The following is a 72,089-nucleotide window of genomic DNA, read 5'->3' as shown; positions in this document are numbered from 1 at the left end:
GCTGTGTTTGACAGCAGGAAGCTAAGGGTGTGAGGCACAGGAGACAGAGACCGCTCGGGCTTCTGACACAGTAGAGCTTAGTGTTTGAGGATGTGGGTTTTAGACTCAGACTGCCTGGATTTGGTGAAGACCGCTGTCTACTTATAATCTTGGGCAAGTTATTTGTCTTCTCGGACTCTCAGTTTCCTCATTTGTAAAATGGGGATAATAATCATACCTATCTCATTTTCTGACATGAGAAATAAATAAGATCATATAGGTCAAATACTTGGCATCATGCCTGACACACAGTAAGCACTCAGTAGGTAGCAGTTACTGTTAGGAGCCCAACCTCTCTGTCGCTCAGTGCTGGCTTCCCTCCTCCCTGTGGCTGTAGGAGGTGAAGGGCCTACTATTTCCCTGTTCACGGGTAAGGCAGTGAATGAACGTGAAGAGAGAAAACTGGAGTCTCAAGTGCGGCTGGGCTAGTGAGAGCAGGCTTCGCCCTGGCTTTCTGCCGGCAGCTGTGGTTTAGTATCTGAATGCAAACACTACCAATATCCTCCTCAGCACCACACTTCCCACCACCACCTCCCCGCCCACCAGCCGATCACAGCAAGTCACACACAAAGCAAGGAATTTCTGCAGCTAATAGTAACTCCCTACATCTCCCTAGTGCTTTATGGTCTTTCTGTCATTTGGCCCTCGTACCACCCCTGTGCAGTACCCAGGGGCAGCCTTTGTTAGTCCCACGTTGCCCATTAGGAAAGTGAAATTTGGAGTGATTATGCGCCCTGCCAAAGGCTGCATAGTCAGGAAGTTACAGAGCCAGGTCTCAGAGATGTTCTGACCCCAACTTCATCATCTGCCCACCCTCTTCACAGTCCATATGCCCTGTGCGTAGAATGAGGTTTTCCAAAGGAAAGCATAATGTGTATTTCTACGTGTAAGATTATTTTAGCCCAATTGTAGAATAGTAAAAATCTTCTCACCTTCCTCTCCAGGATCCTTTGCTGAATGTTCAAGTATGAGTACGGTTCCCAAGAAAAAGAGGGGACACATCTGTCTTTCATTTAGTTATCCGAAAAGTATTTATTGTTATGCCTTAACCCTGAGCAGTAACCAAATCCTATTTAACTTGAGTGTTTGCCCAAATCTCCACCTCTTACGTTTATTCAAACCAAAGTTTCCATATTTGACTAGGTACAGTGACTCTTTTCCTTCCCTTCACAATCAAGGAAGGAACCTGACGTGTTTGGAAAGATTTGGAGAGCTGGGGTCACAACACTGTGAATTCACTGTAACAAGGAAGATTCCGAGCACTTGTTTGAAGTAGAGAATCTTAACAGTGTGGATTGTGTTAAGCTAGCAACTCTGGGTTAGGACAACTAATTCTTGTGCAGAAGTTTTGTTTTCAAATTGGCTAGCAACTAAAGATGTGGCCATCAATGAGACAATCAGTCTTTGTCTCTGAGTCATCCATACACACATACACACTAAGTGGTGGAAAGAGTCTGGGCTTCAGTGCCTTACAGACCTGGCTTACAATCCTGGCTCTGACATTTACCAGCTCTGTGCCCTTGAGTAAGTTCCCTAGCCTCTCTGAGCTTTGATTTCATCTGTAAAATGGGAGACTAATACCAACTCTCCAGACTGGTGGAAAGATTAAGTTATCTTAAGTAGAATACCTGGCACATAATGCATGATTAATAGATGGTGGGTATAATTTCTCATCCTAAGCAATTAACAAGAATTATACCGTGGCAATAGTTTCTAAACAATATCCTTACAGATAATACAATTTATGATATCAGAACAATCCCTCTCTGACCTCTATCAGGCTCAGCCAGTTACTCAAAAACCTCAGTTATTTACAGACAAAAGACTGTATCTCCATGTAATGGGATCACTTGAGGGTTTTAATGTCAGACCCAGGCTGCTCCACGTCGTTTGGTCCTATGTCACACTTACCTGGGACAGTGGTAAGAGCCTGGGACTGTGCTTTGTCATCCCAATTCTGCCATTAATTATGTATTTGAACCAGGGACAATTAGAGGCAGAGCAGGTCCCAATGTTCTCATCTGTAAAATATGAAGGTTGGATGTACAGTCAAATTTCTGGGGTATCACAGACCTACTTGTGAATGGACTTGAGGATATGGGGAGGGGGAAGGGTAAGCTGTGACAAAGCGAAAGTGAGGCATGGACATATATACACTACCAAACGTAAGGTAGATAGATAGTGGGAAGCAGCCGCAGAGCACAGGGAGATCAGCTTGGTGCTTTGTGACCGCCTGGAGGGGTGGGATGGGGAGGGTGGGAGGGAGGGAGAGGCATGAGGGAAGGGATGTGGGAACAGATGTATATGTATGACTGATTCACTTTGTTATAAAGCAGAAACTAATAAAAATAAATAAAATTTAAAAAAAAAATTTCTGGGGTATCTACCAATTCTCAGAAGTTATGATTCTGGAATCTGGAAAGAATCCTGCCTTGACTACTTGACAAGTGGGGAGCAAGAACTAGAAAGGTCGGGCCTCCCTAGTGGCGCAGTGGTTGAGAGTCCGCCTGCCGATGCAGGGGATACGGGTTCGTGCCCCGGTCTGGGAGGATCCCATATGCCGCGGAGCGGCTGGGCCCGTGAGCCATGGCCGCTGAGCCTGCGCATCCGGAGCCTGTGCCCCGCAACGGGAGAGGCCGCAACAGTGAGAGACCCGCGTACCGCAAAAAAAAAAAAAGAACTAGAAAGGTCAAAAAAATCTACCCCATCATTACCAAGGGCACCAATTAAACAAACTGCTGTGTGTCTGTCTGTCTGTCTGTGTGTAAAACAGGGGTAGATATTTATGTTTGTTTTTGTAACATGGAGACTAGTACCAACATTTATGTTTGTGTTGTTATTTTGAGACCCCGAGGCACAGATCTCTACTAAGCTATGACAGTTTACTTGTCAATCTGTACGTCTTTGCATGATTAAACTTCATAGTAAAATAATCATCACGACAGTAATAACATACCTTAACACTTATACAGTGTTTTTCCACATGAATCAACTGCACATATACTATCTTATTTAGATTTCATAATAACTTGGGTGTTTTAAAATAATGTTTATTGCAGTATAGTTGACTAACAATGTTGTGCTAGTTTCAGGTGTACAACAAAGTGAATCATATATATATATATAATATATATATATATAATATATAATATATATAATATATATACATATACATATATATTATATTTATATATATATATATATTATATATATATATATATATACCTCCATTCTTTTTCGGATTCTTTTCCCATATAGGTTATTACAGAATATTGAGTTCCTTGGGCTATACAGTGGGTCCTTATTAGTTATCTATTTTACAGACAGTAGTGTGTATATGTTAATCCCAATCTCCTAATTTATCACTTCCCCCACGTTTCCCCTTTGGCAACCATAAGTTTGATTTCGAGATCTGTGAGTCGGTTTCTGTTTTGTAAATAAGTCCATTTGTATCATTTTTTATTAGATTCCACATATAAGTAATATCATATGATATTTGTCTTTCTCTGTCTGACTTACTTCACTGAGTATGATAATCTCTAGGTCCATCCATGTTGCTGCAAATGGCATTATTTCATTTATTTTTATGGCTGAGTAAAATTCCATTGTATATATGTACCACATCTTCTTTATCCATTCCTCTATTGATGGACATTTAGGTTGCTTCTATGTCTTGGCTATTGTAAATAGTGCTGCAGTGAACACTGGGGTGCTTGTATCTTTTTGAATTATGATTTTCTCAGGATATATGCCCAGGAGTGGGATTGCTGGATCATATGGTAGTTCTATTTTTTGTTTTTTAAGGAACCTCTATACTGTTCTTCATAATGGTCATAATAACCTGTTTTTGGTTTTGTTTTTAATATTTATTTATTTATTTATTTGGCTGCACCGGGTCTTAGTTGCGGCACGCAGGATCTTCGTTGCCATGTGCGGGATCTTTTAGTTGCGGCATGCAAACTCTTAGTTGTGGCATGTGGGATCTAGTTCCCTGACCAGGGATTGAACCCCGGGCCCCCTGCATTGGGAGCATGGATTCATAGCCACTGGACCACCAGGGAAGTTCCCCTAATAATTTGTTGAAAAAGATTATATTCCCATTTTAGAGATGAGGAAATGGAGGTTCAGGTGAGACAAGTAACCTGCCTAAAGTTACTAGGGCTGAGAAGTGGTAGAGTTATCTGGTCTTCTGTCTCCTCTCCAGTGACTCTTTTCAGACCCATAATCATAAACACCAAATCATTACCAATTTCACATCATGTAAAAGGTGTTTGCCTGCCTCTATTCACCTAACTGGTTGCTTCCATCAAGGCCCAGCAGAACAGATATCAGAGCCAACAGCCACCTACCCCTTGGCCAGTGCCTTGCACCCTCACACATAATGTGATCACTGTGAACCTCACTTAGAGACTAACACAGAAAACGTCAAGTCATCTGAGGGCACAAAATAGCAATTAATAATTCTCTGTATTTGTATGGTTCCCTCTCTTCTAGAATGTTAGCTTCACAAATGCTATCATATAATTTCCCCCCAGGCAGTTTTAATGATGTGACCTGTTTCCTTATGTGTGAAAGGCTCAGGAAGAATATTGGAACTCATTACTTGCCTCAAAGAAGAAAATATTTTGCTTGGCACAACGTTGGCTGTTAATCCACAGATTCAACCTAACTATTCTATTTAGAGAAAGCACAAATGAGTTTGGACCCACAAATTCAGGATCTAAAATATTCTGGCCAAATCCTAGCGAAATTGGCCCTCTTACAAGTGAAAATTCCAACCAAAAATGAAAAACACCTCGCACAGAGGTGATATTGTATATCTTCAGAGATTGATGCCAGGGCCACGCTGAAGGTTTTCAAAGTCATACAATGGCAGCTCCTTCCACCCATAATTTGCCATAATTCTAATTAATTTCTTCCTGCTGTTTGGTCTTTTTACCCAAGCTATAAAGTTTCTCAGGTCATGAAGGAGTATGTGTTGGTGTCTACAGTTTTTCTGTTGGGGGATGGTGGTGATAGGGTAAAGTAGGCCAAATACTGGTTGAGCCTACACTCTCCTCACCCTCTCCTCTCACAAACCAAACCCCAAAAGCCATGCAGAGAGCGGCTTGAGGCTTAGCTGTAGAAGAAGCAAGGGTAGTTGGGAGCAGTCAGGCAGCTGCCTCCTTCTGAGACAATACCCTGGCTAATTTGAAGTTACCATACCCTCCAGCTACATCTACTGTCAACATCTATATTGATGGACTCTATTTGAAGATTTCATTGAGCTAATAAAAGCATGATGAGTGTAGTTAGTAAAATGAGCTTTTAATCAATATGGGAAATTGCTTACGCCATATGGTAGATGAAGAAACAAAACAAAAAGTATATGCAAGTAAAAAATATTCTTAGAAAATATGAATACTTCTAGACCTTAGGAGCATGGGTGCCATGGACACCTGCCATTTCCTGCCCAATGTACATTCTCCCTCCATGAAATAATTCCCTGTATTTGCTTTAGGGAACCACCCTCTCATTCTCAGACATGTGTCTGGTGTGAACCACAGAGGTGGGACCCAGTGAACTGAAGCTAACCAGCTTAGCTCATTCCCTTTGCCATGGTTTGTGTGTGGACATGTAACCTAATTAGAGCCAATGAGACATGAAGAAATGTTTGCTAGAGCTTTGGAGAAAGGCAAGCTTTCACTTTTCCCCTATTAAAATGGTGTGGTAATGTTAAGTTTCAAACTTCTGCAGGTATTTTGTCACCACAGAATGGAAACATGGTAATGACTCAGGTGACCACTGAGTAGAGCCCAAGGCTCCAGCCATACTGTGGAGACACAGTAGAGAGACAGAGAGAAGACACATCCTTAGTGGCATCATTTGGGTTATTGGATCACAGTTTTCCTGGAGCCTCTGGACTTCTCAGAAGTAGTATTGGGTTATTCTGTCACTTAGCATAAGGGAGCCCTAGCTGATACAGAAATTGAGCCTGACTGTACATATTTTAAATTATAAAAATAACTTTATACACTATAATTTATAAATAGCTGTTTTCAAAGTGTTTAAGAGCACAGTCTCGGGATTCAAGTCCCAGATTTTTCACACACAGTAATCCTTACTCATAGAAATTACCACCATGACATCCCTGATTTAGAGGGAACAACATGACAAAGCTTTGTGGGTAGAAAAGACTTTTCTCCAAAGCCTCTTTCATTACATTTTTTTTTTTTTTTTTTTTTTTTTTTTTTTTTTTGCGGTACGCAGGCCTCTCACTGTTGTGGCCTCTCCCGTTGCGGAGCACAGGCTCCAGACCCGCAGGCTCAGCGGCCATGGCTCACGGGCCCAGCCGCTCTGCAGCATGTGGGATCTTCCCGGACTGGGGCACGAACCCGTGTCCCCTGCATCGGCAGGCGGACTCACAACCACTGCACCACCAGGGAAGCCCCCATTACATTTTGATAAGCACAAAATAATGAAAATCATTAGAAGGCATTTGTGAGACATGTGGTGAGGTGACAATGTAGCATCATTAAAGAATATGACTTTCAGCAATAAAGACTTAGGTTTCAGTCCCTATGAACAGATTTCTAGCTGTGTGACCTCAGCGAGTTGTTTAAACCCTCAGAGCTTTTGCTTCCCCGTATATAAAATGGGAATGACAACACTTTCCACATTGCAAAGATTAATTGGGATATAAAATACCTAATACAGTGAGTTTCTGTCACAAAGCTACACTCAAGAAAATGGTTGCTGTTATGACTACCCTTGTTATTCGGGCATCAAAAATTTGTCTCTGAGCAGTTAGAGAAAGCAGCACAATGTATTCCTACCGAGAAAAAAAATCATTTTATCTTTTTTTTTTAAGTCAAAATCACAGACTAAATGGTTTTGAATAGTTTTCTGCATGTGAGGTTGGATTCTTAAGCCCATCTGCAGCTAGACGCTAGAGAGATTTAAAGACATACTCAGCTTCCTTCCTACCTCCTACCATTACAGGTAAATACACGGGAGATATTGCTCATTCTTTCATTTCTTGTTCTGCCTTCATGCATGTAGAAAAAGGCTGTATATGGAAAAACATCCACGATAATGGTGTTAAGAGGTAAGAGGGTGTAGGAGAAAGGAAGGCATGAAGAAAGAGCCAAAGTGGGAGAGACATGTGGCGGTGACCTTCCCTCCCACAGCTACACAACGCAGAACTGAGCTAGCCACCAAAAGAAGTTCAGTGCCAGGTAGCTTTTTTAGTTTTTCCCTTTACTTACCACAATAGAGAGTGTGGGCTTCCTTGAATGTCACTGGGAAATTTTCTACATGACCTGTGAGGCTCAGCTCGCAAGTCAGTCAACCCCTGGGAAAACATCCAGTTCTAAGCTCTGGCCCCAGGTACTTGAAAGCAAGTTTTCATCTAGTTGATCTCTCCCTTCTCACTCCCCACATGGCAGAAATCCGACTAAAGAAGTAGATACTCTTCATTCCAATTTGGGGTTTCTTACCTACGACTGTCTTGGCCAATCTGAGAAGAGGGAGCATAGATTTGGAAGTGCAAAAACTTTATTCTGGTATATCAAGATATTTTAGTATTCACTCCAAATTATGCTTTTTCTCTCTGCATTCCCCTATTTACTAACTTTCCCCTATTGCTTTAGAAAAATTAGCACATCATTAGCAGAGAAATAAAGGTGTCAAACTGTTCCAAGTTCAGAAGCCTTGGTCCAGGTATACGACAGAGATTTGGGAAGAGTGTTTACTGACCAGTTTTAATTGTCCCTTCTGCTAACATCAACCTCCCAGCCACCCCCACCTCCAGACTAGATAGAGACTTTCCAAGTTGAGGAGCACGAAAGGGGATAAATGAGGGTAAGCAAGAGAACTTGAGGTATTGAAGCTGTACGAAAAGGTCCTCCACCATGCCCCTTACCTTGAGGTTAGATCTGAGGTGGGGAAAGATGATGAAGGCTCATGATGATGTTGGGGGTCTGTTACCGTGTGAAATCCTGGGAGGCAGCAGCCTAGCAGATGTTTCTTAGCCCACAATATCCTGACAGTAGTAAGTTAAAGATGGCCACACAGAGTGCCATAGGTAAGGAACGCCTGAGGCAGCCCCTCTGAATCTCTAGCAGCCCCAGAGAGGCACAGGCAAAGAGAAGAGCAAGAGGCTACAGAGTCAAGACAATGAGTCGTGAAAGTGGGAAGTGGCATGGAATGTATATCCAGAGTGCAGGTGGGCCAGAGACATCTCCATAGGTGCCTAATGTGGCAGTGATGACACCTAAGAGCCACATAAGGCTATTGTTCATCTCAACAGACGCCGGGGCATGTCAAGACAGAGGACAGAAGCCCTCTCCTAATGACCCAGAAGTTAGCTCACTCTGGAAAAAAGGAAGTAGAGGAGATCACCTGGAATCATCTGCATTCATTTTTTTGAAATTAATTAATTTATTTATTTTTGGCTGTATTGGGTCTTCGTTGCTGCACATGGGCTTTCTCTACTTGCAGCGAGCGGGGGCTACTCTTCGTTGAGGTGCGCGGGCTTTTCACTGCCGTGGCTTCTCCTGTTGCGGAGCATGGGCTCTAGGCACGTGGGCTTCAGTAGTTGCAGCACGCAGGCTCGATAGCTGTGGCTCATGGGCTCTAGAGCGCAGGCTCAGTAGTTGTGGCACACGGGCTTAGTTGCTCCGTGGCATGTGGGATCTTCCCAGGCCAGGGCTCCAACCCGTGTCCCCTGCATTGGCAGGTGGATTCTTAACCACTGCGCCGCCAGGAAAGTCCCTCATTTGCATTCTTTTGCTGTGAGTTTCTCAGGGCCTAGAGCAGGGAGAAGTCAGAAAAGATTTTTGGAAGGAGGATATAACCCCTAAGACACTGAAGAAAGGTGATCGAGTTAAATGAAGAAAATGAAGAAGGTGGTGATAGGCCAAGGGAACAGCATAAGCTCTTTCTTTGGCATGGAAGCAGGAAACAGTATACTGGAGGCTGGCCCAGGAACCATTAGCAAATTGGTAATGTGACAGCCAGGAGTTAGAGGTTATATTAGAGATAAGGCTGGAGAAGTGAGTAGAGGTCAGGTGAAGGAGGATTTTTATGACATACAAAATGGGCTAAGGTGATAGGAAGGCATTGATAGACCTTCAAAGAATAAGATGGTCAGATTTTCAGCATTGTGCATGATGGATTTGAGGGTTTCATTCTGGTTATTTATTGCTCCTTAACAAAACTCAGTGACTTAAAACAACAAACATTTTACTATATCTCACAATTTCATGGGTCAGGAATTTGAGCAGGGCTCAGCAAGGAAATTCTTCTGCTCTCTGTAGCCCTGATTGGCATCACAGTAGAATTCACCTGACAGCTGATACAGTCTGGAAGTTTTAAGATGGCTTTATTTACACACCTGGTGCCGGGACAGCTGGGCCACTGTCCCTCTCCATGTCGCCTCAGCCCTCTCACATGGTCTATCAAGGTAGTGGGACTTCTTACACGATAGCTCAGGACTTCTAGAGACCAAGGCAAAAGCTCCTCTTAAGGGCTAGTCCCCCCATCTGGCATAGTGTCACTTTTTCTGTACTCTACTTAATAATCAGTGCAGCACTCAAGCCTACCCAAGTTAAAGAGGAGGGGAAATAGACCTCATCTTCCACAGAGGAGTATTAAAGAATTTGTGGCCATCTTTAATCCACCACAAGGTCCGAGGATGTAAGATTGGAGGTAGAGATAAGCACAGTGTTCTTACAATCCCCAGTTCCTGAAGTATTCATGCAGGAGCACTCCCAGAATGCTCTTGCATAGAATGCTCTATGACTTCACTATAATTGCTGGTTTATTTATCTCTCTCTTTCTCTCATTAGACTTTGAGGGAAGAACAACACGTGAGTCTTGTTTAGATCCAAATCTCAGTGTCTGTCACATAGCTGGTACTCAATAAATGTTTATGGAAAAAAAATAAACTGAATAAATTAGAATGGTTGAGATCCCCTTAATTCCTGGGTCTTCAGGACACCAGAGCAGCCTCCTGTTTGATATAATTTTCTTCACCTGATACAGATCTTCTTATTGACTTAAGAACTGCTTGATTTGAATGTGTAAAAATAACATTCAGGGCTTCCCTGGTGGCGCACTGGTTGAGAGTCCGCCTGCCAATACAGGGGACACGGGTTCATGCCCCGGTCTGGGAAGATCCCACATGCCGTGGAGTGGCTAGGCCCGTGAGCCATGGCCGCTGGGCCTGTGCGTCTGGAGCCTGTGCTCTGCAACGGGAGAGGCCACAACGGTGAGAGGCCCGCGTACCGCAAAAAAAAAAAAAAACCTAATAAAAAAACATTCATTATGAACATTTACATGGATAGTTTTGAACTTTTGCCTGCTGTATTAGTCTTCTATGCTGCATTACTTAGCATCTTAAAACAACACACATTTATCTCAGTTTCTGTGGGTCAGGATTATTGAGTATAGCTTGACTGGATTCCCTGCTTTGGAGTAAAGACAGTCTCTTCCACAAGTGGTGTTGGGAAAGTTGGACAGCCGCATGTAAGGCAATGAAGTCAGAACACAACCTCACACCATACACAAAAATAAACTCAAAATGGCTTAAAGACTTAAATAAAAATATTACTGAAGAATAATATATATTCAGAAAAATGAGTATGCTAAAAGAGTACAACTTGAAAAATTTTCACAAGCTGAACACAGCCACATAACTTGCATCTAGATCAAGAAGCAGAATGTAACCAGAATCTCAAAAAGCCCCTCCTCCTCCCTTCTAGTTATTGGAACACCACTTATATTTATTGGTGACCATTATTCAGACTTATAATACCATAGTTTTATGACTATCATTTTAAAATTGAGAAGTTAGCAGAAACTTTACTCCATTGTATATTTTTGCTTCCTTTGTGGATGATTAATTGACCATAGGTGTGTGGATTTATTTCTGGGCTATTCTGTTCCAGTGATCCATATGTCTGTTTTTGTGCCAATACCACAATGTTTTTGATTACTGTAGTTTTGTATTCAGTAGTATTTTCGAAACAGAGTCATAATGTTGCTAAGTTTTTGCTTTTTTTTTTTGCGATACGTGGGCCTCTCACTGTTGTGGCCTCTCCCATTGCGGAGCACAGGCTCCGGATGCGCAGGCTCAGCGGCCATGGCTCACGGGCCCAGCCACACCACGGCATGTGGGATCTTCCCGAACCGGGGCACGAACCCGTGTCCCCTGCATCCGCAGGCGGACTCTCAACCACTGCGCCACCAGGGAAGCCGTGTCGCTAAGTTTTGTTGCTATGAAATGAATTTTTCCTGTTTTCTAGCTTGGAAATTTAGTTACAACTTGATCTAAGTTCATATTTCATTCCAAACTTATTTTATTAAGTGGTTTATAATGTGCCTTAAGCTGCTTCATTTTTTTGAAACATATATTGAATTAATTACTTTTAATTCTGTTCAGTGAATTAGACGTTATTAGGTTACAAAGATTTTAACACATACAGAAAAGCTGTCCCCAACTCTTTGAGTTAATATTTAATTTTTAAAAATTTGTAAGGTATTTTATGCTAATAACGAAAAATATAAAACTAGGGGACTGAACCTGGTAAAGGCAGGACCAAGAACTTAGGAGGAAATCTTTTAAAAGAATAAGATTGTTCTTCCTCTTAGAGGAAAAGAAGATACTCACAAATGATGGTCTTGGTTTTTCCAGGGAATAATGAAACAAGGTTCTGCACTAAGAGTAAATGTTGGGATAGAGTTGCTAGTTCAAGAAAAAGGGAAATAGTTAGGAAATAACATTGAGAACGTAAACATGGCTGAAGGTCAAGGGAATTAAAGACACTAGTGAGAGTGCAGCTAAAATGGTTGATAAAAGGGCTCTCAGAGTTTAGGAAGATAAAAGAAGGTGGGAAAAAACTGATAAACTAGGAGAACAAAGATTGGAGGTCACACTGAGGACAAACTACAGACTGAGCGGGAGTAAGTAAGAGAGGTAGAGGGTAGGTGGCTGTGGGTAGAGAGGGAAACTCACACGCCAAAATTTTGCAGATGGAGTAATTTCATCTGATGACTGGCTTCAAGGTGTGGCTACATCTGTGGGTTCCTGATATGAGTGAAGTTGAAGATGACTGAAAAAGAGAAGGATGAGAAATTGTGAGGTCAGCGTGCTGAGTTATTATCATGGATGCTGATGAAATCATTAGGTTGATGCAGGACAGGAGGATAATTCAAGGCTGACACAGAGTTTCAGAAACACAACTGGGCACAGGCAAGGAAGTAAATGGCCATCCTGGTCAGGGCCAGATTTACGCAAATAGCAAGGCAGGCAGAGTTTGTCTTCGACATTTATCGCCTTTGTTCTGTAGCATTTTCCCCTAGCTTTGTTCATTTACTCTTGAGTAACCTCAGTGTCCTCTTGTTGCCCTCTCACTGTACAGGTTCCCCCTCTGCTGCTGACACATCTAAAATCCCGCATAAGTCCCAAAGCACAAATGGAAAGTTCTCAGTTGATATGTCACTTTTCCCCACTTATCTTTGCATTTTGACAGGGCATGCTAATGACAAATCCTTATCCTGAAAGTGGTTGTTTCAGGACCAGTACCCTACAGAGGTATCTGCAGAGTCATCTAATTCCAGCCAAGGAGAGATGGGCTCTTGCTGTCCTGAAAAACCTTTCTCCAATATTGATTCATTGGTTTTTAAATAAATTTATTTATTTATTTATTTATTTTTGGCTGCGTTGGGTCTTCGTTGCTGCGTGCAGCCTTTCTCTAGTTGCGGCGAGCAGGGGCTACTCTTCATTGTGGTGCGCGGACTTCTCACTGGGTGGCTTCTCTTGTTGCAGAGCACAGGCTCTAGGTGTGCAGGTATGCTCAGTAGTTGTGGCTTGTAGGCTCTAGAGCGCAGGCTCAGTAGTTGTGGCGCACGGGCTTTGTTGTTCCGCGGCATGTGGGATCTTCCTGGACCAGGGCTCGAACCCATGTCCCCTGCACTGGCAGGCAGATTCTTAACCACTGCACCACCAGGGAAGCCCTTGTTTCTTTGTTTTAACCTAGGACTTTAACCATTCTCCACAAAATGTGAGTTTCTTACGGGTTAGTGTTAGCCAATGCAAAGATATCCACAAAAGAACTAACTCAGTCCTTTGCTTTCCTGACCAGTGCACAAGGCAGGCTAGTGTGCTGTGAGATATTGTTCCCCTCTGTCTTCTCGCTATGCCAGAGAAGAATCATCATTTTCAATATACACTGCAATATGAAAAGGTCGAGAAAGCACATTCAATAATGCTAACAGCTGACATTTATTGAGCACCTACTATGTGCCAAGCACTTCATGTATTTTAATTCATTTAACCCTCGTAGCAATCCTGTTAGGTTGGTGCCATTATTCTCATTTGGTTGATGAAAAATCTGAGAAGACCTGACCAAGATCATAGACATGGGAAGTAGCAGTACCAGGATTCAAACCCAGGCAGTTTGGAAACAGAAGGTACATTTAACCTCTACACATTGTCCCTAAATAAATGTCCCAATAGATCTAAATAAAACTTTTAATTTAACTTTATTTTAATTTTTCAAAGTATAGTTGATTTACAATGTTGTGTTAGTTTCAGGTGTACAGCAAAGTGATTCAGCTATATGTATTCTTTTTCAGATATTTTCCTTTATAGGTTATTACAAAATATTGAGTATAGTTCCCTGTGCTATACAGTAGGTCCTTGTTGGTTATCTATTGTATATACAGGTAGTAGTGTGTAGATGTTAATCCCAAACTCCTAATTTATCTCCTCCCCAATTTAACATTTTTATTTATTATTATTATTTTTTGAGGTACGTGGGCCTCTCACTGTTGTGGCCTCTCCCATTGCGGAGCACAGGCTCCAGACGCGCAGGCTCAGCGGCCATGGCTCACGGGCCCAGCCGCTCTGCGGCATGTAGGATCTTCCCGGACCGGGGCACGAACCGGTGTTCCCTGAATCGGCAGGCAGACTCAACGACTGCGCCACCAGGGAAGCCCCAGCTTAACATTTTATACGTTTTAAACACCTCCATAAATGGCAGAGCTACGATACAATCCAGTCACTCTCTACAGGTTAGATAACAGGATGACAGGGAGCAGCAAGAGTGGAACACGGTGGAGCTTTGTCTCTCCCAACCCCAAGCTTGCCTGGGACGCCCTTAGCACTAGACACGTAGCAGGCCCACCTTTCTGTGTCTTTTAAAAATTATCGGATCAACTATGAGATGATAATTTGGTCTGTGCTTTATTCTATCTGAATCCCCAATATAATGAAGAACCTTATAATTGTTAATTTACGGGTATAATTTGTTCAGGTCCATTAAACCATTATTGCCCTCCTATAGTCTGCCATTCTTCCACAAAAGGTTCTGGCCTTGGGTGTGTTTCTTTACACACACACACACACACACACACACACACGCTTTTAAGCTTCTCATCTTGCTTTGGAAAAAAACTGTATCAAAGTGAGCCTGAAGGTTCATTTTCCAGACCACTAGCGGGGAAGAAGGGGTTTTAACGAAATTGGTTTTTACTCGGTAGTTTTGTCACAGATTGCGAGGTACAAAACGCAAGAAAAACTAGTTTCTTGGCGTGTCACCAACTCTGGGGTTCATTGATCAATCACACCCAAACTCATTTACTAACTTAAAAATATATATATCGTGGCAAGGTTCATTTACATAAGACTTGGACCGAAGCCGCCACAATCTGCGGTAATCTCGTGTGCAGTCATGGCCACCGAGCCCTTCACTTTCCCTCAGGAGCTCCCACGCCTCCCCGGTCCCCAAGGACACCCGGCTGTCCCTAGCGGCTCTGAGTACCCTGGGGAAGGCCTCGAAGGGAGGCCGAAGAGGCCGCGGCAAGAAGGGGGGACGGCAGGCGCGGGCAGCACCCGGACTTCAGTTCACGACCCCGTTATTCCACGGAAAAATGGAACATTCTGCTCCTTCCGCCAGCAGAGGGGAGGTGGGGAGAACCCTTCGATCTCGTCTGGGAGAGGCGACGCGGACGCAGCGACCCGAATCCGGGACGCCAGGAACCGTGTTACGGGAATCGCAGCCGCTCGGAGGGCCTCCCCATCGCCTTCGGGCAGCCGCTGAGCCAATGCCGGCGCGCGTCGGGTTTCGCGGGCGCCAATCAGCTTACAGATGCCAAGTCCGGGGGCGGGGCTTTACGGGGCGCCGCGGGGCGGGGTCAGGGGGCGCGTCGCCCCGCAGCGGGAGGAGGGCCGCGTGCCGCGTCTGCGGGAAGGAGCCGGGAGAGACCCGAGGCCAGGGCGAGGAGCCTGCAGGCCCGCGGAGCCCCGTGGGGAACGCACGGACGCAGCTGAGCTGGGGGCCGCGGCTGCCGGCCGAAGGGCCCGGCCCAGCCTGGCGCCGAGGGGGACGTGCCCTGTGGACACGCGGAGGAGCGAGTCACCGCGGCCTTTAGGTGAGGAGGGGCCGTGGTCGAGTTGAAGGGCCGTGTAGCGGTAGGGGGAGGGCGGCGTCGGGGCGGCCAGGGGACCTGGCACTCGAGGGGGCCACCCTTCTCCGGGAGAGGGGCGCCCCGACAGCGCGCGCCCCAAACTTCTTGTTATCCCAGCCTGGAAATCCCCACATTCCTTCTCTCCCTGTTCCCACACCTCCGAATTTGATCTCCACAACTTTATCACGTAGATTTAAGTACAAGCCTCACTTCCAACACACACACACACACACACACACACACACACACACACACACACACACACACACACACACACACACACACACACACACACACACACACACACACACACACACACACACACACCACCCCACCCCACCCCACCCCACCCCACCCCACCCCCCCTCTTCTGGACCATACCCCTTTGTGGTTACCAAATCCCCACTTTTTCCCCAGTCCTCTTTCCATCTCTCCCCTTAAATTCCACTAGTCCCGCACTTGACCCTTCAGTTTCAACTCGGAGGTGAATTTGCTTTCCCCAAAGCCATCTTTTCATACTTAAATGGTAACGTTTCAACGTTGCTGAAAGTTACACCATACTTATACAATTAACAAACTAATGTCTCTTATCGCTTACATGGCCTGGCCCTAATGAGCCCCGCATACCACTGTATGGTAAAGGCACCGAATTCTGTCTTTTTAAATTCTCTCACCCCCTCCCCCAAGTTTAAAGATGATTCCAAGTAGCAAGGTTCTGTTTTTCAGTATTTTTTCAAACTGAAAAAAATATCACAGCTTAAAAATAAGACCTGCCACTTCTTTTCTTTTCTTTTCTTTTTTTCTTCAGAAGGAAACCCATTTCGGTTTAATTTGTGTAGTACTGGGCATTTCAGCGATTATACTGCTTTAAAATAATTATTTGTTAGAATGCCAGGATGAATAGTCTAAAAGATTGGAGTGTTTGGTTTAGTCAGTGCTGTAAACAAACCCTTTAGACTGTGTGACTGCCAGCTTCAAGTTGGAACAACTCTTAATTTGAAATTACTCAGATCATCATATGAGCTATTCGCCATTATCATAATTTCTTAAATTCATGTTAATTCCTATTTGGAAGTATTTTTTAACTGTAAGCTGGAATACTACAATGTTAGAACCAACTTGCTATTAAGTTAAATTGTGCTTTCCAAATATTTCTCTTTGGGGACAATTTTGAACACTTGTTTTTAATCACAAGTGGAAGAAAAAAATAACAGGATGGAGAAAGTGTCAGAAAAGGAGGATAAATTTTGTAGTACAATTTTTCTTTCATCCCAATTCCATATTATTGACAACATTTGTTTAATTTTCTCATAGGTAATTTAGAATATTATAAATACACAGCTAATTTCATACATTTTCTTAGGTAATGAAAAATGTGTTCAGTTATTTACGAATTGCCGTGTTTTCAGTTTATTTAAAATTTTTCCAAGGGAATTTGCATTTCAGTTAAACGTTAGGGTGGATGTCGATTATCATATATACCTGTGAAGTAGGTGTTACAATACCCACTTTATAGAGAAGGAAACTGAAGCTCAGGGTCCCTGTGAAACCTAGATCTATGTAATTGCAAATCCTGTACTCTCAATCAGTCACTGTGTCGTGTTAACACATTTCTCATAGAGGATCCCCTGCTACAATTTGGTTTGGAACTTAAGAACTCCCCAAAACTCTTCTGTAGGGAGGGTTTTTTTTCTCCCAGAAGCTGTTTCAGAGCAGCTTATTTTAATGGGAGTCAGAATTCCCTGGCACTAATACATTTGCAGCTTGGCTCTTAGAGAAGCATGGAATGTTCTCACAGTCTTCTCCACTTATTTGATTACAGAGACATTTTGATCAGAGTTGAAGTTTCTACTGAGCTTTATTATTTTACATAACAAATACTAAGCACTTAGTACTTGCTGTAGGAACGGACAAAGATGCATGAGTCGTCCTTAGGACCTTCAAAGAGTTTACAGAAATTGGTTAGACATTTTGTGAAAAATGACAAGGATGCAAGGCAGTTTTAATTGTATGCAGAGTGATACAGAAGATGCTATAGGTATTTAAACTAGGGAGTAACCATTTAAGAGTTGAAAGGATCAAAGGATTTAACAGAGGTCAGCCTTGACACCTGGGTAAGATTTGGATAAAGGGAAAAGTGAAAGGAGCCCATTCCAATAGAGGTATATGTGGAAAGGGTCAGAAATAATCAAGGTATAGTCATTATTAATAGTCAGTATATGTGTAATGCTTATTTTCTGTCAGTCACTGTTTTGAACACTCTGCTTATATTCATTTAATCTTCATAACCTTATGAAGTAGATCTTACTATTCTCCTTTTATAAAGAAGGAAACCCAGGCATAGAGAGCTTAATTAACTTTCCCAGTGCCACACGACTATTAAGTGGTAGATCCAGAATTTATACCTAGACAGCCTGGCTTCAGAATCTGAGCTCCTAAGGATGGTAAATATACTACCTCTTCATATAGTATACTTGAGTGACAGTTAACTAGGATAATATGGCCATTCCAGGAGGTCTTTTAAAACCCACTCTTTTTTTTTTTTTTTTTTTTTTTTTTGCGTTACGCGGGCCTCTCACTGTTGTGGCCTCTCCCGTTGCGGAGCACAGGCTCCGGACGCACAGGCTCAGCGGCCATGGCTCACGGGCCCAGCCACTCCGCGGCATGTGGGATCTTCCCAGACCGGGGCACGAACCCGTATCCCCTGCATTGGCAGGCGGACTCTCAACCACTGCGCCACCAGGGAAGCCCTAAAACCCACTCTTAATTGTCCACTATGTGCTTCAGAGTATGTTAGATTCTCAGGATATCAAGACATATAAACAAAAATTACAATACAGTGTTATGAATCCTGTTAGGGAACTGTATACAAGGGCATTGGGAGCAAAGATGTTTGTGGGAGTGGGGGGGGAATTCCACAGAAGAGATGATGTTTCATCTGAGATATAAACAGTGCAGAACAGTTTGGAGAAAGACATTCTAGAGCCAGGGAATAGCATTTATAGAAACCCAAACTCTGAAATAGTAAAGTGTGTTAGAGAAAGTCTAGTAGTTTGCTGTGACTTGAGCTTAAAGTCTGTAGGGGTAGCTGGTAGGGCATGATAAAAGGTAAGACCAAATTGTGTATGGCATGGTGAAGTCAAGTAAAATGAAGAGCTTAAATATTTGCTTTGCATTTGGGAAACTACAAAAATAATTTCAGCATGATCAGAGTAGAAACCAGATTGCTCGCTGTTTTCTCTAGAGCTTGAGGGCAAAATCAGAGTAGAGAGTTTTGGTTTTTTTAGAACAGATTTAAATATTGAAGAAGATAGATTGGGCAGGCACACTGAAACCAAATTTTTAGGTTCTTAAATAGCGAAATATTTGGCATTATTATTCACTCTTTAAAAAGCTTTTGAGGAAAAGAGTGACAAGTTTAAAGTATGCTTAGAGAGATTTCATCTATCAATAATAATGTTCAGAATGATTTGGAGGGAAAAAAGAGACTTGAAGCAGGAAGGCAGTTATAAGTATTGAGGTGAGCAGTGCCTAAATTAGGTTGGTCATGGTGGAGGGTAGAAAAGACAAAACAAGTGGGAAGGATCATGAAGGAAGACTGAATAAGATTTGTAACTGAGAAAAGCTAGAATGTAATGGATAGGCAAGAGGCAATGATGAACCCCATCGTCGTAGGAAATTCAAGAAGGGTGAGTGTTTTTAGATGAGGGGGAAAAAAAGTACTGTGATTTTTTTTTTAAGTGCATGCATTTATGTATTTATGTGGGCATGAGTATGTGTATATGTGTACATTGTTTTTAGACCTGTTAAGCTTATTTGAGTCAGAGGCAGAATATCCAAGATGATGATACATAACTGAAATTAGAAGAAAGATCTCAGTCAGAATATTTGAAATTATTTTGTGTGAAGGTAGTAGTTGAAGTCATACATTTTTGAAGAAGTTGGTATTTTAAAAGAATAGTAGACGCCAAATACTTTTGGGTACATTCATAGCCAGAAGATAAAACCTAGCAGAGAATTCGGTGAAGGAGACAGTAAAGTAAATAAAGGAAAGAATATAACCACAAGATATGGTTACATAGAAACCAAGAGATATGAGAAAGTCAGAAAGCAGAGGTGGTCAACAATGTGAAATGCTTCAGAAATGCTTGTGATATTGTCACAATGGCTACAATCTCTTTTTTATTCTATCTAGTATATCTTAGTGAGATTTAATGAGAAGTGTTAGCCAATTGACATGAGTAAGAAAGCTACATCTCTTGAAATGTGGCTATAGTATAGATTATTGTTTTAAAGCTGAATGTATACATACCCGTAGCAAGAGCTTCATTCCTTTCAGCACAATAAATCTGTTGCCCTGTTAAAATTTGAATATTCAACCTCCAAATTTTCATTTGCTCTTGATCCAAATTAATCAGCTTCACCCTTTGCTCTAAGGTAGATTAGTTTTAGCATTACTTCTGAATAATGCATTTCATACTGGTCTTCTGCACAATCTGTTTTTGTTTGGATGTTCTGTTGTGTGTGTTCCCCTACGCACTCTCCCTAACACAAAATGTTTCAGACAGCACAGCTCTGGTTTGTAGACTGGCATGCTCTGGGATTTTGCCATTGGTGATCTACAGTTATAGAGTCAAAGATGGTGTATAGTTCATGTGTATGCTACTATCTCTGTCCAGAAAACCTTTACTCTTACTTCATGATGGGCTGTCCTGGACCCTGTCTGAATTGGGTATTCTTTATGCTCCTGTAGTACCCTGTGCATATTCCACCTCTCTAAACTGAACTTCTTAAGGGCAAGAACTGTTTATTTGGCTTAAACTATATTTGTAATGTTTTATTTCTTAAGCTATGGTGAGAACATGGATGGTCATCAAAGTACTCTTTAAACCTTTTCATAGATCTCAAACAGTCAAAGATATAATTTGTAAAAGACCTTCTCTAACTATAAGGTCATAAGCATACTCTGTATTTTCTTCTAGTAGTCCTACAATTTTACTTTTGCATTTATGTCCTTAATCAATCTGGAGTGTATGTATCTGTGATGAAGTAGGACTCTTTATTTTTTTTGCTTGTGGAGCCAGTTGTCGCAATACTATTTATTAAATAGTCCTTTATTTCCCCAGTGATACCAGTAGCTTTTTTTCCCATAAGATATTAAATTCTTATATATACTTGGGTCTGTTTCTGTATTTTTTGTTTTGTACTTGATTTAATTTTCTATTCCTATGCCAATGCCATGTTTTAATTACTATAACTTGATAGTATATCTTAATAGATGGTACATCAAGTATTCTGTTTTTTTCTTTTTGAAAATTGGCTTTTGGCCATTTTCTAATATTTTATGTGAAATTTTAAATTGGTTTGTAAAGTAAACCACTTTGCAATTTGGATTAAAATTGTATTGCATTGATATATTAATTTGTGAAGAACCAATATCTCCCCCCATATATATATATATATATATATATTTGTTCCATGATATTGAAGTCTTACTAATGAACTTTTTAGTAAAGTTTTATAGTTTTCTCCATAAACTATTTGCATTGTTCTGATTTAATTGTTTTTCCTAGATATAGTTTAGTTTTTGGTGCTATTGCCAATAGGATTTTTTTCTATCACATTTTCTAACTGGTTATTGCTGAGAGAGGGGTTTTTTGGTGATCTTTTGTTCAGCTGTTATGTTAAACTCTCAGTGGTTCTAATAGTTTGTTATTTGATTCTCTTTGTTTTCATATCATCTACAAGTTTTTCTTTTTCCATTTTTATATCTTGTTTTTTGTTTATTATATTTTTGTTTAAGCCTTCTAGAACAATGTTGAATAAGTGATGACATCAAGCATCTTGTTTGAATCCTGACCTTAATAGGAATGCCTTTAATTTTTATCTTTACATATGATGTTTACTATAGGTTTCTGATAAAGTACTGTGGCAGCAACACCAAGAGCCACACTGATAAAGCTGTTAGCATTTACTGAGTATGTAGTATATGGCAGATGTATACTACACTGCACTCGGTGTATACCGACTTATTTAATCTTTTTTTTTAACATCTTTGTTGGAGTATAATTGCTTTACAGTGGTGTATTAGTTTCTGCTTTACAACAAAGTGAATCATCTATACATATACATATATCCCCATATCTCCTCCCTCTTGTGTCTCCCTCCCACCCTCCCTATCCCACCCCTCTAGGTGGTCACAAAGCACCGAGCTGATCTCCCTGTGCTATGTGGCTGCTTCCCACTAGCCATCTGTTTTACATTTGGTAGTGTGTATATGTCAGTGCCACTCTCTCACTTCGTTCCAGTTTACCCTTCCCCCTCCCCTGACTTATTTAATCTTGACAAAAGTCCTACGAAAGTAGGTGGTGGGGTTATCCTTATTTTACAGTTAAGGAAAATGAAAATTAGGGATATTAAATAACTTGCCTAAGATGTTTTACAAAAAATAGAGGAGCTGGGATTTGAATACAGGCAGTCTGATTACAGAGTCCATCCTCTTATCTACTTCATGAATATAAAGATGGTCTCTTTCAGTCTAGTTTTCTTTCTTTTTTTTTTTTTTTTTTGCAGTATGCGGGCTTCTCACTGTTGTGGCCTCTCCCATTGCGGAGCACAGGCTCCGGACACGCAGGCTCAGTGGCCATAGCTCACGGGCCCAGCCGCTTCGCGGCATGTGGGATCTTCCCGCACTGGGGCACGAACCTGTGTCCCCTGCATCGGCAGGCGGACTCTCAACCGCTGCGCCACCAGGGAAGCCCCAGTCTAGTTTTCTAATACTTTGTTGTTATTTAAAAATTGTAGCTGAACAGTTGTTGAATATTATCAGATGCTTTTCAAGCATCTAGTGGAATGATTGTGTTATTTTTGTCTTTAATCTATTAGAAAATATAGCGGATAACATTGGTATCTTTTCTCATGTTGAACCATACTTGTATTTTTAGGCAAAATACTTGTTAGTATTTATGGCTTTTTTTTCTTTTAAATACATTGCTAGAACAAATTTGCATATGCTTTATTTAGGTTTTTTCACACCAATTCATAATAGTTTGACAATAGTTTTCTTGTGTAATCCTTGTTTGATTTGGTATCCAAATGACTCTGCAACTTCTGGCCAAAACGGGGAAACAACCATAAAACAGAAAAAATACAGAGATAATCAAGACACTGGACTCTGGATGATGAAAGGCAATGATCTTGTGAGATGGGAAACAAATGAGGTAGATCCTATGATTGAACTAGCGTACTACCTTGAGAGAGTTTCCAAACCATGTCAGAGGTTGGGGAAATCTAGGCTAAGCTCAGTGGATACTCTTTGAATTGAAGAAAATGGCTGGAGTTCATAGAACAGAATACTGGAGAATCTTGAAACTCTTGAAACAAGAGAATTCTTGAAAGCTTCAGAGTCCCCTTCAGTTATTTAGCTGAGTGCATGCATATAAAGAAACTACCGGGACTTCCCTGGCAGTCTAGTGATTGAGACTCCACACTTCCACTGCATCAGGTGTGGGTTCGATCCCTGTCAGGGAACTAAGATCCCATATGCCATGAGGTGCAGCCAAAACAAAGCAAACAAAAAACAACAACAAAAAAGAAACTACTGAGAAAGAAGCTCATGAAAGGATTAGAGGTAACAGTGCTTAATGATTCCACAGGGTTAGGAATTGTGCCTGTCCTCACCAGCCAGATTGAAAACCATCTTGATCCATGAGACATTGGATAGAGTACACAGAAGGGTCTTGTGTCAGTAGTAGGGAATAATTAGTCCCAGAATAAGCACTGCTCCAATCCCACCCAACTTATCTTTAAAAGCAAGACCCGAAAGGATCAGACTGTTTTCAAGTAAGTTAATAACTGTGTCCTGGAACAGGACAGGCTTCTGTGTTCAAGAATCTTTAATAGGAGTACAAAAGTATCCAACACACAACAAGGTAAAATTCACAATGTCTGACATTTAATCAAAAATTACCAGGTATGCAAAGAAGCATGAAAATATACGTATTAGAGAAAATTCAGTTAATCAAAACTAACCGAAAGCTGACACATGTTATAATTATCAGACACTAAAGTGGTTGCCATAACTGTGTTCTGTATGTTCAAAAAGTAGAGTTATGGAAGATATGAAAAAGACTCAAACTATGCTACGTATGATTTTAGATACTAGGAATATAGCAAGGAGCAAAACATACAAAATTTCCGACCTCATCTGCTCACATTCTATTTTGGGGACACAAACAGTGTATTAGTTTCTTAGAGCTGCTATAACAGAGTACCACAAACTTAAAACAAATTTATTCTTTTAAGGTTCTGGAGACCAAAAGTCCTTCTGAGACTCTGGATAGAATCCTTTGCCTCTTCATAACTTCTGATAGTAGCTGATAGTCCTTGACATACCTTGGCTTACAGCTGCATCACTCTAATCTCTGCCTCTGTTGTCACATGGCATTCTTCCTGTGTATTTCTGTCTCATAGCAGACACCAGTCATATTATAGTAGGGCCCCACCCTACTCCAGTATGACATTTTTAAAAAAATATATTTATTTATTTATTTTTGGCTGCATTGGGTCTTTGCTGCTGTGTGTGGGCTTTCTCTGGTTGTTGTGAGCAGGGGTACTCTTCGTTGCGGTGCACGGGCTTCTCATTGGGGTGGCTTCTCTTGTGGTGGAGCACGGGCTGTACGCGCGGGCTTCAGTAGTTGTGGCTCATGGGCTCAGTAGTTGTGGCGCGCAGGCTCTAGAGCGCAGGCTTAGCAGTTGTGGCACACGGCCTTAGTTGCTCCACGGTATGTGGGATCTTCCCAGACCAGGGCTCAAACCTGTGTCCCCTGCATTGATAGGCAGATTCATAACCACTGTGCCACCAGGGAAGCCTCCTAGTATGACATCTTAACATCTGATTACATCTGTAACAGCTTTATTTCCAAACAGGGTCACATTTTGAGGTACTGGGGGTTAGGACTTCAACATATCTTTTGCGGGGACACAACTCAACCCGTAACAGACTATAAGCAAAATAAGTTAATTAAATAGTATTTTAGAACAGGGGTTGGCAAACTATGGTCTGCAGACTAAATCCAGCATGCATTCTCCTTTTATAAATAAAGTTTTATTGGAACTCAGCCATGCCAGTTTGTTTACATACTGTCACTGACTGCTTTTGCACTCCAAAAGCAGTTTACTAGTTGGTTGTCACAGTTGGTTGGCCTTACTGAAGGCCCACAAAGCCTAAAATATTTATTATCTGGCCCTTTACAAGAAATGTTTGCCAGCCTATTTTAGAAGGTTAAGTGCTAGTGAGAAAAAAACAGGAAAGGGAGGATATGCAATATAGGCTAGTCAGAAAAGACTTGTATGAGAAGGTGAATTTGAGCAAAGGCTACAAGGAATTACTCTTTATGTACTGACTTAGAAAGATGTCCAATATGTAGTGTTAAGGGGAAAAAAAAGTTACAGAACATTTTTGTGATCCCATTTTTATACACTGATAAAGTATATATTTATACAATATAAAGTTATACACATAGAAATTTTGTAAGATTATACACCAAATTGTTCACAGTTATCTTGATGGGATTATAGGGGATTTTCACATGACATATTGTCAATTCCTATTCATTTGAAACTTTTAAAATAATTATGTATTTTCTTTGCATTTAAAAATATCCTTGTTATAGATTAAATTTCTTATATGTTATCAAATTATATCGAAGGTTTAACGTGTGTGAAACAATAGTGGGGGATTCAACCCCTTATCTGAGTTTGAAGTTATCTTGTTACATTTCAAAGAGGAACGACCGCTCCTTATGCTAGAATTTAACCTAATACTGAGCAGATTTTAAAATGAATTTTTACATCTGTGTGCATATAATAATTTGGCGGTTGAGGAGTCAGTAGCCTTAACTTACTGCTAGTGGAAGACAAAAGGTATGATTTTGTGTAAGATTTGCTTTAACTGCTTTTATCAGATTCAACAAAATGTTCCTTTCACATGTCTATGACATACATGGATATCAAGGAGGTTTGGATTAAGCATGGGGGAGCCAATAATGTTTCCAAGCACGTAGCAAAACTACACTAGGATACTTGAATACTCTTATATAAGTGTTTATGGGAGTGCTTTATACTGAAACTCAGAAGATATCTAAAATGAGATGCTTTCTCAAAACCTGAAAGACCAGTAGGTGGCAGGAATTTAAGTACACATATAAAAACTTGTCAAAACTGTCTTTCTAAACAAGACCCTCCTCTCTCTACCGTGAGACCCACCGAAAAGAGTAGGACATTTAGAAGCAGAGGACTTAGTTTCAAATCCCTGCTCTTTCACTTACTAATTTTGTGATTTGGGTTAGTACCTTACCCTGTCTGAATTTTTGTTTTTTCTTTTGTAAAGTTCCAATAATTAATCCCTGCCTTTCCAAACCCAAGAATGTACAATTCCAAGAGTGAACCCTAAAGTCAGCTAGAGATTTTAGGTGACTATAATATGTCAATGTAGGTTCATCTTTGGTGAAATGTACCATTCTGGTGAGAAGTGATGTTAATAATGCAAGAGGCTATACGTGTGTGGGGACAGAGGGTCTGTGGGAAATCTCCTTGCCTTCCTTTCAATTTTGTTGTAAACTTAAAACTACTGTTAAAAAAAAAAACCTTTAAAAAAATAATAAAATAATGATCCCTGCCCTATCCACCTGCTTCTCTAGGATATTGGGAGAATCAAGTGAAATAACTTACATGAAAGCAGTTTGTGTAATGTGAAATAGTATACAAGTATTAGTTATTATGAATTCATGATTAGTAGTAATGGAATAGAACAGAGTTGGATAACTTTTTTTTTTAATGTTGAGCCTTCTTTTTTAATTTTTATTTTATTTTTGGCTGTGTTGGGTCTTCGTTTCTGTGCAAGGGCTTTCTCCAGTTGTGGCAAGCGGGGGCCACTCTTCATCGCGGTGCGCGGGTCTCTCACTGTCGTGGCCTCTCCCGTTGCGGAGCACAGGCTCCAGATGCGCAGGCTCAGTAGTTGTGGCTCACGGGCCTAGTTGCCCCGCGGCATGTGGGATCTTCCCAGACCAGGGCTCGAACCCGTGTCCCCTGCATTAGCAGACAGATTCTCAACCACTGCGCCACCAGGGAAACCCAGAGTTGGATAACCTTCTAAATAATTAATTTGATAATCAGTTAATGTAGGCATGACTGACTTTTTGCGAATTTATCCATAATAACACTACTGTGTATGACATGATGTAAAAGGTACCATACTGAAATTTCCCCATCCTGATCCCTGCTCAGCTTATTTATTCAACAAATATTACTTTGCCTTCTATTTGGCAGTCGTAATTCATCTACTGTTCTACAGTTATAGTAGTACTGTTTCTGTAGTAATAAGGTTTATACTGACAGTCTTCCTCACATGCAACGTAAATCTAAATTTATTATTCTTTTTCATTCTATCCTAATTTTTTATCAAACTAAAAGGGAAAAAACTCAAAAATCACAATCCATAGGAATAAAAATAATTTATAAAGGGTTAAACTATTAAATATTTAACAATCAAACTCCACTACTTTTTCTCCCACTTAAAACATCCATGGAAATTAAAGTAAGAACAAACAGCTTTAAGGATAGCTTTGGATTTGTTCTAATTTTTTAGCTAAATCATCCATAAACTTTGTTACTTTAACATTAATAGTAGTGAATTATTTATGACGCATCTTTTTTTTTTTTTTTTTTCTGTACGCGGGCCTCTCACTGCTGTGGCCTCTCCCGGTGCGGAGCACAGGCTCCGGACGCACAGGCTCAGCGGCCATGGCTCACAGGCCCAGCCGCTCCGCGGCACGTGGGATCTTCCCGGACTGGGGCACGAACCCGTGTCCCCTGCATCGGCAGGCGGACTCTCAACCACTGCGCCACCAGGGAAGCCCTATGATGCATCTTATGCCTCCTTTCAACACATTACCATATTGAAAGCACCATAGTTGAGGAATTGCTGCTGTAGAACAACCGCTTAGTTCTTGGAAAAATCCTTTCCTGTGTCTGTGGTTAGTGGTCATGTTTTGGCTTCACAGAACCTTCCAAAATAACATGCGAATTTCAAGGAAAATCAATATATACAATATGTGCTTGTAATATATGCATAGAATATTCTGCAAGACATGAGGAGAAAGGATAGTGCTAATAATAGAACTTTAAATTGATTATCTGCTGTCAACAGAATGAAAGGGGAAAAATAAGCAGAGTACTATCAATTCAATCCATTTTAAAACAAGATAAGCCCCCAAATGAAGTGGACGAGACTGCATATAATATTTTAGATAGTATCAATACTATTGTGTCTCCATCTCTTAGGTTTGGACTGTGACATCAAGTTCCTTAATAGATGTTCCTTTATCACATTTCAATGACAATCCTTTAAAAATTAGGAAACATTACTTTCTAACTGTTAAAATGCGAAACCTACCTTTGCCTGTTTTTCCTTTTATTTGTGTTTCATGGCACTGCTCACATAAATCTAATTGCTTTGAAGTAATCAAACTTTCATGGACTTCTTTTTTTTTTTTTTTTTTTAGATGTTGGGGATAGGAGTTTATTAATTAATTTTTTTTTTTTTTTTTTTTTTTTTTTTTTTTGCTGTGTTGGGTCTTCGTTTCTGTGCGAGGGCTTTCTCTAGTTGTGGCAAGTGGGGGGCACTCTTCATCGCGGTGCGCGGGCCTCTCACTATCACGGCCTCTCTTGTTGTGGAGCACAGGCTCCAGACGCGCAGGCTCAGTAGTTGTGGCTCACGGGCCTAGTTGCTCCGCGGCATGTGGGATCCTCCCAGCCCAGGGCTCGAACCCGTGTCCCCTGCATTAGCAGGCAGATTCTTAACCACTGCGCCACCAGGGAAGCCCCATGGGACTTCTTGTTTCAGAGTTTTGTTATAAGACTATAGTACATAAATAGAAAGATTGCCAGTTTTCAGAACTATAAAGAAACCTCTCTACAGTGTGAACAAGGTACTTGGTAGGGTAGGTGGTCAGGATGACATGACCACATACCACTCTACCAACACGCTCAGATATTTTTCTTTTCTGTTGTTTTGATGAACAGTTGAATGATGTGGTAGATTTTTCTACTCTGGGACTATTTAAAGTTGGGAAGTAAGGAATAAAATAGGTGGAGGAAAATGCATCCTGCAACTTAGTTCTTTTATAGCTTTACCTGAGACAGTCTAAACAATTCATTATCAAATTATTTTGTTATAGAGTGACTGTTACCTGGTTAGGGAGTATAAAAGTATTTATATTTTGTAAAATGATACTATGTTTCAAGTGTAGTACTATGAAGCCCTCATCAAGAAGTTAGTAGTTTTATCTTGGAGAGATACACATTAAGTACTTTTTATTTAAATTATATTTATTTTCTGTTTTCTACTGAAGCCACAAGGTACAACATTGGAAAAGGTACAAAGAGCACACTGTAGAGTCTCCCTCCCACTCTAGTGTCTCAAACAGCCAGTGGCAGCCAGTATTTGAATTTTTATCCTTCTAGAGATGTTTTATGCACATATAAGGAAATGAGTATATGTTTTGCCTTTTTTGTTGTTTTTGGCCATAAATAACAAATACACTGTTGTATACCTTAGCAATGTATTTTAGATATGATTCTATATCTGTACTTTTTTTAATGACTACATGTATACTATATTTGGATATGCCATAATTTACCTAGTCCCCTATTCATGAACATTTAGGTTGCTTCAGCTTTTTACTATTAAAAAGAATGCTGTAGGGCTTCCCTGGTGGCGCAGTGGTTGAGAGTCCGCCTGCCGATGCAGGGGACACAGGTTCGTGCCCCGGTCCGGGAGGATCCCACATGCCGTGGAGCGGCTGGGCCCGTGAGCCACGGCCGCTGAACCTGCGTGTCCGGAGCCTGTACTCCGCAACGGGAGAGGCCACAACAGTGAGAGGCCTGCGTACTGCAAAAAAAAAAAAAAAGAAAAGAATGCTGTAGTGAATAACCTTGTACATGTGTTGTTTTGCCTATATTCATAGGATAACATACTAGAAGTAGAATCATTAGATTCAAACGTACATGTACTTTAATTTTGACTGATAGCGCAAAATTGGCCATATACCTTGTCTGGGTAGGGTTTTTGTTTTTAACTGAGGTCTCATTTACAAACAATAAAATTCATAGTTTTAGGTGTACAATTTGATGGGAAGGTTATGCCAGTTTATAACTGGCAGTGTATGAGAATGCCTTTATGTCATATTCTCATAACGCTGTTGGTAACTTTTTAGTTTTTATATTTTTGCCAGTATTCAAGGTGAGAATGATATTGCAATAGTTTTGTTTGTTTTATTATTTTTACTAACTACAACTTGTATACAATAAAGTTCACAAATCATAAGTGTACGGCTCATGTTCAGTATCCCAGAATGCTCCCTTCTGTCCTCCCACCACCTTCTCTCCAAAAGAGAACCACTATTCTGACCTATCCCCATAGATTAAGTTAGCCTGTTTTTGAACTTCATATAATTGTCAGTGTCAATGCTGAGGCTTATCATGTGCTTTTAACTTGGTAAAGAACTGCCAAATTGTTTTCCAAAGTGTCTGTATCATCTTGCATTCTTGTCTGGGTTGTTTTAATTTGTATCTCACTATGAGTGAGGTTGAAAGTATTATTTCATATATTTGAGTTACTTGTATTTCCTTCTCTATAAACTGCCTGTTCAGCTCATCTTGCCTGTTTTCTTCTAAACAGGCAAGATGAGGTGTTGGAATTTTTTTTAGTGATTTGTAGGCATTCTTCTTATGTCAGGAGATATTTTTGGTCAGGCTATGAATTACAAACTCTTTCACCCATTTTGTCAATTATCTTTTGAAGTTGCTAATGCTGGGTTTTGCCATGTAGAATTTTGTCTCTCTGAAGCTCTCAGTCTCACAGAGTATTTACTAATAGTGCAAGACTTCATAATACGGAAACAGAATTGCTCTTTTAATTAACCTTAAAGTATAAATTGTTTCCCAGTAATATTTTATGTAGCCATAACTTTAGTGGGAATAAAGAAAAATATTCTGAAGACTTCAACTTGTTTTCTGCATTCTCATAAGGATTTTACCACCTTTTAGAAAACAGCTATACAATGGAAACAAAAGAGCTTTAGAAATTGTCTGAATTTATTATGTGTAGTAAGAGTAAAAATATTTAAAATAATATTACATGTGTCTTTTACAGAAATATCTATGCAAGATGTTGACATTGCAAACTTGGATAGTGCAAGCCGTGTTTATTTTCCTCACCACTGAATCTGTAGGTAAGGTTCATGAAATATACTACCTCCCAACCCCACAAATTAGGTTTGTATATTTTTGTATAATTACATAATTAAGCTTATGTTGAATAATTAATTATGCTTATATATTTATTCTTTCTAGGATCATTATTGAGAGAATGATGTTGTCTTAAAAATGAATTTAAGGGGGCTTCCCAGGTGGCGCAGTGGTTGAGAGTCCGCCTGCCGATGCGGGGGACGCGGGTTCGTGCCCTGGTCTGGGAGGATCCCGTGTGCCGTGGAGCGGCTGGGCCTGTGTGTCTGGAGCCTGTGCTCTGCAATGGGAGAGGCCACGGCAGTAAGAGGCCCGCGTACCAAAAAAAAAAAAAAAGAATTTAAGAAGTAAAAAATACTCTTGATAAATTATAATTTGTATAATTTGAGTTGAAACACTCAATTACTCAGTAATCCTAAATCCTGTTTAGCTATACTAACAGTAACTTTAACGTAGAGAAGGAAAAAAAGGGTTTATTTTGTTTGTTTTTATAAATAAAGAAATAGGAAATTTGTTACTTTTAGCACTTCACTCCTTAACCTTCACTCCAGAGGTGTCACTGAGCAGCAGTGTGATTGTGATAACAGAATAAAGAGGTCACCTAGAGCAGTACTGCTCATACTAGTCCACAGCCTGTTTGAGAACTGGTTGTTTTTGGTCCACAATGAGATGAGTACAGAAATTAAGAATAAATGTTTAGAAACTCTTTTAACAATTTGACATAGCCGTGACATCCAAGCATGTGATCAGTGGACTTGTCCCACTGAACATGAATATAAAACAAAAGTATAAGTTTGTGAAAGATGGGGAGAAGAAAACCTAAACTGATCCTTCACCACAGATAGTTTGAGAAGCACTGCTCTAAGTCAAACCCTCTTCAAGTTCAAGAATGCAGCCTCTTTTTAAACAGTTGAATTATACAAACCTTATGTTGAAATTTTTCCTTATTTAAGTCTTTCCTAGTCTTGAACCCAAATTTTCTTCCTTGTAACTTTTTCTCATTAATCCTAGAAATCCTTCTATAGTAGGCCCACTTTCCTTTCCCATGTTCAACTCTTCAAGTATTGAAGGACTGCTTTCCTGTGTCTATAACCCCTCTCTTCCCCAAACTAAATTTACCTAATTATTCTTTTATAGGACTTGGCTTCCAATCTCTATGTGCTGATTACCCTCCTGACTCTTCTCTTAATTTCCCATATCACATTTAAAATATAATACCATCCCACCTCTCCTACTTAGCAACTATGAAACTTTAGCCAGTCACTTAATCTATGTCTCAGTTTCCTGATCTGTAAGATGGGGATAATAACGGTCCGTAACTCCTAGGGTTATTGTGAGAATTAAATGAGTTAATACACAGAAGGCATTTGGGCAGTGCCTGGCCCACAGTAAGAATTATTTAAAAGGATAGTAATAATATATTTATTATTATTTTATCTATTTATTATTTTATTATTATTATTGAATAAAATGCACTTAAGAAAAAAATAAATGTATCAGAACTAGACATGGTCTGAGTATAGTGATTTTATTACATACTTTGATCTGAACATTATTTTTATTAAAGCAACATAGTTTTTTGCCCACTAAGATACACCATAGTTTCATGTTAAGCTACCTACCAGTCAGTGAAAATTCTCACAGCTTTTTTTTTTAATTTGATTTATTTTTGGCTGCGTTGGGTGTTTGTTGCTGCACGCGGGCTTTCTCTAGTTGCAGCAAACGGGGGCTACTCTTCGTTGCGGTGCGTGGGCTTCTCATTGCGGTGGCTTCTCGTTGCAGAGCACGGGCTCTAGGCACACAGGCTTCAGTAGCTGTGGCGCACAGGCTCAGTAGTTGTGGCTCGCAGGCTCTAGAGCACAGGCTCAGTAGTTGTGGCGCACGGGCTTAGTTGCTCCACAGCATGTGGGATCTTCCCGGACCAGGGCTCGAACCCGTGTCCCCTGCATTGGCAGGCGGATTCTTAACCACGGCACCACCAGGGAAGCCCTCTCAGATCATTTTCACATGAGTTACCTTTTAAGCCATTTCTCCCTCACATATTTATTTCTTACCAACCTAAATAGGAGATAATTTTCTCTCTTGCAAAATCCATTTAGCCTATCAGTCTAATCTTTCAACATAATTTTGAATCCTAATGTTATCATCCAAATTGTTGGCAATCCATTATAGTCTTGTCCTTTGCTGATTTGATAAATGTGTGTGTGTCTCTCTCTGTCTCTCTCTCTGTTTTCCCCCAAGTTGTTGATAAAAATGTTGCAAATAACAGGACTACATTATCTATTGCTGCCACACAGATTACTCTAAAACTTCATGCCTTAAAATGACATTACTTATTATTTCTCATGGTTTATGTGGGTCAGGAATACAGACAGGCACAGTCAGACTGATTCTTCTTTGCTCTGATGTCTGGGGCCTCAGCTAAAATATTCAAAGATCGGGGGCTGGAATCATCTGAAGGCTCATTTACTTATATGTCTGGTGTTGATGCTGGCTGTAGACTGAGGGCTTTGCTGGGGCTCTTGGCCAGAATACCACACGTGGTCTCTCCACGTGCCCTTGGCTTCCTTGCATGTGGCTGGGTTCCAAGGGCAAATGTCCCAAGAGAAAAAGAGCTAGTCAGAAGTTGTATTTTTTTGATGATCTAGCCTTGGAAGTCACTTAGCACACTCTGTTGGCTGGAGCAGGCATAAGCACCCTTACAGATCTGAGGACAGGAGGGGAATACAGACCCCATTTCTTTGTAGAAGGAGTATCAGTCACTTTGTAAGCTGAGCATGTGCAATGGGACACATATATAGGTATGACCTTTGTTGGAAAATACAGTCTGCCCCAAGGACTGAGGGCAGGCACTTCAGCATACTACTTAAGTCTCCCTCTCATTGATATTTTTAGTCAGTGATTTTTTTATGTATGAGTAATTGACCAATTAAAAATCTATTAGTTTGAAGCTATGAAATTTCTATTTTTGTAGATCAAGAATAGCTAAATATCAGCAGTTTCATAATGTTCATTCTAATATCTGTTTTGGTTTTGGTTTTTTTAATAAATTTATTTATTTTATGTATTTTATTTTTGACCTCATTGGGTCTTCGTTGCTGCGCGTGGGCTTTCTCTAGTTGCAGCGAGTGGGAGCTACTCTTCATTGTGGTGCATGGGCTTCTCATTGTGGTGGCTTCTCTTGTTGTGGGGCACGGGCTCTAAGGTGCACGGGCTTCAGTAGTTGTGGTGCATGGGCTCTAGAACGCAGGCTCAGTAGTTGTGGCACATGGGCTTAGTTGCTCCACGACATGTGGGATCTTCCCGGACTAGGGCCCGAACCTGTGTCCCTTGCAGTGGCAGGCTGATTTTTAACCGCTGCGCCACCAGGAAAGCCCCTAATATCTGTTATAGTATATTCTAATCCACAGTTCTTCATCTTGACTACATGAATATCCCAACTAACTTTATTAAATACCTTTATTTAAATTAAAATACTCTCTTTTTAAAATTTGATCTCAAGTAGCCTAGTAGTCCTATAAAAATGGGTTTAGTTTGGTATGGGGTGGTTTCAGTGAGCCTGTGTTTCACTTTGAAAACAGGAACGTTTGCCCATTTCTAGTATTTCTCTTATTCTATGTGATTAAAAATTGTTATTTAGTCTCTGGTTGTGTCTTAATGTTCTTTAGTACTCTGAAGTATATTTCATAGGTACTGTTCCCTCCAAATATTATAGAGAAAGTAAAACAGGAATGATTTTACCAAGGAATAAAGTAAGGTCAAGGGAGTTTTAAGGACTGGCTCAGTATCACAAGGTAACTTATTAGTATGCCACAAGATCGAAATTTAGAGTAGTTTGTGCACTGGAACTTGCCATAGATGTGTATAAATAATGGCAAGGTCATGTAAATAGGCCACATCATAGGTTTTGAAACAAAGAAATAAATATTCTGACTTATGGGCCTTATGGGTTTTATGAGAGGTGTGGAATAAGAAGATAATTGTTTAGCTTTTTAAAGTAGTTTTATCCTTTGTGCAGTCTAACTTGGGACCAAGTTGGGAATTGGAAGAATCTGCCTGATACTTGAGGTTGACTCGGTAAAAGTATCTCAGTGTTCTTTATAAAATAAAGTGTTGAAGTAAATGATCTCCAAGGTTTTTCTCAGTTTCGTAATTCTCTGATTCTGTATGTCTTCTACCTTAACTGCTAGAACTAGTCACCTCTAAGAGACCCTTCCAGACCCCATCAATGTGACTAGATTACTTGTCTCTGGAGAGTAGTAGTAATGATGATAGGCTACCATTTATTGGAGGCCTGTTGAATACCAGGCATTGTAGTAGGTTCTTTACATAACTAATTTCTGATCTCAAAAATCTTTTCAAGATAGCCGTTATTAGGGAGGGTGGGGGGGAGGGAGACACAAGAGGGAAGAGATATGAGAACATATGTATATGTATAACTGATTCACTTTGTTATAAAGCAGAAACTAACACACCATTGTAAAGCAATTATACTCCAATAAAGATGTTAAAAATAAATTAAAAAAAAAAGATAGCCATTATTAACTTCATTTTCCGAGTGAAGAAATTGAAGCTCAGATAGAACTTCACATCCCATTGGTAAATGGGATTCACCAGAGAAAGCTGCCTTAAGTTTCTAGACAGTGAGAATAGAGAAAGAGAATAGAATCATGCCAAATATTTGAGAATTTTATTTTGATCGTAATAGATAGCCATTAAATAATTTAAAATAGGGAAATGGCATATTCATTTTTGAACAGTAACTCTGACAGCTATATGTAAGATGAACTAGAAGGAGGTCAGATTGTGGTATAATATGATGGCCTAAGCACCAGCAGCCAAAATAGGGTTGATGAGAAGAGGTTGATATACATACTAAGAATACAGAAGACTCAGGGGAGGAGGCTAATTAGAGAGAGGGGACTACAAGGTTATCCGGCCTAGATGGCTGGATGGGAGTGGTGTTGTTAGCAGAGGTAGAGAAATAAGAATAAGAAAGAGTAAATTTGGAAGGGACTATGATGCATATAGCTTTAGACATGTTCACTTTAAAGTACTTACAGAATATCTCGGGTGGATGTCTTATAAGCCACTGAAAACTTAGGAAGTTAGAGCCAGAGACAGGGGTTTAGATGTCATCAACATGGAGTAGGTGATAGGTGAAGCATATGGTTGTATTTTATTTTTTTATACAATTTGATTTTTTGTTTTTTAATATGAGATTTTACCCCATATACTTATTGTGAAAACCAATGTATTTGGCCATCTTATTCTAGTCTTTCTGTTTTTTACTGCTCCCTTGCTCTTTCCTTTTTGTCTGATTTTGATATATGAACAATGTAGACTATCTTTCCATGCCCCCATTTGCACCTCCAAAGGAATTCAGGACTGGCAAAGAGCAGAGACCACTGCCTGTCTTCTGGAGAGTCTAATTTAGATGCTGGGTCTGAATCGAGGAACAGGATTGGGGGCAGAGCAAATATCAATCATGCTGCAGGCAAACTGTTTCCTAAACAAAGTTAAAATAGTATAAAAAGGGCTGACGCTTGCATAGGTTTGTTTTTTTTTTAATTCAGCGCCATCTGCCATATAATTTGTATATTTCTTTACAAGTTTAGACATTAAATTCTGATCATATTAAGTTTCACAGTGTTTCTTCTTTTTTTGTGTCTTTAGAGATATTTTAATGAAGATTGAGGAACTGCATTGATACAGAATATCATTTTGTACTAGAAAAATTCAGTCCATTTTTATATTTTCTGTTATTGTTCCTTTTCAGGAGAACTTCTAGATCCATGTGGTCATATCCACCCTGAATCTTCAGTTGTACAACTTGGTTCTAATTTCACAGCAGTTTGTGTGCTAAAGGAAAAATGTATGGATTATTTTCACGTGAATGCTAATTACATTTTCTGGAAAACAAACCATGTTATTGTTCCTTTTGAACAATATACTGTCATAAACAGAACAGCATCTAGTGTCACATTTACAGATGTATCTTTATTAAATATTCAACTCACTTGCAACATTCGTACATTTGGACAGATTGATCAGAATGTTTATGGAATCAGAATGATTTCAGGCCGTGAGTGTTTTACTTTTTTCTTACTTCAGACTTTGTCATGACTGTTGAATTACAACTTTAATGTCTGTTGTCTGTTGGTCTGTATGAAATGCAGAAACTGTCAGCTCAGTGAGTTTTGGACTTTTTTTTTTAATGAGCTTAGAAGTAGAACTGCATTTGCATTACAAATATACGAAAAACCTAAAGAGTAATACAAGTTTTATATTTTTCCTGAAAGCCAAGTATCTGTCAGTTTTCTGGAAAATTATTTTGACATTAGACACCCCCAAAAAATGTTGAATTGAAATCTGTGACTGTATTCATAGTAAGTTTCAATTTCCCTTAGTTGCTGAGAAAATGCAGTGTAAAGCAACTACCTAAAGAAGGTGAATAAGTACTGGAGAGAGTCCTTCTTCCATGTTGAGGCAAATAAGTAAACTTAGTATGATCCAAGAATGGATTACCAAATTTGTGGATCACCTAAAACTATAATTTTGGCATTTGCTTTTCCTCCAGCAGAGTTTGGGAAGGCAATAGGGAGAGAAATATAAATGAATCATTTTTGCTTCTATTTAATTGCCTCTTCCTAACATTCAAATATTATTTTAAAATACATTTAATGGGGAAGTCAGTTGATAATGCTATCCAGCTATAAATGAAAGTAGATTTTGTGTAGAAAATTAATTTGAAACATACCTATTAATGATAATTATGATAGAAAATGTATGTTACTATCGAAAAGATTTGAATTTAAATAGAAAAGAAATTAATTCTTTAGTCACCAGTTTTTCATTATGTCCTTTTTTCTTGGGTTTGTTTTTTTCTATCTAATTTAGGTTGTTTTAAATGTCTAGAGTAGTATATAAATTGCATGTTATTTGTGAATATAAAGCTTTTTGAGAATTGCTTATTTCTCCCTTTTAGTGCCTCCAGAAAAACCTAAAAATTTGAGTTGCATTGTGAACGAAGGAAAGAAAATGATGTGTCAGTGGGATCCTGGAAGGGAAACGCACCTGGAAACAAACTACACTTTAAAATCTGAATGGCAAGTTATTTTAAATTTGTTATGCATTGAATTTATTAAGTTAGCCTTTGGTGCTAGAATTTTTATTTTGTCAAGCAGTAATACTAAATGCAAAGTTTTAAACATTTTATTTAACTCTTTATTTTAGAACATCTGAAACATGAAAGTAGAAAGAATTGTGTAAGAAATCCTCATGTGCTCATCATCCAGCTTCAATAATGACCCGCTCATGACCAGTCTTATTTTATATATACCCCACCCCAGATTGCTTTAAAGAAAATCTAGACATCATATCGTCATATCCATAAATATTTTAGTACATCTATCTAAAAGATAAGGACACTTTTTTTAAAAACATGACGACATACCCAAATGAAATTGAAAATACTTTCATATTGTCACATTTTTAATCAGTGTTCCGATTTTCCCGGTTGTCTCGTAGATATATGTATGTATTTTTACATTTGTTCAAGATGTAAATAATCACCATATATTGCCAATTCATATGTCTTGTCTCTCTTAACCGTAGTTTCCACCTCTCTCTCCTTTCTCTTTGCAATTCAGTTATTAAAATAATGGTTACACATTATTTAATACATTCCTCTGTCCCTTTATTTCCTAAAACTTGTCATTAGATCTAGACTCTTAATCAGATTTTCTTTTTCTTTTTTTTTCAAAAATAATTCATAGGAGTGATGTGTACTTCCATTAGGAACAACCACATAATGTTTGATTGTTTTTCTTATGCTAAGTTTGAGCAGTGGTTTCGGGTATTATAAAATTCCCCATTAGTTTTTTTTCAAACATAATGAAAAGTTGAAAGAATTTTACAGTGAACGTTTATACATACTCATTACCTAGATTCTACAATTAACATTTTACTAGATTTGCTTTATCACATACCTGTTTATCTGTGCATCTTTGTCTCCATCTACCAATCTCTTTTTTTAATGCATTTCAAAGTGAGTTACAGACATTTATGTACTTCACCCTTAATCACTTCAGCATTTACACCATTAATTAGATTAATTAACTAGATGTTTACAAAAACAGGAACGTTTTTGTTTTCAGGTAAAATTTATGTATCAGTATCTCTTGGGACTTCCCTTGCAGTCCAGTGGTTAGACTCCGCACTTCCACTGCAGGGGGCACAGGTTCGATCCCTGGTCAGGGAACTAAGATCCTGCAAGCTGCATGGTGTGGCCAAAAAAGAAAAAAAAGAAGAAAATTTATTTTTCTCTCAAGATATGCTTACATATCTTAAGTGTATTATTCAGTGAGTTTTGACTAGTGCATATACATCTGTCTAACTTAAACCCCTGTCAAGATATAGAACATTACTGTACTATTACACCCTCATGCCCCTTCCCAGTCAAGCCCAACAACCACCCTATTTCACCACATTGCACAAGGCGACTACTTGTCTCATTTCTTCCCTATAGACTTTTGCCTGTTCCAGAATGTCATATAAATGGAATCATAAAGTATGTGCTCTTTTTGTGAAAGGATTAATGACTCAGCAGAATGGTTTTGGAATTTAACCATGTTGTTTCCCATTAGTTTTTCACTTAAAGGTGTGAGCATTCATCAGTCATCATTATTTATATATGAGGTACAAAATAATGGTATTCTATCCTTTTCTTCTTTTTTTTTTCACCCGAAATACTTAAAGAAAGCTTTTCTCCGTCAACTATTGGTTACCCTGAGGTACAGTTCATAGAAGCAAAATGGTGTTAATATTTTCCCTTTATTAACCAGTTTTATAAGTTGGTTCCCTACCATCCTCCAAAGGTAGATGTAAGGGGTTTTTCTCCTCATTATGGATTCATATCTAAACATATTTGATGTGTTTTAATCCATTACAGTTATTATTCTTCTTAAACTTAAATCGTCCCATCTTTGGTTAGTGGGAACTTTTCAAATTGGCTCATCCTTTTGACACAGCTTCATTAGTCTTTGATAGCTTCCTGATTTCTGAAGTGACATGATGTTCCAGGTTCATCTTAATATCAACCATTTCTGAAGTAGTCATGGTTCCAGTTAGTGTGAAGTACTATTTAGAGACTACAGTCTGGGTGTTGGAAATCTCATTGCTACTGGGTTGTTGTTTCTAGGCTTTTTCAGTGGAAAGAGCTAAGAATGTTTTTAAGATAAAATACATCATGAACTCATACTGGTATTTCCAATTTAAAAGCCAGACTATAGGTTTTTACTTAATTCTATCTAACATCTACATAGCCTTTCTTCTGTGCTGAAAACCTTAGTTCCCAGCAACACCGACATAATTATTCATTTGCTTTATTCCACAGTAAACAAAACAGCTACAGAGTAACAATTCCAATATTAGCACCAACAATGTGATTACTAAAAAGAATTTTAAGGTTGTTTTTCTCTCACCAAGGACATAATTAAGTTACTCTTTTAGAGTTACTTGAAATAGTTCCTTTCTGTGTGTTACACTACCAACTCAATATAAGAATTCATATGTTTCATTTTGCTTTCGTTTTTTTGTGTTTTTTTGTGTTTTTGTGTGTGTGTCTGGAGGTTTTTTTTTTTTTTTTTTTTTTTTTTTTTCTTTTTGCGGTATGCGGGCCTCTCACTGTTGTGGCCTCTCCCGTTGCGGAGCACAGGCTCCGGATGCGCAGGCCCAGCGGCCATGGCTCACGGGCCCAGCCACTCCGCGGCATATGGGATCCTCCCAGACCGGGGCACGAACCCGTATCCCCTGCATCGGCAGGCGGACTCTCAACCACTGCGCCACCAGGGAGGCCCGGTTTTTTTTTTTTTTTTTTTTTTGCGTTATGCGGGCCTCTTGCTGTTGTGGTCTCTTCTGTTGCGGAGCACAGGCTCCGGATGCGCAGGCTCAGCAGCCATGGCTTACAGGCCCAGCCGCTCTGCGGCATGTGGGATCCTCCCGGACCGGGGCACGAACCTGTGTCCCCTGCATCGGCAGGCGAACTCCCAACCACTGCGCCACCAGGGAAGACCTTTGCTTTCGGTTTTTAAGAATTTTCTAAGACAAGATATGTTCACAGAGGTCTCTGTTCCCTGTGTCCTTTACCTTATTTCCTCCCTTCCTCTAGAGCAAGGGTCCCCAACCTCCAGGCCACGGACGGGGTCTGTGGCCTGTTAGGAGCCGGGCCACACAGCAGGAGGTGAGCAGCAGGCAAGCGAGCGAAGCTTCATCTGTATTTACATCTGCTCCCCTTCACTCGCATTACTGCCTGAGCTCCACCTCCTGTCAGATGAGCGGCAGAATTAGATTCTCATAGGAGCGCAAATCCTACTGTGAACTGCACATGTGAGGGATCTAGGTTGCTAGCTCCTTATGAGAATCTAACGCCTGATGATCTGAGGTGGAGCTGAGGCAGTGATGCTAGTGCTGGGGAGTGGCTGCAAATACAGATTATCATTAGCAGAGAGGTTTGACTGCACAGAGACCATAATAAATCAACTGCTTGCAGACTCACATCAAAACCCTATCAGTGAGTGACAAGTGAAAACAAGCTCGGGGCTCCAGTTGTATAATTATTTCATTATATATTATTGTAATAATAATAGAAATAAAGTGCACAATAAATGTAATGTGATTGAGTCATCCTGAAACCAACCCCCCCCCACCCCCGGTGTGTGGAAAAATTGTCTTCCACGAAACTGGTCCCTGGTGCCAAAAAGGTTGGGGACTGCTGCTCTAGAAGTTACCTGTTTTGGTTTGGTTTTGATGTATCCTCCTGTTTTAAAAAATAGCAAGTATATATATAAATATTCTTAATTGATACATAATTTAAACATATGTGAGTAAATATAGTCACATCACTTGAAATTTTATATGGTGATAGAAATCAGAAAGTGGTTGCCAGGGTTTGACTGGAAAGGGATTGAAGGAATTTTCTGGGGTGATAGAAATTCTTATCCCTACCCTATCACCTCCTAGCATACTGTGCTTAAAGAAAGACATTGCTGGTACAGTAAAGATTTTGTTTCAGGAAAGGAAAGAAACAGTACTAATATCACAGGAAATGAATAATTTTTAGAGAAAGGTCAATGAGGATAGAGCATAATGTTCTAAATGTTCTCGGAGTAAAATTTTGAAAATAATTTTGTGTTTTAAGATATAGATCAAACTCAGTTTTAAAGAAAAACAGGTGAACTTTTAACAAATTTTGTTTTTAGTGTTCAACGGTTTATTCTAAACTTATTGGAATTAACTTTTTTATTCTAAGCTATAATAATTTGGGTCTCAGCAAACTCTTTTCAATAACCTTTTTCACTCTAATTTTTTCAAATCTATTTTTAATGACTGATTCTACCATTTTTGTATTTAGGGCAACAGAGAAGTTTGATGATTGTAAAGCAAAACGTGACACCCGCACCTCATGTACTGTTGATTATTCTCCTGTGTATTTTGTCAACATTGAAGTCTGGGTGGAAGCAGAGAATGCTCTTGGGAACGTTACCTCAGATCATATCAATTTTGATCCTGTAGATAAAGGTAGTTATAAACCTAAATTTGAGAATTTATTAGAATATACAGTGGTTTATAAATTAGTTTTAAGTTAAATTAATGTAGAAACAAGCATTTATTTTATCTTAGTGACTTTTACAAATTCACTTTATCAACAGCATTAAAAATAATTTGGAAAAAGAAAAATATCCATAATCCAACCACACTCACAGCTGTTTTCACTTTGACTATTATCTTCTGGTATTTGTCCAAATATCAAACATTTTATAGCATTGTAACCGTAAGATACATGTTCCATTTTTATTCTTTTTTAAATTTCATATATCATAAATACTTAACTGTCTTTTAATATCTGAACCTGAAAAGATTAACACACGTAATAAGCTGACAAGGAAGAAAACTAGAGTTTTCTTTAGGAGCCTTTCCTTTCCATTATAATAGTATGGCATAGCATTGCTTTTAGAGAAATTATTTCATTTGGTGAGAATAAAAGAATACTGTGAAATAAAATCTAAAGAGTATATTTGACTTTGTATAAGAAGTTATAATCTATTGGATCTATTTTATTTCTTCAGTGAAGCCCAATCCACCACGTAATTTATCAGTCAGCAACTCAGAGGAACTGTCTAGTATTTTAAAATTGACATGGATCAACTCAAGTATTAAGAGTTTTATAAGACTGAAATATAACATTCAATATAGGACCAGAGATGCCTCAACTTGGAACCAGGTAAATTGAAAGTTACTGTTTATTCAAAGTCTTTCTTGCAACCCACTAACCTAAAAATCCCAATCATTTTCTGAATGTCTTAAGTTTCTGGTTATGTGAAGTATTTTGCTTGACACCTTTTCAAGATCCTGTATCTCAAGCAAGGACCAACAGGAAGACAGCCAGATAGAAAATACAGTTTTGCTCAGTACAGTAGCTTTTAAGTGAAATATGGAAGTGATGCAGGATGATAGGGTATAGCATTTTTGACAAGAGGTGAAAGGACCACAAATAACAGGAAATAGATTAAGTAGAGGAGTAAAAATGAAGAGATTATGCAGATAAGGTAGAGCAGGATGTTAGCAAACGACATCTGCAGGCCAAATTCAGCCTGTCATCTGTTTTTGTAAATAAAGTTTTCTTGGAACACAGCCACACACATTTGTTTACATATTGTCTCTGACAGTTTTTGTGCTACATAGAAAGAGTTGAGTAGTTGCAACAGAGACCGTCTGGCCCACAGCCTAAAATGTTTACAATCTAGCCCTTTATAGAAAGTTTGCCAACTCATGAGGAAGGGATTGTAAGACCGAAAAGGAAAAGGACAGTGTACCCAAAGATGACGCTATCAGCAAAAGAAGTACTTGGAGCTTTTCAAAAGGCTGTCATCATAGCATTGAGCTCCCCATACTATTCTTTGTTGTAACTCCATTTATCACTAACAGAATGCTTTTGCTTTGTTTCTCTGGTTGCAATAATGAGCTTAGAAGGGAATTGAGCCCATGACCTTCCTACTGCTGTCCTCCATTCCACTTATCTAAAGGGCTCAGAATACAATCAGAAAAAGCAACAAACCAAAATGGATTAATGCTTCATGTTGTACATGAGGATTGTACAGAGAGGATACATACCAAAAGTTCTTCAAAATATTTTTTAATATCATAGAATCTTAATTCATTGGTACAAAAAAGACTCAACACCTATTTGGTATTCAGTGTTGAAATCTCAGAGTGGTAGAGAGAACCTGTTACTTATCTCTGTCTTTATTTCTTGAAAACCAAGTTTATCTACAAAGATAGCTTTTGTTTTTCTTAATTGGGCTGGATATCTTCCATTTGCCTATCTAGATCTACACTCTACCCTTCTCCACCCTACTCTTTGTCTGGAGATGCTGACCTGTATGGATTTTATCTGTTGGTTCTCTCTAGTTTCCTAGTGAGTTCCTAGCTAATGGGAGGAGGGGTCCTGGCAAGAGGAGAGAGAGAAGTGAGATCAGCATATTTATTTTCCCTGCTTCCTCCCTGGAGCTTTCCTGTCTCAACCTGAGGTCACTGCTCCTCTCAAGTTAACCCTTTGTGACCCTGTTCTTCCAGGTTCTGTTACCGCCTCTCATCCCTTTGGATCTAAAGGTGGTAGCACCTAGAAGCCCCAGAGTATTGCCTATACACTCTGCCCATACTTCCTATAGTAAACCCTCCTTGAATTAAATTCTAATTGGAATTTCCATCTTTTTCCTGCTGAGACCCTGAGTGTTATAAGAGCATAGAAGAAAGAAAGAAAAGAAAGGATGAAAGGATTAGTAATAGATGTTTCTGTATTTCCCAAACCTATTAACCTTACTGATTTTGACTGCTTATTCACTTGCATTTATTTCTCTCCAGAGCTTGAGTCAAATTAGTCTTCTTTCATTAGTTATTAGTCTTATTTCATTAATTAGCTTTTAAAATCTTAGGCTGTTTAGAAGACCTATAATAAATACCTTCGGGGGTTTTTTTGGTCAATTTGCTTTGTTTTCAGATTCCTCCTGAAGATACAGCATCTACCCGATCTTCATTCACTGTCCAGGACCTTAAACCTTTTACAGAATATGTGTTTAGGATTCGTTGTATGAAGGAAGATGGTAAAGGATTTTGGAGTGACTGGAGTGAAGAAGCGAGTGGGATCACATATGAAGATAGTAAGTAAATAAGTATATGAAGAAAAAAGCATTGGAATTCTGACTATAAATTATGTCTGGTTTTAATAATACAGATCTCATTGCTTCTTATTTTGTGATCATTTTATTCAAACTGATATTTTACACTTTTCAAAAAAGTATATCAAGTGTAAACTCTAATATGCATTATTGATAGTACAAATCTTTTTGATACCTAATTAAAGAAAATTATGCAATAGTGTTAGATACCATGAGAAAACCATTAACGGTTTGTAATCCAGAACATAAAGGAGAGTATTCCAGAAATATCTAACTAGAGAATCATATCCTGAATCGTTAAAATCACTATCTAGCAAAATGTGCTTTAGACCCTCAGTATCAAGAAGATATTTGTACTATAGTTTTTATTCATTTTTTCTTTTTTATCATTTTGGTTGGTTGATTTATTTTCATTTTCCCTTTTTTTCTCATGATAATACAGTGTATATAGTGTAGAATCCAAAAGGCATAAAAAGATACACAATGTACAATAAAATTTCTTCTGTAGACATCAAGAAATAATCCTATGGCATATAGGTTTTTTTTCGTTTTTTGGGGTTTTTTTCGGAACATTTTCCTATCATGGTCACCCTTTAGGTGTCAGTGGCAGCAGCCATGGCTTTAAAACCTTCCCTACCACCTGTATCCCTTCACTTCCATAGAGCTGTTCCAGAGGTTTCGTGAGAGTTACATGAATTGAGAATGTCAAAGGCAGAAAAGTAAAGTATCCCTTCTCCACCAAGAATTTTCTCTCATTTTGATAAATGCCAGGAAAGAAAGTAATCCTACTATTGCTGGTTTGGGAATCCTCGATCAGATCCCTTTGTCTTGGTCAGGAATTCTTAAGCTGATATTCTTGGGGCCTTTAAAACTACTTGGGTCAGTTTGGGGGAGTTCTTGAACTACTTCAAAACGTTGACAAAATATTGTGGTTAGTACTTGTGTGAATTTTCTGGAGTGATGGTACATAACCTTGTCAAATCAAAGAGATATCTGGTGTCCAGAAAGTTATGAACCATTGGATTATGCTTTTCTTCAAATTAGTGAAAGAAGCTTCTAGGTCCTCTTTATGTTAGGAACCATTTCCAGCCCATAAAATTTCCTTTATAACTTCATGTTCTTTATTCTTTCGGGGCGCTGCACTGTACTCATGTATATATCTATTTGAACTCCCTGTACCAGCAGCTTTTTCCCCAGCCTTCCTGGTCTGCCTTTCCTCTTTTCTCTGTTTTGTCACCTGTAATTACCTCTTCATGATCAGCACATCACTGCTTAGATTTTATTCAGATCCTTTTTTATTCTGTTGAATACCATATTTGGCAATTATACTTATAAAAATTTTGAATTTTTAAAACCTAATTATCAGCATTTGATGTTTTGTAAAGTGCTTTTTCACATGGTTGGTGATTATTACAACAATCCTGTGAATTCATTTTTATAATATCCCATTACATTGACTCATCCCAACATCAGGTAGTAAACTTATACTACATGTAACTCCATTTATTTTAATTTGTCTTCTATTCTTAAATGTATGCATTTAGGGGTTTTAAGCATGTATTTAAATATGATTTTTCAGTTTGATTTTTAGCAATAAGAAATAGTGATACATCTTTGGTTATTGCTTAGGATATATTTGTACCTTTAAAATTTTAAGACTACAAAAGAGTTTCAATGTAATCTAAATCATCAAGCTATCACCCTGACTAAAGGAAGACCCAGGCATATCATGCTGGGATGGGAAAAGGCTTGTATAAAGAAAGACTTAGAGACACCATATGATTGGAGGGCAAGAATATTAAGAACAAAGTAAGAGAATAATTTCTAGGATTTTATTTTACTGTTATAATAAAAAGTTTATGTCATCTCTTTAGGACCATCCAAGGCACCAAACTTCTGGTATAAGATAGAGCCATCTCATACTCATGGCTGTAGATCTGTACAACTCATATGGAAGGTAAAAACAAATTGCCTATTTATATTCTTTTATCTCATATAAATATATTTTATATGGTGTTATGAGTGGAGCTTAATTTTTTATAACTATTTGATAACTTTTTAATAAATAGAAATACAAAGCTTTATATATACTATAAAAAAGTCAGGTTCCTAAACTACAGGTGATAACCTCATATATATTTCAGCATAGTTCAGTGAAAGTTCTATGAGAAGAGGGGCCTTGTTTTTTTTTTTTTAATTTATTTATTTATTTATTTTTGGCTGCATTGGGTCTTCGTTGCTGTGCACAGGCTTTTCTCTAGTTGCGGTGAGCGGGGGCTACTCTTTGTTGTGGTGCGTGGGCTTTTCATTGCGGTGGTTTCTCTTGTTGTGGAACACAAGCTCCAGGTGTGTGGGCTTCAGTAGTTGTGGCATGCAGGCTCAGTAGTTGTGGCGCATGGGCTTAGTTGCTCCACAACATTTGGGATCTTTCCCGGACAAGGGCTCGAACCCGTGTCCCCTGCATTGGCAGGCGGATTCTTAACCACTGCGCCACCAGGGAAGTCCTAGCGGCCTTGTTTTTTACCAAACTTTCCTCAGTGCCTCATAGAAGATAATTAATCAATGTTTTGGGTAATCAAAGTGTATGCTGGTAATAGGAAATAAAGTTGTTGTGCACTCCATAAATGTTCATGAGTGGATCATACTAAAATAAGGTAGAAAGAAAAATACTCAAGACATAAAATAATTTAGGCCAACATAGCCACAGTGCAGAATTGTGTAGAGAACGAAAGGCTAACAGAATGGTGCTTTCCCTCGTAGTTGACGTCATGCTTTTTGAAGTCAGTCTTCATTCAGTGTATAGTAGTTTTACTTCGGTAGTGAGTTCAAAGTAAGGTTGCCAGTCCCTTCCAATTAAATATTTAGAGATTTGACATAATAGCAGAATTTGTGAACATGAAGAAAAACTGATTAACTTTATTCAAGATTTATGAAACACATTTTTAAAATAAATTATTTTATTACAGACATTGCCCCCTTTTGAAGCCAATGGAAAAATCTTGGATTATGAAGTGACTCTCACAAGATGGAAATCACGTTTACAAAATTACATAGTTAACGACACAAAACTGACAGTAAACCTCACAAATGATCGCTACATAGCAACTCTGACAGCAAGAAATCTGGTTGGCAAATCAGATGCATCTGTTTTAACTATCCCTGCCTGGAACTTTCAAGGTTTGTGTCCCTGAGATGGAGCCTGACTTATGAATGGGAAAGGGTAGTTAGGTATGGACAGGGCTCCTGTAAAAAATTGTAAGTATTCTAAGAGTGTCTCGTCAGTATCAACAGTGATCATATTTTTAGAAGTCAGTCAGCAGCCAAACCTGGTCCATCATTTTGTGGCTCACTTAAACTTTGCAGTAAGCTACTTAATTCATTTAAGCATTTTCTGATTATTTATCTTTTTTAAAATATATTTTTAATGTTTTAGGAACTTTATATGTATATGACTTAAATATATTGTTTTTCTGTAGTTTTATCTGTAGCTTTCAAAGAAGAAAAACATTGCAACTTACGTACACAAAACACTTGAAGAACTTTGGGAAAGGAAGAATTTAAGTTCCAAAATAAATCAACTATTTACTTTACATGTAAATTATAATAAAGTGCTTTTATTCATGTAAATACATGTTAATATTATATGCTACAAAAACGTGATAGCAAGATCACATGGTTATGGAAAAGAATGTAAAATATTGGAATATCAGATTTTTAAATGTTCATTTGTCATATCAGTATTCAAACTTTGTTTTAAAGCTACTCACCCCATAACGGATCTTAAAGCATTTCCCAAAGATAATGTGCTTTGGGTAGAATGGACTGCTCCAAATGAATCTGTAAACAGATATGTACTTGAGTGGTGTGTGTTATCAGATAAATCGCCTTGTATCCCAGACTGGCAACAAGAAGACGGTACTGTACATCGCACCTATTTAAGAGGTATACCTGGCTACAAACATTTAAGTTGCTGTCCTTTTTCTAGCTCTTTAGACAGATTTTTCTTTTACATATTCTTTTCTGCTTTGTGGTCCATTGAAAAGATACCCAGTTTATCATAGTTGCTAGTTATGTCTTGTGTACTAGATTTGTGACTCTCAGCAAGTCACACTTAACCTCTCTAAACTGCAGGGTCGGTTTATGGACTAAGTGGGGTTAATACTGTCTTCTTGTAATATTCCACTGTTGTTTTGATCATCAAAGGAATGTTCACAAAACTAAAGTAAGAGAAATACAAGATAATCCAACCTCTGTTGCTAATAGTATCTCTGTACCTGATTAAATTCCCTCATCCTTTAATGAGAAAATATTTTCCGTGAGCATCTAGATGGCTTATTAACTTCTTATAGCTGTTGAAGAAGTGAAGCAGAACTAGAACTTAGATTTCCTTGTCTTTTAAACTGCAAGTACTAATGAAGGACAGAAAGTAATGTATTATAGAGCTCCAAAATGGGTTGCTCTCATTGTAAGATACTACTTACCACGTGATACAACAACTTTAAAGAGAAAACAAAGCATTCAGTTTGTATGTGTGTAAAGAAGGATAACCATTAGAATTCAGCTACAAATAATATGATTAATCAGAGAAAACATGTTAACAAAGATATACCATATATCTTTATATATAGCCATAAAGTTAATGAGCTTTATTCATAACATAGGCTGTTTGGCCCTCATTAACCTATTATTTAATATATAGTTTTACTAATTCTGGTTGTCTAGTTTATCAACCTTATCCAAATAAAAGCAAGGTGGAGCTAGAGAGGAGATAGATTGATAATAACTGGACAATAGGGACTTGTACTATAACATAGCATAGGCTCTGGAGACCTTCAGGTTGTGCAGGTATCCCCACATAGCTCAGTAGGCCTGATAAAACATCACTGTATTACAGCAGAATATAAAAATATTATCTTCTTGATAATATTGAATCATCAAGAAAATTACTCTCTTTAAGAAATCAAAAAAGTGTTATGTCACTTCATGCATAATAGTTAAGGAAATGTAATTCTTGTTGAAAGTATAAACTTCAGTATAACAAAAAGAAATTTTTTGCTGTTGCGTGCTGATGGGATAGATTGCTTTGTTAATTTGGAGAGATTATACATAAAGGAAATATTTAAGATAATTTTTTCTTTTAAAATTATTTTACTTTCCAGGAGAAATAACACTAATTCTTTTTTTCCCAGTCACCTGACAAACCACAGCCATTAGCGCTTTCCCTAGCTCTGATTAGTGACATCTTGCACTTAGGCAGTTCTCAGAGAAGTAGGTAAAATGTACAAAAATTGCCAAACTCTAAGGAAGACCCAGGAAGACTCAGTGTTTTATAAATCCTGAATATAAATGCAATCATTACTTTTATTGACAGTATAAATATTTTTTATTCACTGTATTGACAATAAGAGTAACCTTTTATTTTCAAACAGTTTTATTCTGTTAAGCTTGAATCCAGTACACAAAAGGCAATGCTTACTTTAAAAGTTGCAGTTTTAAAAAAAGGAAAGTTCAGTGGTAATAATTTCATAATGTATGCAAACGTCAAATCATTATTTAGTATACCTGAAATATGTTGTACATCAACTATATTTCAGTTTTAAAAAATGAATGAAAATAAAGTTCAGTGGTCATGAAATTATAATGTAAAAGTAAGTAATGGAATTAATTAGGTTTTTTTCACTATAAGGAAAAAAATGCTTAATCCACTATTCTTACTTTAGGAAACCTAGCAGAGAGCAAATGTTATTTGATAACAGTCACTCCAGTGTATGCTGATGGACCAGGAATCCCCGCGTCTGTAAAGGCATACCTTAAACAAGCTCGTAAGTCCAGACCCACCTTCTTTGAAAAATGTTGAGTTTTTTAACTAACAAAGACATTTTATCCCTTTTAAATAAGGATATGTCTTATTATGTTCAAATAATTTCATGATAATGAAATTTTACGAAGTCTTAATGATTTACTAAATTCTAATGATTTTCACTTGGTAAATACCCTATTCTGTTTCAGCACCTTCCAAAGGACCTACTGTCCGGACAAAAAAAGTGGGGAAAAATGAAGCTGTCTTAGAGTGGGACCAACTTCCTGTTGATGTTCAGAATGGATTTATCAGAAATTATACTATATTTTATAGAACCATCATTGGAAATGAAACTGGTAATAAAACTGTATCAGCTATTAAAAATCGGGTGTTTTTTCTTAAGCTTTTAAATACTAATTTGTCTCACCTTCTTGTGTTATACATCTTAGTATAGCATATTATCCTCAGAAAAGAGATAACCTGAGAATATGCTTTATGGTTTCGTTCATGGTCCTATTAAAGAAACATTGTTTTCTAGTAAAATATGTTTTAAGACACTCACAATGTCAAATATAGGCCAAACCAAGCAAGAGTAGTTGAATAAAGCACACTTATTGATTTCTTCCAGCTGTGAATGTGGATTCTTCCCACACAGAATATACACTGTCCTCTTTGACTAGTGACACTTTGTATATGGTACGAATGGCAGCATATACAGATGAAGGTGGAAAGGATGGTCCAGAATTCACTTTTACTACACCAAAGTTTGGTAAGAAATAGTGATGTTTGATCTTTCTTTTTTTCTCTTTTTTCTTTTTAAAATTTAATCAGACTAAAAATAGGCTTAATTTATATGCTAAAATTTTGTTTAAAGTGCATCTTTGGATTCATATAAATGAAGTGTTCATAAATTATGATTTTTATATTGTTTATCTGGTTTTGGTTATTTCTTTAAACTACAGAAAATTTTTTCCTTACTTTTTTTTTTTTTTTTTTTTTTTTTTTTTTTTTTTGCGGTATGTGGGCCCCTCACTGTTGTGGCCTCTCCCATTGCGGAGCACAGGCTCCGGACGCGCAGGCTCAGCGGCCATGGCTCACGGGCCCAGCCGCTCCGCGGCATGTGGGATCCTCCCAGACCGGGGCACGAACCCGTATCCCCTGCATCGGCAGGCGGACTCTCAACCACTGCGCCACCAGGGAGGCCCTTCCTTACTTTTTTTGTTGTTTTTTTAATTGTCTCTGACTGATTTCACTTGTACTCTGTAAATCCCAATAGAATTGTATATCTTTCTAAATGGGTTCCTTTTTTCACTGGCAAAACTTGGATGTGGTCTCTTTCTTCACTTGTTCTTCCTCTTACGGGCAGGTTGCTGTAAAGATTAGTCCACCCTTGCAGTCTCAGTTCATACCTCCAGCTCAGTCTTTAACCTGCTCAAACCAGTCTTCCAACCCACCACTCCACTGAAACCTCTCTAGTGTCACTCACAGAAGACCCCTTACTTGTCCTATCCAATGCGTGCTTTTTTGTCATCTTTTTTTTCCTACGCTTCCCAGCATTTGACCCTGTTGGCCTGTTCATCCTTGAAACTGTCTCTTCCCTTCGTTTGTTTTTCTAATAGCAGTCTCCTGAGTCTCCTCCCTGTCTGGTACTTTCTTCTTGGTCTCTTTTAAATGTTCTATATTCTCCAGAGCTCTGTTTTCTTATTTGCCTATTCAAATTCCCTGCCTGTGACTTCAGCCATCCTCTCTTCCCTTCTCAAATACATTTTTCTTTCTTTGTTCCATGCCACAACTCTTTGCCAAAGCCAGAAATTTAGGTGCAATTGTAGTAAGTTTCTTCATATCTTTTTCACTTACATAAACCAAGTGTCGAGTCCAGTAGATCATGCCTTCTAATTACTGCTTGCGCATGTGCTTTCATAATCTCTTTCTTTGACCCTAAACTTCTCATCATTTTCCCCACCTTTTTGTCTTTTCCCAGTACGTGGCCCTATACCTTTTCTTGTTTTGGCTATTCCTGTAACCTCCCTAAAGCAGACTTAAACTGCATTCTTTCCTGTATCTACTACATTTTGAATCATTATAGAAATTACCTTATTTTATTGTAATTGTATTTGTGACACCCACACCCAAGCACCAAGACAGTGAATGATAAATAATAAGCTGTTTATCATATAAATAAATAAATCATTCAGCCATATTCCTCATTGGTTGAATGATTGCCGAGAGAGCAAATAAGTAGATAAGTGACTACATAAGATAGATATTAAAAGATCCTGAGCTTTGCTGTGATGCCAATAATGAATATCGTCTATGGGATAAGATTTGTGGTGACATGTTTGTAGAATATATATGTAACAAATACAGGTTTCTCCCGCCATCCAAAAGCAGAACATTCCTACGAAATCTTTCATAAGCCAAAGTGGTGTAGAGCAAAGAGTACCCCCCACTTCTGGAAAGTTCACATCATGCCACTTCACTTTCACGAAAGACCTATGTTAGTACACTAAAAAGCTTTTTTCATACATTTATTTCTGTTAGCAAAAACAGACATTAATGTAATTTATGAAGAAAGCTTGTAGTATACTGATGTAGGTCTTTCCTGAAAGTGAAGTGGCATTATGTGAACTTTCCAGAAGTGGGGGGATACCTGTAATATTTGAAATAAAACTTTGTGCCATGATCTTTAAAAAATAGTAATAATAAACTTTAAAAATATTATCCTGATTATAAAAGTAGTGTTCATTATAAGGAATTTGGACTATACAGCAAAATAAAAAGGAAGAAAAATCACTCCTGATCCCTCATCCAAAATAATCTCAACATATTTATATACCCTTCTCGTCTTTTCTATGCATACATTTTTTTCCAAAAACGAAATCATACTTATTAGTATTACTTCATCATCTGCTTTTTCCTCTGACCTATCTGTTGTTTTATGGATTCATTATGGCTACTTCACATGGCATGGAATTTGCTCCCAAGGACCATATAGCTTAGTTGAAGAAATATGGTACAAGTAAACAAAACAAACAGACATTTGAGCCATGTAGGTAGTAAGTAGAGCAGGAATTTAAAGGTATCTGTAGTGGGGAGTTTTACCTTCGAAGATTTTGTGGAGAAGACAATACTTGAGCCTTGAAGTTAAGATGTGGACAGATAGGAAGAAGAAGGCATCTTAGTTCAGCACGAGCAAAGTCCCAAGGCAGGAAAACATAGTAAGCAGAAGTTCAGCACCAATAAAGGAGAGGATCTGCCTGAATTTGATTTGGCATATGTATGAGAACCTTAGCATTCAGGAATTAATATTTTCCAACCTATAGTTTATTCCTGAGCCTTTATCTGACTTCTTGGTTCCTATCATGCTTTGTAGGAGGTAAAGTTACTTACAGAGGGATACGTGTGGTGGAAAGATAAGACTAAGTGAATACTGTAATACCGTAGTACTACTTTCGTACATTTTTCCTGTAAAAGACTAGTTACAGGGGGCTGGAGGAGTTAACCAGAAACAACCATAGGTAAATCATTAAAAAAATGTCTAATATAAATTGTACCAATTAGTGATTCATTTGATTAATAAGTCCTCTTTTATTTTTTTATACATCTATTGCAGTATAATTGCTTCACAATACTGTGTTAGCTTCTGTTGCACAACAAAGCGAATCAGCCACATGCATATACATGTCCCCATATCCCCTCCCTCTTGAGCCTCCCTCCCCTCCTCCCTATCCCACCCCTCTAGGTCATCACAAAGCACCGAGCCGCTCTCCCTGCCCTATGGGGCTGCTTCCCAGCAGCCAACTCTTTTACATCCGGTCGTGTATACATGTCGATGCTACTCTCACTTCGCCCCAGCTTCGCCCTCCCACCCCATGTCCTCAAGTCCGTTCTCTATGTCTACCTCTTTATTCCTGCCTTGCAACTGGGCTCATTAGTACTATTTTTTTGTTTGTGTTTTAGATTCCATATATATGTGTTAGCATATGATAACTTGTTTTTCTCTGACTTAGTCTATATGACAGACTCTGGGTCTATCCACCTCATTACAAATAGCTCAGTTTCGTTTCTTTTTATGGCTGAGTAATATTCCATTGTATATATGTGCCACATCTTCTTTACCCATTCATCTGTTGGTTTGACATTTAGGTTGCTTCCATGTCCTGGCTATTGTAAATAGTGCTGCAGTGAACATTTTGGTACATGTCTCTTTTTGAATTACAGTTTTCTCAGGGTATATCCCCAGTAATGGGATTGCTGGGTCATATGGTAGTTCTATTTTTAGTTTTTTAAGGAACCTCCATACTGTTTTCCATATTGGTTGTATCAGTTTATGTTCCCACCAACAGTTCAGGAGGGTTCCCTTTTCACCACACCCTTTCCAGCATTTACTGTTTCTAGATTTTTGATAATGGCCATTCTGACTGGTGTGAGGTGATATCTCATTGTAGTTTTGATTGCAGATAGAGATTCATGTGGTATTTAGGAATCTCAGGCTTGCTGCATTTTAGATGATATTATTTATTCCTACTTCTGCCACTCCTTGTGCCTGTTAAGATTCTCCTAAAATTCTTAGCCCTATGTCAGATTTATCATCTTTTTGAAAATAGTAAATAACTATTAAAAATTTTGCCTGAATTTTACATTTTTATTCCTTATAGAAGATTACATTTATAGTTCAATTATTGAGATTGTTTAAAGCTTTTCCAGGGACTTCCCTGGTGGCGCAGTGGTTAAGAATCTTCCTGCCAATGCAGGGGACACGGGTTCGATCCCTGGTCCAGGAAGATCCCACATGCTGCAGAGCAACGAAGCCCGTGCACCACAACTACTGAGCCTGCGCTCTAGAGCCCGCGTGCCTAGAGCCCATGCTCTTCAATAGGAGAAGCCACCACAGTGAGAAGCCTGCGCACCACAACAAAGAGCAGCCCCCACTCACCGCAACTAGAGAAAGCCAGCACGCAGCAACAAAGACCCATCGCAGCCAAAAATTAATTAATTTTAAAAAAGAAAAAGCTTTTCCAGTTCTACCCAGTAGTTCTAGAACTCAAAGATAAGCTTTTGTTAAGATTCTGCTGAGTGCAGACCATAAATGTAATAAATAGGTTTGAAAGCTCTTACGAGGAAGATTATCTATCCAATAAACTGAACTAATCGATTTATTCTCCCAGCCAACATATATTTTATGCATACTATGTGGTCAGGTTACTGTGTAAGGTGTAAGTAGCTAGGATATGATTTACCAACGGGGAAGGGAGGGGGGAGAGAAACACCTTTAAGTTTGAAAAGGTTGTAAAAAAATATTAGGATGCTATTTCATCTTTTCAACAGTAATCTGGTTGGGAAGTTGCATTATTTCCCTTTAGCATATGTGTCAACAGTTATTTTCTTTCTTTCCCCTTTCTGTTTCTTTAGCTCAAGGAGAAATTGAAGCTATTGTTGTACCTGTTTGCTTAGCATTCCTATTGACAACCCTTTTGGGAGTATTATTCTGCTTTAATAAGCGAGACCTGTAAGTACCCGTAGTCATATTTTTGCCTTTTCCCCCACCTTTATTTATTTATTTATTTTTTTGCGGTACGTGGGCCTCTCACTGTTGTGGCCTCTCCCGTTGCGGAGCACAGGCTCCGGACGCGCAGGCTCAGCGGCCATGGCTCACGGGCCCAGCCGCTCCGCGGCATGTGGGATCCTCCCGGACCGGGGCACAAACCCGTGTTCCCTGCATCGGCAGGCGGACTCTCAACCACTGCGCCACCAGGGAAGCCCTCCCCCACCTTTATTGATCTATAATTTACATGCGACGAAATTCATCCATCTTAAGTGTACAGTGTAATGAATTTTTGTAACTGTATATAGATGTATAACTACCACCACACTCAAGATAGAGAACGTTTCCATCACTCTGAAAAGTTTCTTCTTTCTGTTTTGTACTGTGTCCTCTCCCTCAGCCCCTGGCCCCAGCAGTCACTGATCTACTTTCTCTGGTTGCAGTTTTACCTTTTCTAGGATTTCACATATATGGAATCAAACAACATGTAATTTTTTGTGTTTGATGTCTTTCACTTGACATATTTTTGAGATTCATCCATGTTGTTGCATATACTAATATTTTTCTTTTTATTGCTGAATAGTATTCTATAGTATAGAGCTATCAAAATTTGTTTACCCGTACATCTATTATGAAAGTTTAGGTTGTTTCTTTGATTTTTGGCTATTATGAATAGATAAAATATGTATGTGTTGTTATGAACATTCACATACAGATCTTTGTGTGACGATATATTATCATTTATCTTGAGTCAGTACTTAGTAATGGGATTGCTGGGTCATACGGTAAGTGCATATTTAACTTTATGAGAAGCTGTCAAACTGTCTTCCAAAGTGTTTGTACCATCTTGTATTCCCAAGAGCAATGTGAGAGTTGCATTTGTTCCACATCATCCTCAATTCTTGGTACTGACAAGGGTTTTAATTTCAGCTATTCTTTCTCATAGGTTTGCAGTGCTATCTCCTTGTGGTTGTAACTTCTGTTTCCATGATAACTAGTAATAGATCTTTTCATGTGCCACCTATACATTTTCTTTTGTGGTGAGCCTTTTGAAATCTCTTGCCCATGTTTAAATTGGGTGATTTGTCTTGTTAATATTGAGGTTTAAGAGTTCTTTATATATCTGGTTACAAACTTTTTGTCACGTTTTGCAAATTCTGAACTGTGGCTTGCCTTTTTATTCTCTTAACTGTGACTTTAGAAAAGCAAAAGTTTAGAAAAGCAAAAGTTTAATTTTGATCAAGTCCATTTTATCAGGGTTTTTTTTTAATGGTTCTTGCTTTTTATGTCCTGTTTAAGAAATCTTTGCCTAACCCAGTGTCACAAATATGTTCTCCTATATTTTCCTCTAGCTCTGTGCTGTGATCTATTTAGAATAAATTTTTGTGCATGTTGTGAAGTCAGGGTCAAAGTTTTTTTTTCCATAGATATCTAGTCATTCCCAGCATCATTTATTGAAAAGGCTACCTTTTCCTATTGAATTATCTTGAACCTTTGCCAAAATCAATTATCCATATAAGTCTGGATCTATTTGTGGACTCTCAATCCTGTTCCATTGTTCTATGTGTCTGTTCATCCTGATAACACATGGTCTTGATTTATTACAGCTCTATAGTAAGTTTTGATACCAGGTGGTAGAATTCCTCCAGTATTTTTTTCAAAATTATTTTTGATAGGTTCTTTGCCTTTTCATATAAATTTTAATATCAGCTTATAAATTTCCTTTAAAAATCTGTTAGAATTTTTATTGGAATTTTATTGAATCTGTCTATCAGTTTAGGGTAAAATGCAATCTGAACATGAGTTCACATGTTCATGAGTCAAATAAATCTTTCAGTACGTGAATGTGGTATATCTCTATACTTATCTTGGTTCCTTTTGCAATGTTTTGTAGTTTTCAGGCCTTGCACATCTTATGTTAAATTTATTCCTTCCTAAGTGTTCTTTTTTGTGTGCTATTATAAATAGAATTTAAAATCTTTTATTTTCTAATTGTTCATTGCTAGTATATTGAAAAGTGCAATTGATCTTGTAAATATATTGGTCTTGTATACTGAGATCTTCATAAATTAATTTAGTCACTTTTTGGATTTTCTACATGCACAGTCATGCTGCCAGCAAGTAAAGATTCTTTATAATTCTTTATAATCTAAAAGATTATACTTTTAGTTCTTTTAATTACTGTACTGGCTAAGACCTTCAGTACTATGTTGAATAGAAGTGGTAAGAGCCAACATCTTTCCATTGTTCCTGATCTTAGGAGAAAAAGCGTTCAGTCTTACACCATTGCATGTTATGTTAGCTGTAAGTTGAGGAAGTTCTTACGTTTTGCTAAGAGTTTTTGTCATGAATGGATATTGAATTTTGTCAAATGCTTTTTCTGCATCTGTTGAGATGAGCTTATGATTTTTCTCCTTTCATAAATACGAATTTTATTCATTGATTTTCAGATGTTATACCTTGCATTCCTTGGATTTTGCTAGATTTGGTGTTAATAATTTTTGCATTTTTATGTTCATGAGTGATATTGGTTTGTCCTTTTTGTGGTGTCATTGTGTAGTTTTGGATTCAGGGTAATACTGATTATCTCATAAAACAAATGGCCTCAGGACATATTACCTCTATTTTCTGGGAGAGTGTGTAGGGTTGGTATTATTTCCTCTTTAAATGTTTGATAGAATTCACAAGTAAAGCCATCTGGGCCTGCTGTTTTCTTTGTGGGGAGGTTTTTAATTAAAAATTGAATTTCTTACAAGTATAGGGCTATTGAAGTTTTCTTTTTCAATCTGTTTTGGTAATTGGTGTCTTACAAGGGATTCATCCTTTTTTTTTTTTTTTGGTTGGTCAGTTCATTTAGGTTGTTAACTTTATTGCTTTTTATATTATGTCCAGATTTCATAGTTGTTCCTGCAGGACAGTCTGTTAGGATCTTATTACTCATCTTTATTTGAACTTATTCTCAAGATGACTCATTTCCTGTGTACCTGTGTACACTATGGACCTCTAATGTTGGGCTAGGGACTGTATTAAGGTAAACATATTTAAATAGGTTTTTGATGATGGGGGATATCCTGAATTCATTGTTAGCCTTTTCTTCCTTGTGAAAAATCATATTTATTTTATCTTGTACCAATGTGAAAATTGAACATTTTTGGGTTTCGGGGGAGAGAAGGTATACCACAATTTTTTGTGACCCTGTCTAAAGTTTTTAAGTGTTGTTGTTGTTGTTTGTTTGTTTTAATTTATTTATTTTTATTTATTTTTGGCTGCGTTGGGTCTTCGTTGCTGCGCATAGGCTTTCTCTAGTTGCAAGCAGGGGCTACTCTTCGTTGCAATGCATGGGCTTCTCATTGTGGTGGCTTCTCTTGTTGTGGAGCACAGGCTCTAGGCACACAGACTTCAGTAGTTGTGGCACGCAGGCTCAGTAGTTGTGGCTCGTGGGCTCTAGAACACAGGCTCTATAGTTGTGGCACACCAACTTAGTTGCTCCGCAGCATGTGGGATCTTCTCAGACCAGTGCTCGAACCCGTGTCCCCTGCATTGGCAGGCAGATTCATAACCACTGTGCCACCAGGGAAGCCCTTTAAGTGGTTTTTATTGCAGAATTTAATTTCAGAGATTTTAAAAAATTGAATACTGATTACCAGCTTTAGTCTTATAAACAAACACTTTTTCTTTAAGGATAAAGATTAAGATCCTTATGCATTTTTAACAGTATTTCTTTTTCTATTGGTTACAAGAAAAGTAACATTTTTGTTAGCTTTTGGATACAGTAGGTATTTTTTGTTTATTTAATTGGTTTGATTCTTAAGATTCTTGGATGATAATGTTTAGAAATAGGGACTATTCATTGTTTATTACATGTGGTTCTACATATGCGATATTTCTCTTCTCTCCAGAATTAAAAAACACATCTGGCCTAATGTTCCAGATCCTTCAAAGAGTCATATTGCCCAGTGGTCACCTCTCACACCTCCAAGGGTAAGATAAAATATTTCTGACTTACTTGTAATACACAAGCATATTAGGATATATTGTAGAGTTCAAGCAAAAGATAATCAGACTGAATTGAAAAGTAGATGAAAATAGTACATAAATGAGAATTTTAGTCAAAATTTAAAATAATACTTATGTATTCTAGGAGTTTATTATCACCATAGCATATTTGTCCTTATATTCCCAATTCTATTTAGTATACATTAAAAATATTTGATTGAACTTCTAAGTTGAAAACCTACTATGTTTTAATGCTGCTATATGATAATTCTGTTGTAAGGCAAGCATTTTAGATTATATATTAAAATAAAATTTTAAATCTACCATTTAACATGATTAAATGGCTTCTGTAAACCTACAGTAAATTCCTTGAACTTCCCTAAGGGGGAAATGATTTGTACTTACTATCTTCTGACAGTCCTTTAATTTTAGATTAACAGATTGAAATGTATATCCTATGAAACTTCAGTCATTTGAGTTTAATGTTTTCCTCATTTTTCTATCCAGTTAATCCTAGGCAGCCCAGACTAGGCATGAAATACGAAATTTTATTTCTGGACCTTTAAGTTTATCAAAATGTAACACCAACAATATTGATTCAGAATTCTGAGGAAATACAGTCTAATTCATACTTTTTAGAATCATTTCACAATATCCGTGATTCACGTGATTTAGTTAGTGATATAGATTATCTCTGCACCATTAAAAGTTACTGAGAAGTTTTAGAGATTCATTACTCTGTGGCTTTAACTAATATGTCATATGTAATTATTTCAGAGTTTCTAAATGAACATGCACCATAGGTACTAATTCATTTTCTCTCTTTCTTAGCATTTTAATTCAAAAGATCAAATGTATCCAGATGGCAATTTCACTGATGTAAGTGTTGTGGAAATAGAAGCAAATGACAAAAAGCCTTTCCCAGAAGATCTAAAATCATTGGACCTATTCAAGAAGGAAAAAATTAATACTGAAGGACACAGCAGTGGTATTGGAGGGTCTTCATGCATGTCATCTTCTAGGCCAAGCATTTCTAGCAGTGATGAAAATGAATCTGCACAGAACACTTCGAGCACTGTCCAGTATTCCACTGTGGTACATAGTGGCTACAGACACCAGGTGCCATCGGTCCAAGTCTTCTCAAGATCCGAGTCCACCCAGCCCTTGTTAGATTCTGAAGAACGGCCAGAAGATCTACAGCTGGTAGATAATGTAGATGGCAGTGACAGCATTCTGCCCAGGCAACAGTATTTCAAACAAAACTGCAGTCAACATGAAACCAGTCCAGATACTTCACATTTTGAAAAGTCAAAGCAAGTTTCATCAGTCAATGAAGGAGATTTTGTTAGACTTAAACAGCAACAGATTTCAGATCATATTTCACAGCCCTATGGATCTGGGCAAATGAAAATGTTTCAGGAAGTTCCTGCAGCAGATGCTTTTGGTCCAGGCACTGAGGGACAAGTAGAGAGATTTGAAACAGTTGGGATGGAGGCTGCAACTGATGAAGGAACGCCTAAAAGTTACTTACCACAGACTGTAAGACGAGGTGGCTACATGCCTCAGTGAAGGACTAACTCCTGTTACAACTTTGGAAGTACCTGTAAAGTAAAGCTAGAAGTATTTTATCTGTGATTTCAGATCTTCACTCACTGAAGATGATCATTTGCCCTTAAGGACAAGAAGGTACTGTCCTCCCATGTGGGCTGTTTCCATCCCAGAATATCTGGGATTTGACTTTAAGCACTACATAAACTGACTTCATCCTCCAAATAGCTGAATGACTTTGTGCTGTTTCAGGATGTTTGCACTGAAGAAAAACAAAGCTTGTCTGAAATTTATAAAGTGAAACTTTTTGTTTTGCTATCTAGAAAACAGAGGGTATTTAAATTAAAAGCAGTGGTAAACTTAGCACAGCTATACTGATTTTAATGAGAATAGTCATCAAATATCAAATCTTGGGGAGAATTAGCATAAAAATTAGGGGAGCAAGGTCTAGACCCTCTACTTCAAGTGACAACATAATTTAAAAAGAGTCCAGATGGTACAACTAATATGAGCCCAGCTTTTGTTGTCTGACAAAAAAAAAAAAGAAAAAAATTGGGCTCATTTATAATCATACCAACATATAAAATATTAGTTCTTGTCCATTGGTAATGATGCTGCCAGTTACTGGAGAAAAGGAATTCTGGAGTTTTAACTTGGCAAACTAAAAATATTAATTTTTGAATATTTATTAGACAATTAAGTAAATTTTCAAACATTTGCTTTCTATCACTATTGACAACCTCCGAAGATCCATTTCACAAACTCAGCAGAGGGTCCAGATAAGAGCTAGGAATGAATGCGACGAACTGTCTTAAACATTTAAAAAATTCTTTGCCATTTATAAAGGCTTAAATTGTTAACATTTTTCTATACATGTATATAAACATTATTGACCCTTCTTGTTAAGACGTCAGAGAATTTGGTTGATGAAGCACTTTATACAGTATGTCTTCACCTTAAAATGTGTTTTGATTTAATATGCTTTGTTTTTAAGTAGGCCAAGACTGAGTTCTTTCTTTCTTTCTAGTAGGTGTTTGAAGCAGATTAATAAGTTAGAGGACTTGGGCAATACTCACCAAAACAAACAAAGCACCGCCCCAAAAACGTACATATTGATCTTAGGAAATATCACAGTTAGCAAATATCCTTATTGTAGAGGCGCTTAATGAAGAGGTAGTATTTTAATGTCTGCCAGTTCTGAGGTAGGTGGAACTTAGTTCTACATGATGATTTAGGAATATTTTAAACCTCTTCCCACACGTTCTGTTCTTCAGGGGAAAAGTGAGTTGGGCTTCCAGAGTTTAGCACTAAACTCACTCTCGCATTTATGTTACCCCCTACCCACCACGTTTGACGAGGAGCAGGGCCTAAAACCTAGGAGCTGAGTAAGAAAGAAGAAACTGTCACGTGGTTGAACTGCTGTCAAGCAAGTTTGTGTTGTTTTTCTGTCATATTTAAGTTACAGAAACCAAGCCAACTTAAAATAGTTTGTAGAGGTTATTGAAGAATAAAAGGCTGAGAAAAATGAGTACACATTTACAGTTGAGATGTAATTCGACTCATTACTCTCTCAATATTGTTCACATTAGACTTGCTGTTATGCTTTCTCCCTTGTATTCTTGCCTGATACTTTTCAGAGTTCTTTCTCATATATGGTCTTTGCAAGACAGAGCAGATGCGTTATTCTGATACATCCTAGTCTACTTTAGGCAAAGCCAACATGAGATTGGTAGAATGTCAGAATTAGTAGTAGATGAGGAAAATTAGGCACAGAGGGGTCATGTTGGGACAGAGAGACCCCAAACTCACACACACTACACACTACAAGGTAATAAAGCATTACCACCGTTTAAGTTGGTCATCAAAGGCTGGTCCAAGTCAGGACAAGATTTATCTTGCTAAATGTCAACAAATTTATATGTTACATTTTTCATTTCCTCAAAATAAGTAGTCATGTCCTTATAACCATGTTTAGCTCTAACCTTCCTCCCAACAAATAGCAGTGTTGCGAGATTGTACATGGGAGGTGGGCAGTTATAAAATGTGAACTCATGATCTATGGGAATCAGATCAAATAGTTATTTAAGAAAGGACATCATATAAGCAAATTTGTATGTTGAAACTTGTACAGAGCATGGTGCAGTGAGTGAATGCCCCCCAGCCACAAAAGCACTTTAGGCATATTAAATGGATATAGTTACTGTGCAAAAATTCATTCAGGAAATAAATATATTTATGTAATATACATCTTTGCCCCCAAAGAGAAAAGCAATCATGAAACTTAAGTACAAAATTACTTTCATAAGGCATGTCTTAGAATAATCTGTCTTGATAATATGTAAATTATATTTTAGGTAGGCCCAGAAACAAATCCAGTTAATTTATGTGAAAATTAGACTATGTTTAAGATAGTGGATAAACTGCTCATTAAATATCTAGTATCCAAAAATTTGATGCAGTTGCCCTCTTGTAAGATTAAAAAAATAATAAGCGTATGTTACATGTGTTGTTATTGTAATTTGATTGTTACTGGTGTCTTTGGTATCCTACCCTCATCCTTCATAAAGGCATGAGGCTAAATAACTGTTGGAAAACTATCAGACTTCAAACCCGCTAAAATCTAAAAGTGTAATTCTTTTTTAACATGGATCATTCAGCACTAGGAAACATACCCAACATGTGAGCAGAAGCAAGGGAAAAAGAATCATTCACATGGTTTGTGTTCACATCTGTTCTGTGCCTACTTGTTTGTTTAATTTCAACCTTTTTCTTTGATAAGAGATTTTTTTTTTACACACGAAGTCATCCAAGACCCTAGTTTATTGTAAAGTTAAGAGTTAATGAAGTTGAAATATACTTTTAAAACATATATTTATGAAAAGTCAAATTTAAAGTGGAACATCTAAAATATAGCACTATAAATAGAAATCAAATTAAAAAGATGTCTTTTTTCTACTCACGTAGTTTAGTTAAAATCATGACATAAATTTAGAAATAGAATAATTATATAGTAGAATTCCCTAAAATATTTTTGTTAACTGGCATGTACTGACCAACTATAAATTAAGTCTAGTCTATTCCATTATATTCCACACCAATCTCCTCCTCTCTTTGGTGTTAGGAACAAATTTCTATACCATACATTTCTGTTTCAGTAGTTTTTTGTTGAAATGGGTTAAATGTCAAAATAATAAGCTACATAAAACTTAAAGTTCAATTGTTTAAAAATATTGGGATAGCTTTCCGTTGGAAGTCGTGTTAGATTCTATTGCCCAGGTAAGATTACTTTAAAAATTTTTTTGCACTTTTGTAAATTAAAAGAATATGAAGCCATAAAATGGCAAGATATTTAGGTTTAAGAAATTTTAAACTAGCAAACTTACAGCCTAATTCTATAAACTGGTCCTTGGTAGCCGTTCCTTTTCAGGCTATTTATAAACAGAATTTAGATGTACGTCAAAACAAAACTTTCCAAAGCTAAATGTAATATCTTTTGGGTTAATCTATTTTTTTTTCATTGTATATGCTACTTGTATGTGTATTCCCACGATATTCTAATATACATTGCATTAAAAATAAAAATGCAGCTCTGGATGAGCTCTTTTGTTACCTATTTCTAAATTTTTTAATAAGGCTTTTTGTAGTCAGTAGTTCCTTAAGACGGGTTAAACTTCATTACACAGTTCTTTAAAGTTGATAGATCATGATGAAAATGAATTTAAGGCCAATGGTGATAGATGTTACAGACCTTTTATCCCTTAAACATAAGCTTTGAGAATGATAACTACATGCTTCAGATGCTGTTACATGAATATCAAAATGTGATGTGTCAGAAATAAAGGGATAGTTTAAAGGTGGATATTTGAAAATTCTTTAGTCTTAGTATATATATGTATAGAATAGTATCCTCTAAAAATAAGTGTGCAATTTGCTAGTACTGCAGTACCGCGAGTAGCATTAGGTATGTCTCCTATTTATACCCTACGTCCCACTTAATCATAAGTGCAATCCTTTTAAGTTCACTTCCTCTTCTACCCTGACCTAATCTAACTTCATATAGAAGGCTTGTCTAGAAAGAATATTGTATGTATTTTCACTTTTGCACAGTGAATTGCATGGGCAACTTGTAACCACAGCTATTGTTTTTATGTTGACATAACTCTAAATGTTCTCATATATCAGCTCGCATCCTTTAAGTAAATTTAATAAATTCTTAACTCAGTTTTTTTCTGGGTGTGGTCACTACCAGATGTCATTAAACGTAATGTTTAAGGTAACAGTATTTATCATTACTGGTGTTGGGCCTTTGTGTAAACTAGGTGCTTTTTGAGGGTTCTGTGGCTCTTTAAATGCTCATTTAGCATAATGGATAGGGTTTAGAAGAAAATCAATACCCTATCTCGGCCTTAATAAATACAGACTTAGAGGTGGCAAATTCATATACCATTTTTCTGGATTTACTAAGATGGTTTCTGGAATCCCAGCATCTTACCTCCCAGTGGATATTTTTTAACTGGGTTGCCAGGGGACCAACCAAGTACAGAGGTGCTGTGCCATCCTGTGGCCTGTCTGTGCCCACACTCTACTAGAGTCTTGTCGCAGTGAGGCACGAAGCCGATGGATCCATAGCATCCCACTGCTGCCCCCTGAGGTTGCCGAGTAGTAGTGTATGAAAGTAACAGTTCCACCTGGAAGGAAACCTGAACTACTAGATTTGTGTCTTCACATTGTGATTTTATCTTAAATATGCAGTAAATGAAAAATCCACAGACACACAAGTTAACTTCATCCCTTCACATATATACTAAAGGTTGTAGAAATAGCGTCTTGGCTTTGGGCTATGTGTTTGTTTAAAATCTTTGGCTGTGGCTCTTATGGGTTCAGCCTGACTTCTTTGTGGTACCTCTTGTCTTACGCTAATTTGTATTATGGATCCAATCCATCCTACTGCCAAAAAGATTACAGAGTTCCCTCGGCATTCAGTTTCCCTAGCCCAGAGACAGAAACAATTTTAACTTCTGGTCTGGTTTAAACTTTTTTCTTTTTAAATTAATATAAAACATTCCTTCCATGCTTTCAAAATATAAACAAGAGTACAACAAACTGTGCTCTTACATAGATGTTTAAGTCTAGTTAAACATGCTCTGGTTAATTAATAGAGTACAGAGAGAAGGAGAAAGACCTGAGGTGGAAAGAGAAGGAAGTGTGGAGAAGCAGGGGGAAGCAGGTAGTGAGTGACCCCAGGCCAACAGCCCATGCCCCCATTGCTGCTCCTTTAGGTTGGCTGCTGGCCGACCTACAAAGACCTTCGAAAGGCTACTTGGTTCCTCAACAGCTTAAAACAGTTCTATCTACACTGAGGGAGAAAAACCTACCTTTAAATTCAAAGTTCAAAATTTTTTAGATTATAGTTATTTTTTCCCAATTGCTAAAGGTTTCAAACAGATGGGAAGGCATAGCTTAGTTTTAGAAATCTGTGGACATTCAAAACCCAATTCTTCTACATTTATCCCTTGTGACTCTGGTTTTGTCATTTTACATGTCAGAAAAATATAACTAGAATTGTCTTTTCTCATTCCTGAACATTTTTTAAAAACATTAAATGGTTTTTATTTATACATTTATGCATTTGTTGAAATTAGAATCCTTCCAGGATAATGTGGTGAGATACATAGTGGGAATCCTCACACACAAAAGGGGAAAAAGAAGACAACTCAGATCAAGCAATTCTCGCTCCGGCTACCTCATCAGCTAGGGCCGTGGACGGTCCTTTTGATACAGAGTGGCCAGATTAACCAAGCGGTCAAAAGTGATTTATTCCCCAGAGCACTGCTTCAAACACTGAATGAGATCCCACCCCTTGATTCAGTCCAGGCTTCCTTTGCTAGAAGAATCTTTCTTTTTTTTTAGCATCTGTATTAGCGTATAATTGCTTTACATTGTTGTGTTAGTTTCTGCTTTATAACAAAGTGAATCAGCTATATGTATACATATATCCCCATATCCCCTCCCTCTTGCGTCTCCCTCCTACCCTCCCTATCCCACCCCTCTAGGTGGTCACAAAGCACAGAGCTGATCTCCCTGTGCTATGTGGCTGCTTCCCACTAGCTATCTGTTTTACATTTGGTAATGTATATATGTCAGTGCCACTCTCTCTACTAGAAGAATCTTAACGGTTAAAGATAAAACTCATAAGTACACACATGGATCCTGTCCTTATAGGAAATTGTTTTCCCTACAGTTATGGCTGAAGTCAGAAAAAACCTGTTGACTAGTGATAGCTTTTAAATGAATTAATATCAACTTCTCTGGAACTGGTTCTGTACGCTTCCAGAAAGGGGATCATGGTTTTAAATGAATGGCCTGAAAGAGAATATTTAAGTAAAATGGTACTCAAAGGCACTGAGATTCTGACCACAGAAAGAACTCTGCAGGAACATTTAAAGAATGAAAAGGCAGGGACTTCCCTGGTGGCTCAGTGGATAAGACTCCACGCTCCCTGGTCAGGGAAGTAGATCCCACATGCATGCCGCAACTAAGACTTTGCGTGCCACAACTAAGTAGCCCAAGTACTGCAACTAAGGAGCTGGCGAGCTGCAACTAAGGAGCCCGCCTGCCGCAACAAAGGAGCCCACGTGCTGCAACTAAGGAGCCCGCCTGCCGCAACTAAGACCTGGTGCAACCAAATAATTAATTAAAAAGAAAGAACCCCCCCCCCAAAAAGGAATGAAAAGGCAGCCACTCTTCACTATAGGTCAAAGTCAGTGTGGATTTTGCCCAATGTTCAATCTAGACTTACAAACACCTGAGTTACCAGCAGGCATCAGAGCCCAGGAAAGGACCTCTGAGAACATCTTAAGTTCCACGTTTAGAACTGTGACTAGAAATTGGCTGCTCATGTTGCTGCGGCAAGGGGCCCTTCCCTGCCCAAGACATTTCTGATCACCTACTGGGGGCCATGCTGGTGCAGGGTGTATACAGGTTAACAAATGCACACCATCTATGGAATGTTCACTTGGGGTCATTAAATCCTTGAAAAACTCTTAAGAGGTAAATACCAGAACCATTTAGACTTGTAGGCTCAGAAAAGTTGAACAACTCACTCCGGGTCTTATGGCTGACAGGAGAAGGGGCTCCAACTCCAGCCTGACTGCAAAGCCTATATTCTCTGCCATGTATACCCACTGTACCCAACCGCTCGTAGCAAAACCCTGGATGGTGGGCATGCTGGAAGGCCAGCTCGTACAGGAATGCACTTCTGTTTCCCAGACCTTGCTAACTTCTTTCTGAGTTTCTCTCCCCCTCCTCGCCCTACCCCAGCACCTCACGGTCCCCCGCTCCCCGACGGACCACTTCAAAGCATCCTAACTGGGCCTTGAGCCCTGAGTACAGTTCCTTAATCAGGATCTCTCCCCTTATGCCCTCATCTGAGTTAGCTCTGAAGCCTGCCTTCCCTCCCCACAGCACATGCATTTATAGGAACACCTAAAAGAGAGGTAAAGATATCACACTTTCCTGAGCAGAATGCATGTTGACACAGCTCCTACAGTCTCATTATTTGGGGGCAGGGATGGGGGGGAACCTCTAACGGTGGCATCTGGCGACTGCAGCCGGTGACGAAAGGATCTGGGGGCAGGGCATGTTTTCTGAGTGCTCAGATCACCTGTCCCAGGTGCTTCTGCCACAGACTTCCCGGGTCTGCTGCTGAGCGCAGGGACCCACTCCCAGCCTGTCCACCTCTGGGGCCTTCCCTTTAACATGGTTTCCAGCGGCTCCTGCCCATCTCCTGCTACTCCACTAGGGGGCAGCATTGGCAGCATGAAGGGCCTGCTGAGGTCCTGCTACTCTGACCAAACTGCCAACATTTGCTTTTCAGGTTCCATCTTCTTTCCTGGTCCTGCTGTGCCTCTCTTTCCAGCCTCATATAGCCCCCTCTCCAGGTACACACTCCCTCGTTTCCGGAATATACTGTGTTTCTTCCTACCTCCCAGCCCATACATATGATTTCCTCTCCTAAAATGTTCTCCTGCCCCCAGTCCATAGCTCAGCTGGAAAATTCTTACCTACTCACCAGTAATAGCCTCAAACAGATCCTCCTAGGTGAGACCTTCCATTCTCCTCCTCTCTCCTTCCCTGCAGAGTTAAGGGCCTTCTGTGTCCTGAGACCAGACCGATGGCCAGTGTTTGTCTGTCTCTGACTTAGGAGCTGAACCCCCTGGAGGCAGGGTCCCTGTCTTATTCATCTCTGAGTCCCTGCCACCTAGCACAGCGTTTGGTATTTATAGGTGCTTCATAAATCTTGTTTATAGAAAGAGCTGGATGGATGAAGAGACAAAACAGACTTTTTAATTTGTTATTGAGACTTTTCTTTTTTTAATTTTTAGCATGTGTCTCAGATTCCATTTTACCCAGAGTTGCAAAGTGTCATGGGAAGTTAGGAATCCGCCCTCTTCTTCTTTTTTTTTTTTTTTTTTTTGTGGTACACGGGCCTCTCACTGTTGGGGCCTCTCCCGTTGCGGAGCACAGGCTCCGGACGCGCAGGCTCAGCAGCCATGGCTCACGGGCCCAGTCGCTCCGCGGCATGTGGGATCTTCCCGGACCGGGGCACGAACCCATGTCCCCTGCATCGGCAGGCGAACTCTCAACCACTGCGCCGCCAGGGAAGCCCAGCCCTCTTCTTTTTAATAGTTTTTTTTTTTTAAGATGTTGGGGGTAGGAGTTTATTAATTTATTTATTTATTTTTGCTGTGTTGGGTCTTCGTTTCTGTGTGAGGGCTTTCTCTAGTTGTGGCAAGCAGGGGCCACTCTTCATCGGGGTACGCGGGCCTCTCACTATCACGGCCTCTCTTGTTGCGGAGCACAGGCTCCAGATGCGCAGGCTCAGTAGTTGTGGCTCATGGGCCTAGTTGCTCCGCGGCATGTGGGATCCTCCCAGACCAGGGCTCGAACCCGTGTCCCCTGCATTAGCAGGCAGATTCTCAACCACTGCGCCACCAGGGCAGCCTGGAATCTGCCCTCTTCTTCACCTCCAACATGAAAGCATGTCCTGATTCCCATCCCCAGCACACTTCCACCCCCACCAAGGGCAAAAGCTTTTTTAAAGCAACACATATACTTGGTGAGTCAAAAAACAAAAATTCAAGGACTTCCCTGGTGGCGCAGTGGTTAAGAATCCTCCTGCCAATGCAGGGGACACGGCTTTGAGCCCTGGTCCGGGAAGATCCCACATGCTGCAGAGCAACGAAGCCCGTGCGCCACAACTACTGAGCCTGCGCTCTAGAGCCCATTAGCCACAACTACTGAGCCTGTGTGATGCAACTACTGAAGCCCACGAGCCTAGAGCCCATGCTCCACAACAAGAGAAGCCACTGCAGTGAGAAGCCCGTGCACCACAACGAAGAGTAGCCCCCCTGCTCAGTGCAGCTAGAGAAAGCCTGTGTGCAGCAATGAAGACCCAACGCAGCCAAAAATAAATAAATAATTTTTTTTTTAAATTTCAAGAAAAATATTAAAGCCAGTATGGATCCTTACAAACTAGCTTATTCAATCTTATTATCCAGCAGACAAGGAAAATGAGAAGATGAATAAGTGAACTTCCCAACACCTCAAGAGGAAAAAACTCGATCAGGAGGGTTCTAATAGAAAAAGAGGACAGCCCTGCCCTCAGAAGTCATTGTCTGGAAAGGAAGATGAAATAAACAGGCTTAGGATCAGGCTTATCCTTAAAAAAGAACACATCAGAAAAGTCAAATAAATCCAAGCCATACACCAGCCTCTGAGTTATCTCCAAGCTAAATGTTGAGACAGCCCCAAATGTAGAGTGATACCCCAATTTCTCATTGAGAAGATCCAAAAGAAAAAAATGTGGACACCTTGAATGTTTAAATTTCAGAGATGTTGATTAAATAGTCAGATGTCTAACTACAGTCCATATTTTAAGTCAGACTATATAGAATATAGGAATATAGACTATTGGGTTTTTTTCACTCATACCTTATGAAATAATTCTATCCAAATCTTCATATGCTCTTGGACAGCAAGACCTTTCCTTGTCATCACAAGCTCCCCTTTTTGAATCATCAGCACATTTTTCCAGAGCTCAACCCATCTAGTTGTTTGAGACACAGCATGATGAAGCTGTCAATGGAAACAGCACTCCAAGCCC

At 38.7% G+C, this 72,089-nt stretch overlaps 1 protein-coding gene across 3 annotated transcripts; it reads left to right on the top strand.

Annotated features, from left to right (window-relative positions):
- Window positions 1-15,220: 15,220 nt before the first annotated feature.
- Window positions 15,221-66,158, top strand: IL6ST (interleukin 6 cytokine family signal transducer). Of its 3 annotated transcripts, XM_081233001.1 has the most exons (16): window positions 15,221-15,456; window positions 30,707-30,785; window positions 36,578-36,883; window positions 37,787-37,907; window positions 42,212-42,378; window positions 42,927-43,081; window positions 44,858-45,017; window positions 46,910-46,992; window positions 48,002-48,212; window positions 48,795-48,977; window positions 50,756-50,857; window positions 51,045-51,191; window positions 51,464-51,604; window positions 56,248-56,344; window positions 60,280-60,361; window positions 61,208-66,158. In XM_081233001.1, the coding sequence occupies exons 2-16, from the start codon at window positions 30,722-30,724 to the stop codon at window positions 61,943-61,945; spliced, it is 2,757 nt and encodes a 918-aa protein (XP_081089127.1). In that variant the 5' UTR covers window positions 15,221-15,456; window positions 30,707-30,721; the 3' UTR covers window positions 61,946-66,158. The 3 variants fall into 3 exon arrangements, with proteins under 3 accessions (XP_081089127.1, XP_081089128.1, XP_081089129.1); XM_081233002.1 differs by lacking the exon at window positions 56,248-56,344 and having other exon boundaries at window positions 61,208-61,364; XM_081233003.1 differs by lacking the exons at window positions 15,221-15,456; window positions 30,707-30,785; window positions 36,578-36,883; ... (2 more) ...; window positions 42,927-43,081; window positions 46,910-46,992 and having other exon boundaries at window positions 44,864-45,017.
- Window positions 66,159-72,089: the final 5,931 nt, after the last annotated feature.

The sequence above is a fragment of the Mesoplodon bidens genome (assembly GCF_964165515.1).
Source record: "Mesoplodon bidens genome assembly, chromosome: 4".
Taxonomy (NCBI): domain Eukaryota; kingdom Metazoa; phylum Chordata; class Mammalia; order Artiodactyla; family Ziphiidae; genus Mesoplodon; species Mesoplodon bidens.
The sequence above is the reverse complement of the archived record's forward strand: the minus strand, read 5'-3'. Positions and strand labels throughout refer to the sequence as shown.

Bases quoted from the DNA above. Each gene is read 5' to 3' on its own strand.
- IL6ST (XM_081233001.1), top strand. From the start codon at position 30,722: ATGTTGACATTGCAAACTTGGATAGTGCAAGCCGTGTTTATTTTCCTC. The intron at 51,605-56,247 runs GTAAGAAATAGT...CTGTTTCTTTAG, and splicing joins TTTTACTACACCAAAGTTTG to CTCAAGGAGAAATTGAAGCT. The intron at 60,362-61,207 runs GTAAGATAAAAT...TCTCTTTCTTAG, and splicing joins CACCTCTCACACCTCCAAGG to CATTTTAATTCAAAAGATCA.